The sequence below is a fragment of the Helianthus annuus genome, chromosome 4 (assembly GCF_002127325.2).
Source record: "Helianthus annuus cultivar XRQ/B chromosome 4, HanXRQr2.0-SUNRISE, whole genome shotgun sequence".
Classification (NCBI taxonomy): Eukaryota; Viridiplantae; Streptophyta; class Magnoliopsida; order Asterales; family Asteraceae; genus Helianthus; species Helianthus annuus.
This window is the reverse complement of record NC_035436.2, coordinates 171,511,649-171,583,006: the sequence shown is the minus strand read 5'-3', so window position 1 is coordinate 171,583,006 and position 71,358 is coordinate 171,511,649. Positions and strand designations below refer to the sequence as shown.

At 38.7% G+C, this 71,358-nt stretch overlaps 6 protein-coding genes across 7 annotated transcripts; 1 reads left to right on the top strand and 5 right to left on the bottom strand.

Annotated features, from left to right (window-relative positions):
- Positions 1-21,729: 21,729 nt before the first annotated feature.
- LOC110933360 lies at positions 21,730-22,743 on the bottom strand. The gene has a single exon (XM_022176589.1). The coding sequence runs from the start codon at positions 22,741-22,743 to the stop codon at positions 21,730-21,732; it is 1,014 nt and encodes a 337-aa protein (XP_022032281.1).
- An 871-nt stretch (positions 22,744-23,614) lies between these two features.
- Positions 23,615-30,390, bottom strand: LOC110936374 (long chain acyl-CoA synthetase 1). The gene is made up of 19 exons (XM_022178743.2): positions 30,127-30,390; positions 29,979-30,042; positions 29,801-29,890; positions 28,914-28,970; positions 28,660-28,708; positions 28,500-28,576; positions 28,383-28,422; positions 27,430-27,524; positions 26,983-27,150; positions 26,802-26,912; positions 26,450-26,537; positions 26,302-26,368; positions 26,133-26,208; positions 25,911-26,028; positions 25,541-25,786; positions 25,305-25,444; positions 24,544-24,726; positions 24,345-24,464; positions 23,615-23,942 (listed from the first exon to the last, which is right to left on the bottom strand). The coding sequence occupies exons 1-19, from the start codon at positions 30,267-30,269 to the stop codon at positions 23,895-23,897; spliced, it is 1,980 nt and encodes a 659-aa protein (XP_022034435.1). The 5' UTR covers positions 30,270-30,390; the 3' UTR covers positions 23,615-23,894.
- An 894-nt stretch (positions 30,391-31,284) lies between these two features.
- On the bottom strand, positions 31,285-38,723 carry LOC110936372 (DUF724 domain-containing protein 3). 2 transcript variants are annotated; one of them, XM_022178741.2, is made up of 9 exons: positions 38,128-38,723; positions 35,800-36,216; positions 34,227-35,249; positions 34,017-34,134; positions 33,680-33,909; positions 32,721-32,817; positions 32,332-32,634; positions 32,145-32,237; positions 31,285-32,069 (listed from the first exon to the last, which is right to left on the bottom strand). In XM_022178741.2, the coding sequence occupies exons 1-9, from the start codon at positions 38,596-38,598 to the stop codon at positions 31,438-31,440; spliced, it is 3,384 nt and encodes a 1,127-aa protein (XP_022034433.1). In that variant the 5' UTR covers positions 38,599-38,723; the 3' UTR covers positions 31,285-31,437. The 2 variants fall into 2 exon arrangements, with proteins under 2 accessions (XP_022034433.1, XP_035844504.1); XM_035988611.1 differs by having other exon boundaries at positions 35,800-36,209; positions 38,128-38,701.
- A 3,208-nt stretch (positions 38,724-41,931) lies between these two features.
- LOC110936375 lies at positions 41,932-44,303 on the bottom strand. Its single transcript, XM_022178744.2, has 4 exons — positions 43,892-44,303; positions 43,699-43,817; positions 42,768-42,956; positions 41,932-42,696 (listed from the first exon to the last, which is right to left on the bottom strand). Exons 1-4 carry the CDS (start codon positions 44,147-44,149, stop codon positions 42,537-42,539), a joined length of 726 nt encoding a protein of 241 aa, XP_022034436.1. The 5' UTR covers positions 44,150-44,303; the 3' UTR covers positions 41,932-42,536.
- An 8,142-nt stretch (positions 44,304-52,445) lies between these two features.
- Positions 52,446-55,756, bottom strand: LOC118491139 (shaggy-related protein kinase alpha-like). The gene is made up of 12 exons (XM_035988610.1): positions 55,532-55,756; positions 54,861-55,032; positions 54,679-54,771; positions 54,250-54,582; positions 54,049-54,123; positions 53,758-53,814; positions 53,517-53,657; positions 53,369-53,419; positions 53,168-53,263; positions 53,022-53,105; positions 52,829-52,931; positions 52,446-52,722 (listed from the first exon to the last, which is right to left on the bottom strand). The coding sequence occupies exons 2-12, from the start codon at positions 54,972-54,974 to the stop codon at positions 52,640-52,642; spliced, it is 1,230 nt and encodes a 409-aa protein (XP_035844503.1). The 5' UTR covers positions 54,975-55,032; positions 55,532-55,756; the 3' UTR covers positions 52,446-52,639.
- Positions 55,757-64,449: 8,693 nt separating this feature from the next.
- On the top strand, positions 64,450-65,735 carry LOC118491582. Its single transcript, XM_035989462.1, has 2 exons — positions 64,450-65,660; positions 65,732-65,735. The coding sequence occupies exons 1-2, from the start codon at positions 64,450-64,452 to the stop codon at positions 65,733-65,735; spliced, it is 1,215 nt and encodes a 404-aa protein (XP_035845355.1).
- Positions 65,736-71,358: the final 5,623 nt, after the last annotated feature.

Below are 71,358 nucleotides of genomic sequence, written 5' to 3'. Positions count from 1 at the left end.
ACCTGGGTCAAATTTAGTAGGATCTCCTTCAATGCCCATAGGTATTGGATGGCGGGGATCCAAACTCTTTGACCCCCTCATAAGTTAACTACTATTAATACTATAACCAGGCTATTTAGGACTGTATCCCTGCTGACTCAGACTACTTAGCCGAGGGTAACGTCACCGCCGAAAGCGGGGCCTACCACAATTTGCATTAATAACTTAATTCATTATCTTTCAATAATCCGACCCTTTAGGATTGTATCCTTGCTGACTCAAACTACTGGGTTGAGGGTAACGTCGCCTTCAAAAGAGGGGCCTACTACGATAACTAAGATAATCTCTTAAACAAGTGCAAAAGTGCGAAAATAATCAAAGGTTATACTAATACACGTGTCGGATCCAAGTGATTCATCTTGTCTATCTGTTTTTATTTTATTTTATTTTTCAGCATTTAGTTAGTTTTTATTTTCTTAGTTTAAAAAACATTTTTCTCACTTTTTGATTTGATTAGACGTTGAGGATAAACCGGTATTAAAAGCTCTTGTGTCCTTGGACGACCTCGGTATCTTACCAACACTATACTACGTCCACGATGGGTGCACTTGCCCATATGTGTGTTTAGTGTTAGTGAATATCGTGTTTTATAAATTTAAAACTTGACTAAAAGTGTAAAAAGGGCTTAAATATACATCAAAAATATATTACACTACACACGCATCAAGTTTTTGGCGCCGTTGCCGGGGACACAAGGATTTTAAGAAAGCTTAAAATCGACGGCCTAATCTATTTTTCAAAACCTTTTTAAAACGCGCGCACATTTTTCTGCATTTTAGTTTAGTTTGCATTTAACAGTAGCCTGAACACGGGGCCGTGCTCACTGAACACGCCCCCGTGCTGCATATTTTTAGTTAGATACCCAGATACAGAGTCTGAACACGGGGCCGTGCTCACTGAACACGCCCCCGTGCTCAACGTGACCAGTAACTTTAATTAAAACGCCCAGATACAGACCCTGAACACGGGGCCGTGTTCACCAGACACGGGGCCGTGTCCAGCCTCTGTTTCCGTCTTTATTTTTGTTTTCTGGTCCCGAGACTCAGTTGTGGTCTGTTGAGTGATTCTTATGGATCAATACTCAAGAGGCTACAACTACACCTATGATGAGGATGATTATAGGGGTAATTATTGCACTAATTGTCGTAACACACGCTCGGTTCAATATAATACTTCATATCAACCATCCAATTCATACAACTATTATGAGGAGCCCAGGTACGAGCCGTCAACTTCATACACATCCTATGAAGACCAAAGGTATGAACCTCCTCCCTCATACTCATATTTTGATGAACCAAGGTATGAGCCTTCATACTCATACTTTGAAGAGTCAAGATATGAGCCACCACCTTCATACTCGCATTATGAGGAACAATGGCGTGAACAACCCACCTCATATGAGTACTATGAAGAACAAAGTTTCGACCCTTATCCATCATATACTTACAATGAAGAACAATGGTGTGAACCATCTACTTCATATGAGTACTATGAGGAACCAAGGATCGAACAACCGGATTCAAGCTTTGAGGATCCAAATTCTTTTTTCTCTCACCGAAGTGACCAATAGGATATTAGAACACATTAAAACTATCGAACGTTACATGAAAGAATCTCGCGCAAGGGAAGAGGAATCCCGCGCAAGAGAAGAATTAAATTGTAATAATAACGTAGAGATAGTTGAAAGTGTAAAAATGGAAGAACAAGAAAGTGAAAAACCGACACATGAGTTAAACAACGAAAAAGGTGAGTCCGATAATGTTAAAATTCAAGAAGAGTCTAATTTAGAAGAAATTAATCTCTTGTCACCTTCTTTCGAAAATCATTGTTTAGTAACCCCTCATGCTAAGTTTTTAAAAGAGCTAAACACTAGTGCTAAAATCAAAGAAATGGTAAGTGTTAAGTTAACTAATGATCAAACCTCGCTAATAAAAGAAGATCCTTTTGAAATTAACATCACACCGGTTCCATGTTTCTTTCAAAATTCCTTTATTAGTATTATCACCATTGATAAAGATCTTTGTGTTAACATAATGCCTAACTACATTTTCGAAAAATTAAGTATTAATGATTTTTCTCCACTTCAAATACCCATTTTTCTATCCGATCGGAAAGTAATAAAATCAATCGGTGTAGTTGAGGATTTCTTGGTTCAAACAAATCAAATGGTTATTCCAACCGACTTTGTCATCCTCGATGACGCTCCTATAGTCTTGGGAAAACCTTTTGTAAAAACTCATGAAGCTTTGAAAAACCGGAAGTTTAATAATCTACCTCTTCAATTAGGGGCATTCAAAAGGAGCATAGATCTTGAGCGCTCAATGAAATATCCTTTTGGCAATAATGACCCCCTAATTGAAGATGAGCCTGAACCACCCGATAAGGATGGTCTAGCCAAGGACCCTTATAAACGTGGCGCACCACGGAGGCATTCCGCGGAACTATCCTTAGTTTTAGATTAGTTTAACTTTTATACTTTCTAGTTTAGTTTTAATTTGCAGGAATAAAACACACTCGGGATGGTGAAGGATACTAAGGGAAGCTTGAACCAACACCCCATGCGCAAAAACAGAGCCTCTCGACAATTTTTCTTCATTACTGCAAGTTCAGCACGGGGCCGTGCTCACCCAACACGCCCTTGTGCCCAAAAATCTGCAGAAATGCCCAGTTCAGGTACCTGGACATGGGGCCGTGCTCACTGAACACGCCCCCGTGCCCAGCCTTCTGTTTACTTTTGGTACTGGCAGTCTGGACATGGGGCCGTGTTCAGCCAACACCACCCCGTGTTCAGCTACCCAGTACCATAAAATCTTGTTTTTAACCCACTTTTACACATTTTAATCAACCGAAAAACTTATTTTTGGGACACATTGAGGACAATGTGTAATTTAAGAGTGGGGGGATGCTAAAACCTTGAATTTTGCAAGTCCTAATAACAAGCCTTACACAAAACTCTATTGGAACCGCTAATCACCCCAAATTTTTCAAAAACTTTTCATTTTTTTTACTTGTCTTGGTTTAATTTGGGAATAACAAGTTCTAAAAAGGTTATATTTTTATAAATTTACAACCGATAGCGTCGTGATAAAAAGAACCAAATAAGAAGATTATGAAACGGCATGACAATCTTAGTTAAAATTTGATTATATATACTTGATCACATAAAAACCCATTCCCACAAAAGTGAGTTTTGAGCCTTTATTGAGCATACAAATATACATCTTTAAACTAAATGCTCATTTTTCGTTTCTTGTGTGAATAGCCGCTTGGTTCTTACGACTCTAGAACTTGCCACAACGATACATTCCCGGTCCTTACCAACTTAAACCCGAGTAAGTAAATGATGGAGGCATTAGGACTAACCCCTTTTTATTTCTACACCATTAATTTTCCTTTTTTTTACCACCTACCCAAAAATCCCCCTAGTTAACCCCTTTGAGCCTAAACCTTTTCGTTTCTTTCCCCAAAACAAACACCCTTTACCCACCAAAAACCTTTTTCATTTTAAACCCTTTATTTTAGTAACAAAGCTCGGTTTTCTTGTGACACAAAAAAAAAGAGAAAAAAAGAAAAAAAAAAAAGAGATGAAGTTAGCAATACACAAACAAGCTCATCAAAAGAAACCTTGTTTGAAAAATGCTCCATTAGAATAAAAAGTGAAGAAAAAAAAAAGAAGAAAAAAGAAAAAAAACAAAGTGTTTTACGAAAACCGACGCTTTTTACGCTTTTCGCCCTTTTACTAACCAATAACCTAACCACCCACCTTGTCACACCCCGATTTCCACGTGTCTCACCAGTGGGCCCGGTGGGGGATTACCGTGACGATGTTGGCAACAATATAGTCAAACCACACAATTATATAAATGCACAGCGGAAGCTTAAAGATAAATATATACTTCAACCTCTGGTTGTAATATCAAATGTATTACAGAAGTCGAATATATCCACAGCGGATCAAAATAATAATAAATTATTGTTCATTCAGATACGGCATCGAGTTTGCGAGACTATTCGTGATGCTTAGGAAGCTAATACCAGCCCATTTCGTATAGTACCTGCACTTAATCTTTTTGGGGAAAATACGTCAGTTTACACTGGTAAATACATTCAACTGACACATTTGAAAATGTTTATTAAAATTGATTTGAATGCACAAGGCACAAACTCTTTTATAACTTGGGAAAATTATTAAAATCTTGTGAACATTTTACATGTTCTTTTATGCGTTCAGTAGCCCGGGTCGTGCCGGGTTAAAGATTTATAGACACACCACATTGCGTAAAACCGTAGTATAAAAACCAACGGCTACGTCTTTTAATTTAATGTCGACAATATATACCGGGTGTACGCCTACACCGGGATGTCGAAGGTCGTGGCCATTTCGTAAAATGATGCCAAGGATATCCGGGACAACGGTCATTAAACCCCCCAAAGGCTTTTAAGAAACAAAACTGTTTAAATGAGCCAATCATATTAATTAATTAACCACCTAAGCGATGGAAAAATATAATGCTCAATCAAGCGGTATTAACATACCGTAACCCAAGCCCATATAGGGGAAATAAGTTAAAGTATTTACCTTTGCAAGTATTATTCCTTAGTTCGATTAAATCGCCGATAGTTTTTACTGGGGCTCCTAATCTGGAACGAAGGTTTTAATTAACCTCTTAGAATCCTAACGGGTCCTTATATTAGCCGTAGCCTAGACCGGTTGGTTCCGATATATATAGATATGGTTTAATCGCGCGAAAAGGCGAAAACCGAGAGTGGAGTGTGATTCTGACCCAACAAGTTCAGAGACTTGTTTTATATGGGTTTATGGTTCACACTCTGGATTTTGGGGTTCAAATAATATAATTTGACCCGTATCGGCTAAACTATGAAAACTAGTTTCATAAGCCGAACCGTGCGCGCAATAGGCGAAACGGTTAACCATGAGAGTCTTACGCTTATTTCCTAAGTCAATATGCCTTAAAGTGGTTGTGGTATCAGTAGGATACCTTCCGTGATGCCCGTAACGAGTTTAAGTTAATATTATGCCCCGTAGGGGCTTTTCGGTCATTTTAAAGACTTTTAAAGAGCTTTTCGAGTTCTACAGGAAATCTGAGTTTCCCGAACAGCTTGTAAAGCTTAAAATACTTTATTTATTATTTGGAACCAGTAGCAACTGGAATCGGGTCAAAAGACCTTGTAGAACTCATGTTTTGGCCGAAAAGGGCATATTCGGTATATACCGAACCGTAGCCATAACCGCAGGTTATGAGCGAGGTAAAAATTATTAAAAATCTTTAAAATTCCCAAAATATTATTTTAATACAATGGGTAAAAGTTTTGGTGACGAAATCTTGGTTTAGATAGGTGTTATGCTAATTGCGCTGTTTATTACAAAAGTTTATTTTAATTGCGCTATTTAGCATAACTCTCATACTAGACCTCGGATGGACGTGAAATTTTAAGGACATGCTTATAATTTATTAAGCAAGGTTCTGGTCCGTTCACGTGTCCGAAATACTCGTTTTATTTTCAAAATGGCGTTACGGTCAACTTTTAGGCGATTAACGGAATTGCGCAAAAGACTCGGATGACTCATGAACCGATCACAGAGGTTGATACCATCATGTAACCTGGTCCTAAGAGAGTCCTAAGGTATATCTATACCTCACTAAAACGGGTCAGAACTGAAGTCAAAGCAAAAGTCAAACTTTTGCGACATTCGGCTCCGAACCGGGTCAATATAGCAAATGGTCGATTCAAACGAGCGCAAACAAGTTTATATACTTATTATCATGTTTTATGATTATCAAAACAGGTTCCATAGCATGTACATTACAGATTATGCATAAATCGCTAAAATAGCTTTCTGTTGACTTTTTAAGTGCGCGTTTGACTCGATATTTGACATAGTTAGAGTGGTGATCAGGGGGAACCCTTTTAGGGGTTTATTACCCACATAAATACCAACTCAAAACTACTTTTGATCCGTCATAAGACTGAACCATTTGCAAGTTATTGTAATGACAACCGTTAGTTACGACGGTTGTGTTTATAAGCTATAGCTATGGAAATGCAAGACCATATTGATTGTGAACGACTTACAGAAGTAGTATCTTGCTTAGAGAGCAGAAGGGAATGCTAGAGAGCTCTTAGAATGATCAGATAGATGTGTTTGTGTTGTGGTGAATGTTATGAACCAAATGTGCTTATTTATAGTGTTCACAAGACCTCAAGATCATCACAACTCAGTCTACCGTTGATCATGGATCATGGGCAGGTGTCCCTAAGTGATATGGGTCGAGTAGGGGGCACCCATGCTCCATTAATTGGTTGTTTGGTCGTTCAAAGGCTCCAAAAGGCAAGATGTTACAACTTTCTGCATCTGGGCGTCTAATGCGGCCCGCATGGGAGTTCCATGCGTTTATAATGCGGGTCGCCTGATATTCAAATATCAGACGCGTAAAAGAGGAGGCTCGCGGCCCGCCTCAACTTAACCATAACCATCACGCGGGTCGCGAGAGGCCTGGTTTCCAGAAATTTTAAATCTTTTGAAATGATTACGAAATCCTGGTAATTAATAACGAAATCTTTCGTAATGATTTACCTGACCTTTCGGGTTTGAAGGGGTAACTTTGCGGTTTGGCCCTCGGTTAATTACAACTAAGGACCTCGTGTTATTTACCCGCGTTGTTAAGTCCCCGGTTAGTTTATTAATTATTCAGAAAGACTTTAACTTTCATTATTGACGCTTTTAACCCTTCTTCTACGAATTCGATCGTAACTTTCTCGTTTCATAACGAAACTTCGCGAAATTTATATATTATATTTTTGTGAGTGTATAATACCGTTACAAAGCCTTGGGAACGTCAAAGGGTCACTCAGAGGTATAATTTAAACATGTTGACACGGTTAACCCCTGTAGCTTGTAATCTCTCACTTTCTTTTGCGTTTCGCTTCTGTACGACCTATGATTTATTCGTTTGAAGGTTCAAGCATTATTTAGGGTTACTATACAGTATATTTACCCTTGTTGACATTTATAACCCTCGAATTTATATACTTTCAAGGTTTGTCAAAATTAGTCCTTTATTTAATATCAATGCCACGTGTAAACAAATGACACGTGTTAGCACATTATTGGACACAAAAATTCGAGGTGCTACATCCTCACCCTCTTAAAATAAATCTCGACCCGAGATTTACTCAAATAAGTAGGGATACTTTTCTTTTATTGTGTCTTCGACTTCCCACGTATATTCGGGACCTCTACGAGCATCCCATTTGACTTTTACAATCGGTACGTGCTTTCTTCGAAGCTTCTTCACCTGTCGATCCTCAATCGACAAAGGTTTTTCTATAAATTTTAAGCTCTCATCTATATGCACATCTGTGTGTGGATCACCAATGATTCATCGGCGAAGCACTTTTTGAGATTGCAGATGTGGAACACATTGTGAATTCCATTTAGCTCTTCAGGCAAGTTCAACTTATAGGCGACTGACCCGATACGTTCAATAACCTCAAAAGGTCCTATGTATCTCGGACTCAGTTTGCCCTTCTTGCCGAAACGCATCACCCCCTTCCAGGGTGATACCTTAAGCAACACTTTTTCACCTACTTCGAAGTGAAGATCCTTACGTTTTGGATCAGCGTAGCTTTTCTGCCTATCACGGGCAGCCTTGAGACGTTCCCGGATCTGGACAATCTTGTCCGTTGTCTGGAAAACAATCTCTGGTCCTGATAATTGGACCTCTCCTACTTCCGCCCAACAAACAGGCGATCTACATTTCCTACCGTATCATGCCTCGAAAGGCGCAGCCTTTATGCTGGTGTGGTAGCTATTATTGTAGGAGAATTCGATTAGGGGTAGGTTCTTATCCCAGTTACCACCTAAATCGATCGCACATGCACGAAGCATGTCTTCTAGCGTTTGAATGGTACGCTCACTCTGACCGTCCGTCTGTGGATGGTAAGCCGTACTGAAGTTCAAACGCGTGCCCAAATATTGCTGGAAACTCTTCCAGAAGTGAGACGTGTACCTAGTATCCCTGTCGGAGATAATAGTCACAGGTATGCCGTGTAAAGCTACAATCTTATCAACATAAAGTTGGGCTAACATATCGGAGCTATACGTCTCCTTGATGGGTAGAAAATGAGCTGATTTAGTCAGCCTATCGACTATGACCCATATTGTATCGTTTCCTTTCCTGGTTTTGGGTAACTTGGTTATGAAGTCCATAGTTACGCATTCCCACTTCCACTCGGGAAGTTCAGGCTGTTGTAGCAAGCCAGACGGCTTTTGGTGCTCGGCTTTGACTTGAGCACAAGTTAAGCACTTTGCTACGTGGGCGGCCACAGACTTTTTCAAGCCTATCCACCAATAATTTGCCTTTAAATCTTGATACATCTTGTCAGCACCAGGATGGACCGAATATTTGGAACTATGGGCTTCCTGGAGAATAACATCTCGTAGTCCTCCATAGATCGGAACCCATATACGTCCGTTCAGTCTAAGGATTCCATCCTTGCTAAGAGTCAACTGCTCCTCAGTTACTCCTAACTTTTCATTAGGATAATTAGCTTCCAACACAGCCTCTCGCTGTGCAGCTAAAATCCTTTCAATTAAATTGTTCTTGACCTCAATGCTTTTGGCATTGATTCGAATAGGTTTTACCCTTTCTTTCCTGCTTAAGGCATCAGCAACCACATTCGCTTTGCCGGGATGGTACCTGATCTCGCAATCATAGTCATTCAAGGTTTCCATCCAACGGCGCTGCCTCATGTTCAACTCCTTCTGGTTGAACAGGTGCTGGAGGCTTTTATGATCAGAATAAATCACAAATTTAATACCATAGAGGTAATGCCTCCACAATTTTAGTGCAAATACAACGGCACCCAACTCCAAATCATGGGTGGTGTAATTCTTTTCGTGCACCTTTAATTGCCGTGAAGCGTAGGCAATAACCTTGCCCTTCTGCATAAGCACACACCCCATGCCCGTGTGTGATGCATCGCAGTAAACTACGAATTCATCTGTACCCTCAGGTAAGGTCAACACAGGTGCGTTGCTCAGCTTTTGCTTCAGTATTTCGAAGGACTCTTGCTGCTTTGGGCCCCAAATAAACTTTTCTTTCTTCTTGGTCAGGGAAGTCAAGGGCGCAGCAATCCTTGAAAAATTCTCAATAAACCTCTTGTAGTACCCTGCTAACCCCAGGAAACTACGGATTTCGGTAGGCGTCTTTGGCTCTTGCCAGTTCATGACCGCCTCTACCTTAGCGGGATCCACTTGGATACCACGCTCACTCACAACGTGACCTAAAAACTGAACCTCTCGTAGCCAGAATTCACATTTCGAGAATTTGGCGTAGAGTTTCTCACGCTGTAGTAATTCGAGAATGCAACGGAGGTGCTTCTCGTGGTCAGCTTGGTTCTTGGAATATATAAGGATATCGTCGATGAAGACTATGACAAATTTGTCCAAATACGGCTTGCAGACGCGATTCATGAGATCCATGAACGCAGCCGGTGCATTTGTGAGCCCAAAAGGCATCACTAGGAACTCGTAATGACCATAGCGAGTCCTAAATGCTGTCTTATGTACATCCTCATCTCTGACCCTTAGCTGATGATATCCCGACCTCAAGTCGATCTTCGAGAAATAGCTTGCTCCTTGCAGCTGATCGAATAGATCATCGATCCTCGGCAAAGGATACCTATTCTTTATGGTCACTTTATTTAGCTCTCGATAGTCGATGCACAACCGCATCGATCCGTCCTTCTTCTTTACAAATAGGACTGGTGCTCCCCAGGGAGATGAACTAGGTCTGATAAAACCTTTCGCCAGCAGTTCATCCAACTGGGTTCTCAGTTCTTTCATTTTCGTTGGAGCTAGCCTGTAAGGTGCTCTAGCTATCGGAGCCGCTCCAGGAATGATGTCTATTCTGAACTCCACTTGTCTATCTGGTGGCAAACCAGGTAGTTCTTCAGGAAAAACTTCGGGGTATTCAGAAATGACAGGAAGATCCTCGATCTTCGGCTTAGGTTCTTCTATTATCACCTGAGCCATGTAAATTACACAGCCTCTGTTTAAACACCTTGAAGCTTTGAGCATAGATACGTCCTCGGGTAACCCGTACTGCGTATCTCCTCGAATGGTAAGAGATTCACCACTCGGAGTCTTTAAAACTATATGCCTTTTGCCGCAAATGATTTGGGCCTGATTACGGGATAACCAGTCCATGCCTAGGACTATGTCGAAACCCGCTAGTTTGAAGGGAAGTAGGGATAAAGGAAAAGAATGGTTCCTAATGGATATTTCACATCCCTCTAAGACAGTGGAGACGGTTTCTATCGTGCCGTCTACTAACTCTACTTCGTATTTCGCATCAAGGGTTTTGATAGGCATATTTAGTAGTTGGCAAAATTTCTGGTCTACAAAGGATTTATCAGCGCCAGAATCGAACAGTACTCTTGCAAATATATTATTTACGAGAAAAGTACCTGTAAGCACGTTGTCGTTCTGGACCGCTTCCTTTGCATCCATGCGAAAAACTCTCGCATTTGACTTCTTGGTCTCTTCCGCCTTCTTGGCATACTTAGGGCAGTTACTCTTGATGTGCCCCTTTTCATTACAACCATAGCAGGTTGCATCCTTGATCTTTTTGCACTCCGCAGTCTTATGATCCTTGGACTTGCATAGTCCACAGGAAGGAGTCTTTGATTGCGATTGTGAGTTCGATGCAAATCTACATTTCCCAGAGTGGGGTTTCTTGCAGATTTTGCAGTTGGGCCTTTCGCCAGCTTGCCCATCTTTCTTTGCCTCCGACCCTCTTTTGCCTTCACCGTTTCCACGGTGCTTCTTCCCTGATCTTCGTGAGGTATCATCCTCACGTTTTCTCTTCTCAGCCTCCTTGCTCCTTAGTGTCCTCAGACGGACAGCGTCTAAGGTGAGAGACAAGGAGAGGTCAGTAACTGACCTGAAGGTCGTCGGCCGAGAGGCCTTTACACTCGCCTTTATTGCGGGCTCCAAGCCCCCAATGAAACGGGCAATTCTTCGAGGTTCTGGTGTCACAAGGTATGGGACCAGACGAGACATTGTATTGAAACTCGTCAAATATGCCTGGCAGTCCAGGTTCGTCATCACCAGTGACACAAAGTCAGCCTCGATCTTCTCAACCTCATGCTGAGGGCAGTAGTTTTCCTTAATGAGAGCAATAAATTCCTCCCACGTCATTTTGTATAAAGCAGACTTACCAGATGCCTGCACCAACGCCCTCCACCATGCCAGGGCCTCGCCCTTAAATGACTGGGACACATACTTCACCACATCCCTCTCTGCACACCCGCTGATGTCCACAATAGTGTCCATTTCATCTAGCCAGGTGATACAATCCACCGCACCTTTCTCCCCTGTAAATTCCCGGGGCTTACAAGATACAAAGTATTTGTAGGTGCAACCCTTAGCATTTGATGCATCAGTATATTCTCTATCGCGATGAACGCTGTTCTCAGTGGACGAGTGTTTGTCGTCATCTTTCTTGGGTTGAGAGGGTGGTTTGGAGTGTGTCTTTGGTTTAGAGGGTGGTTTTGACACGGTTCTGCCTTGGGACTCAGTATATTGACGATCAAGAGCTGCCTGAACAGCATTGTCAATCAGAGCCTTCAGCTGTGCGCCTGTCAAATGCACTGGCGTATTGTCGTAGTCATCTTCATTAGTATGGCTATTCTCTCCGTTGGGATCCGCCATTGTAACTTGAATCTGTTACAGAAGATAACAAAATTTTATTCAGGAGATTATTATATGATTGTCTTTTTATGACAATTTGTCAACCATGGTACAGAGACCATATTTGGTTAACTTATTACTTCATTACATATTAGGATTTGAATATATCCTATTTCAGCTATATAAATAGTATTGGCGGTATAAAGCCTAATCATGATGATGTTTTATAATATTAGCCGAGATTTCAGAGAATCAAAGGCATAGAGATTTGAACCGTAGTTCTTTTTATCTCTTTCTGACAGGGAGTCATAGACCACCACTGCATTTTGTCGTTATAAGACAATTATTACGGCCCATAGGCACTACACCTCTAATGGATGTTTTAATATGGTTGGCCCGTAGGCACTACATCTCTAATGGATGTTTTAATATGGTTGGCCCGTAGGCACTACATCTCTAATGGATGTTTTAATATGGTTGGCCCGTAGGCACTACATCTCTAATGGATGTTTTAATATGGTTGGCCCGTAGGCACTACATCTCTAATGGATGTTTTAATAATATTGATCACCTTCATTGGTGATTTAACCCACGATTTGTAAATCATTTAGTTGGGTTTTGAAATCCTTAAAGGATTATCGTATAAGAATGACGTGCGTGATTTTAACGAATCACATCTGCCATGATTGTTAACATGCGTACAGAGGTTAACAGGGAATCAGAATCTTTTCAATTAGGTCGTACCATCTTGACTGGATCTTAAAAGACACCAAGCTAGGTTTCACCTTTTAAGATTCTTTATTTAGGCAGATCAATTAAAAGGATTGGTTTTGATTTATTTCATACATATTAAAACAAAACTCATAACATACATTCCATAATCTTAAATACAATTACATATCGCCCTAAACGGGTCTTTCAAATAGTATATACCTCCATAGAGGTATAAAATAAGTGACAAGTCCACGCAGGGACTAACATAAGATAGGTGTCCATGCAAGGACAAAAATAAGTCCACATAGGGACTGAAATACGATAAATGTCCACGCAGGGACTTATTTCAAAGTAGAAATTACATTAGTACAACTATTAAGGGCTAGTGGTCACGTTTCTTCTTTTTGCCCTTTAATAGGTTCGCTAAGCCCTTGAGAAATCCTCGGTGGCTCTTTTTCTCTTCCTCGAACTCTCTCTCCACACGATCTAGTCGATGGAGTATCTCTTCCTGTTCCGGAGGAGAGAAACGTGGTTGTGGCGCTTGTTGCGGAACTGGGGGTCTGGGAGGTATTGGATACCCATGAGCTGAGTAGTCCGGTGGTCCCATGTTCCCATGAGCTCCGTCGGGGTAGCGCGCATTATATCTAGCCGACACCACATAGGGGTCGCGTTCATAATTGTAGTTGTATTGTGCTTGTGACGGTTCGAACGGGTTGTAAGCCGTTGGACCCGTGTAAGCAGGTATGGGTTGGTCGTACCCAAATGGTGGCGAATTTTGTGCAGCTGGTGCGGAGTTCGCCTCCTGTATAGGACTTGAAGGTCCTTCTTCTTGTAGTGGCGGATAGTGGCTACTACTAGAGTGTCGAGGGGTGCTGAAGTGGATACCCCCTCCTCCTCGTGTGGACATACGAGCATTTGTCCTCCTACGCCTTGGCGGATCAGGCATTACTGGTTGCGCCGGTGGCGGAGGTGGTGGCGTAACTGCCTCAAAGCGTGAATCCTCAGAGGGATCCTGTGGATGTCGCGGTTGTTGTGATGTCTGTTGAGGTGGCGTGTAGTACCACTCATGTCGGTCAAACAACGCTTGGAAGCTGTCTGGCCCCTGATAGGGTGTGCCATGGAAGGATGACCCATCAGAGACTTCTATCGGATGCGTGGGCGTACCACGTGCTGGTTCAGTAGGATCCTCATCTTCCTCCATGAGATCTTCAGAAAAGTGGTCTTGTGGACCAAGCGGAACAAATCCAGAAGGTTCCTGTATCTAGTCAGCCGGATTAAACTGACCTATGAAGTATGGAGTAGGGTCGTCGTAATTTCGGTGCGATACCGAACGTTGTAGAGGTATGAAGGAAGGTTGTGGGTTGTTGGGATCATTCTCTGAGTTTGGCTCAAAGGAGTGCCGGTAGGATGGCGTCGAGCTGTGCGAGGTGGAATGCCTCGCAGGTTCATACAGATCTCTTCGTCGTTGTGGTTCTTCACTCCGTGTCATTGAAGGATGTCTTGTACCTGATGGTCCAGCTTCGTTATCGTGATGTGTCACGACTTCTCCTCTGCCTCTTCTTCCCCTTCCTCTTCCTCGGAATATAACAGGTGGCATTTTCCTGCTTTATAAAACTTTAAATTCCAATAATAAAAGAAAAGACAAAATTGGAATAACAATCCGAATTTGTCCTAAGTTCTTGTCTAGACTCAAGTATGTGCAATTGTGTCATTGAGATTAAACACAATGCCTAATGTGTTTAATTCACTCAATGTTGGCTCTGATACCAACCTGTCACACCCCGATTTCCACGTGTCTCACCAGTGGGCCCGGTGGGGGATTACCGTGACGATGTTGGCAACAATATAGTCAAACCACACAATTATATAAATGCACAGCGGAAGCTTAAAGATAAATATATACTTCAACCTCTGGTTGTAATATCAAATGTATTACAGAAGTCGAATATATCCACAGCGGATCAAAATAATAATAAATTATTGTTCATTCAGATACGGCATCGAGTTTGCGAGACTATTCGTGATGCTTAGGAAGCTAATACCAGCCCATTTCGTATAGTACCTGCACTTAATTTTTTTGGGGAAAATACGTCAGTTTACACTGGTAAATACATTCAACTGACACATTTGAAAATGTTTATTAAAATTGATTTGAATGCACAAGGCACAAACTCTTTTATAACTTGGGAAAATTATTAAAATCTTGTGAACGTTTTACATGTTCTTTTATGCGTTCAGTAGCCCGGGTCGTGCCGGGTTAAAGATTTATAGACACACCACATTGCGTAAAACCGTAGTATAAAAACCAACGGCTACGTCTTTTAATTTAATGTCGACAATATATACCGGGTGTACGCCTACACCGGGATGTCGAAGGTCGTGGCCATTTCGTAAAATGATGCCAAGGATATCCGGGACAACGGTCATTAAACCCCCCAAAGGCTTTTAAGAAACAAAACTGTTTAAATGAGCCAATCATATTAATTAATTAACCACCTAAGCGATGGAAAAATATAATGCTCAATCAAGCGGTATTAACATACCGTAACCCAAGCCCATATAGGGGAAATAAGTTAAAGTATTTACCTTTGCAAGTATTATTCCTTAGTTCAATTAAATCGCCGATAGCTTTTACCGGGGCTCCTAATCTGGAACGAAGGTTTTAATTAACCTCTTAGAATCCTAACGGGTCCTTATATTAGCCGTAGCCTAGACCGGTTGGTTCCGATATATATAGATATGGTTTAATCGCGCGAAAAGGCGAAAACCGAGAGTGGAGTGTGATTCTGACCCAACAAGTTCAGAGACTTGTTTTATATGGGTTTATGGTTCACACTCTGGATTTTGGGGTTCAAATAATATAATTTGACCCGTATCGGCTAAACTATGAAAACTAGTTTCATAAGCCGAACCGTGCGCGCAATAGGCGAAACGGTTAACCATGAGAGTCTTACGCTTATTTCCTAAGTCAATATGCCTTAAAGTGGTTGTGGTATCAGTAGGATACCTTCCGTGATGCCCGTAACGAGTTTAAGTTAATATTATGCCCCGTAGGGGCTTTTCGGTCATTTTAAAGACTTTTAAAGAGCTTTTCGAGTTCTACAGGAAATCTGAGTTTCCCGAACAGCTTGTAAAGCTTAAAATACTTTATTTATTATTTGGAACCAGTAGCAACTGGAATCGGGTCAAAAGACCTTGTAGAACTCATGTTTTGGCCGAAAAGGGCATATTCGGTATATACCGAACCGTAGCCATAACCGCAGGTTATGAGCGAGGTAAAAATTATTAAAAATCTTTAAAATTCCCAAAATATTATTTTAATACAGTGGGTAAAAGTTTTGGTGACGAAATCTTGGTTTAGATAGGTGTTATGCTAATTGCGCCGTTTATTACAAAAGTTTATTTTAATTGCGCTATTTAGCATAACTCTCATTCTAGACCTCGGATGGACGTGAAATTTTAAGGACATGCTTATAATTTATTAAGCAAGGTTCTGGTCCGTTCACGTGTCCGAAATACTCGTTTTATTTTCAAAATGGCGTTACGGTCAACTTTTAGGCGATTAACGGAATTGCGCAAAAGACTCGGATAACTCATGAACCGATCACAGAGGTTGATACCATCATGTAACCTGGTCCTAAGAGAGTCCTAAGGTATATCTATACCTCACTAAAACGGGTCAGAACTGAAGTCAAAGCAAAAGTCAAACTTTTGCGACATTCGGCTCCGAACCGGGTCAATATAGCAAATGGTCGATTCAAACGAGCGCAAACAAGTTTATATACTTATTATCATGTTTTATGATTATCAAAACAGGTTCCATAGCATGTACATTACAGATTATGCATAAATCGCTAAAATAGCTTTCTGTTGACTTTTTAAGTGCGCGTTTGACTCGATATTTGACATAGTTAGAGTGGTGATCATGGGGAACCCTTTTAGGGGTTTATTACCCACATAAATACCAACTCAAAACTACTTTTGATCCGTCATAAGACTGAACCATTTGCAAGTTATTGTAATGACAACCGTTAGTTACGACGGTTGTGTTTATAAGCTATAGCTATGGAAATGCAAGACCATATTGATTGTGAACGACTTACAGAAGTAGTATCTTGCTTAGAGAGCAGAAGGGAATGCTAGAGAGCTCTTAGAATGATCAGATAGATGTGTTTGTGTTGTGGTGAATGTTATGAACCAAATGTGCTTATTTATAGTGTTCACAAGACCTCAAGATCATCACAACTCGATCTACCTTTGATCATGGATCATGGGCAGGTGTCCCTAAGTGATATGGGTCGAGTAGGGGGCACCCATGCTCCATTAATTGGTTGTTTGGTCGTTCAAAGGCTCCAAAAGGCAAGATGTTACAACTTTCTGCATCTGGGCGTCTAATGCGGCCCGCATGGGAGTTCCATGCGTTTATAATGCGGGTCGCCTGATATTCAAATATCAGACGCGTAAAAGAGGAGGCTCGCGGCCCGCCTCAACTTAACCATAACCATCACGCGGGTCGCGAGAGGCCTGGTTTCCAGAAATTTTAAATCTTTTGAAATGATTACGAAATCCTGGTAATTAATAACGAAATCTTTCGTAATGATTTACCTGACCTTTCGGGTTTGAAGGGGTAACTTTGCGGTTTGGCCCTCGGTTAATTACAACTAAGGACCTCGTGTTATTTACCCGCGTTGTTAAGTCCCCGGTTAGTTTATTAATTATTCAGAAAGACTTTAACTTTCATTATTGACGCTTTTAACCCTTCTTCTACGAATTCGATCGTAACTTTCTCGTTTCATAACCAAACTTCGCGAAATTTATATATTATATTTTTGTGAGTGTATAATACCGTTACAAAGCCTTGGGAACGTCAAAGGGTCACTCAGAGGTATAATTTAAACATGTTGACACGGTTAACCCCTGTAGCTTGTAATCTCTCACTTTCTTTTGCGTTTCGCTTCTGTACGACCTATGATTTATTCGTTTGAAGGTTCAAGCATTATTTAGGGTTACTATACAGTATATTTACCCTTGTTGACATTTATAACCCTCGAATTTTTATACTTTCAAGGTTTGTCAAAATTTAGTCCTTTATTTAATATCAATGCCACGTGTAAACAAATGACACGTGTTAGCACATTATTGGACACAAAAATTCGAGGTGTTACACACCTTTAGCCCAAGCCTAACCCTTCACCCAAAAAGTCCTCTTGATATTTACAAAGGTATAAAGTTAAAAAGGAGGAGGATTGATTGCTTGGCAAGCTTATGGTAGGAATAAGTTCCATGCCGCTCTCGAGTGATTCACTAAAAATACACCTTCGGCCGAGTGTTGAGTGATCCCCCGTGAGGTATGTGAACTTGTATATAATTGAAATTTTAAAAAGGCATGTTATGCCCAAATAAGTAATTTCTCTTATGAAACGTTCTAAATAAATCACAACGAATAGGATTGTAAATAGTATAAAAATAAAACCCAATAAAGATCTTGGATTCCCGACACTCAAGACAAGCCCAAAACCTTCTCTTCTACCCATTCCATTTGGGAGTGTAAGCCACATATTAAAGAGTTTTGCTTGAGGACAAGCAAAGATTCAAGTGTGGGGGTATTTGATGTGAGTAAAATGCAACATATAAATTACATTAAATGAGCCATAAAACTAACCCTAGTTAAGTACTAATGTTGGAAAAAGTGTACTTTTGTCTTCCTTTTGTATTTTCAGGGTTAAAAGAGCTTAAATGAACAAAAGAAGCAAAAATGCAGCCAAATCCAACATAAATACAAAGAAAAGGAAGAAACGTGGTATGCCCGACTCCTCGACAGCATCTCCCAAAGCAGAAACAAGAAGAAAGCTGAGCATGGGGCTGTGCCCAGCTGAACACGGGGCTGTGTCCAGCGGACACGGGGCGTGTCCAGCTCAACACGGGGCCGTGCTCAGCGAGCACGGGGCAGTGTCCAGGATGGTCAGCCCTGGCAGAAAAGACAAAGTGATAGAAGCTTCTATTGCCCACCACGGGGCCGTGCCCAGCGGACACGGGGGCGTGGTCAGAGTGCTGCAGGTGCATTTATTGTAATTGCGAATTACAATTAATGAAGAGAGAGAGTGTCAGACGGGCACGGGGTCGTGTCCAGCGGACACGGGGCCGTGCCCAGGCTTCTGTTCAGCCTATAAATAGGAGTACTTGGAGCCATTTCAACTCATCCCTTGGCACACCACCTCTCTCACACTTCATCCCCCACCCACCACCACCATAACACCATCATCCACCACCATCATCCATTGTCCATCGTAGAGTGTGTGAGTCGTCTCGGGATCCAAGATTGATCGTAAGAGTTCTTGACAATCAAGGCCATGTTTGCCTAAGTCTCTTACATCACTTGGTGAAGACAAGTGTTTAGTATAATACTTTTTATTTTCAATCTTTTGCACTTTTTATTTGGTTTTGTATTAATGACTTTAATAACTAGTTGCTTATGTTGAAGGTGATCTTTCCTTATCGTTTGTCCGTGGTGTCTTGGCATTATTTTACTGTCTATATAAAATAAAAGATTTTCACCATTCATATCTCCACGGTCTATATGGAGGTATGTTGGCTACCTGGTCGGGGGTTAAGGGAACGGTTTGGTAAGGGTCTTGCCCTTGTTCAGCGTTTAGAGGTCCTGCTTGGGACCTGGGTCAAATTTAGTAGGATCTCCTTCAATGCCCATAGGTATTGGATGGCGGGGATCCAAACTCTTTGACCCCCTCATAAGTTAACTACTATTAATACTATAACCCGGCTATTTAGGACTGTATCCCTGCTGACTCAGACTACTTAGCCGAGGGTAACGTCACCGCCGAAAGCGGGGCCTACCACAATTTGCATTAATAACTTAATTCATTATCTTTCAATAATCCGACCCTTTAGGATTGTATCTTTGCTGACTCAAACTACTGTGTTGAGGGTAACGTCGCCTTCAAAAGAGGGGCCTACTACAATAACTAAGATAATCTCTTAAACAAGTGCAAAAGTGCGAAAATAATCAAAGGTTATACTAATACACGTGTCGGATCCAAGTGATTCATCTTGTCTATCTGTTTTTATTTTATTTTATTTTTCAGCATTTAGTTAGTTTTTATTTTCTTAGTTTAAAAAACATTTTTCTCACTTTTTGATTTGATTAGACGTTGAGGATAAACCGGTATTAAAAGCTCTTGTGTCCTTGGATGACCTCGGTATCTTACCAACACTATACTACGTCCACGATGGGTGCACTTGCCCATATGTGTGTTTAGTGTTAGTGAATATCGTGTTTTATAAATTTAAAACTTGACTAAAAGTGTAAAAAGGGCTTAAATATACATCAAAAATATATTACACTACACACGCATCAATAGCGTAAGCGTTGAATAGCATGTAAAATAGCGTGTCGGATGAGATATGTGTCGAATGGTGAGTTGATCGGATGATCATCCGGACGGATGGTCATTCGGACGGATGACCATTCGCACGGTTGGTCATTCGATTGGGTGGGTGTGTTAATGGAACTGGAACTTTTGAAGTTTTCGTTGTAGTATAAATCAAGTCATCCGGACGGATGGTCATTCGATCGGATGACTATTCGATTGAAAGTGTGATATTCTTTGAAGTTTTGTCAAATTGTTTAAATGTTGAACTTATAAAGTCAAGTCACCTGGTCGAATAGTCATCCAATCGGATGGTCATCCGATCGGATCATCCGATCGGATGGCTATTCGATCGTTGATCTGATGTTTTGCAAATTTCACAAGTTTTCTAAGTTAAAAGTTGAAGTTTTAACGGAGGCGGCATGACGACGTGTTAAACAACGGGAAACCACTCCAAGTCAAGCTCAGTCGATCGGAAGGGAATCACCCCATTCGATCAGACTTAACTGTTCTCGATGGAGTTTCATGTTCAACCCGTAAGTCGGTCGTCTCTCTGGTGGAAATCCGTTCTCAGACCGGTTCTCCACTAGAGTATGAGTAGAGAGCCTGAACGAGTCTAGATTCCATTAGTTTTTAGTTGAAAAGTGAAGAAAATTGAAGAAAAGTTTGAAAACAGTTGGAAAATGTTGAATCTTGTTGAGATTTGTGTTATATCGTGTAGAAATCCTTTGGATCTGAACAAACTTTGATGAGATGAGGTCACACAACAATTTCCATCGGAAACCGAGATGACGTCACCTTTAAAGAGTCCAAATCCGTTGATTTCATGGTGGAAAAGTAGTGATTTCAGTGGAGAAGATGATGATGATGATATGTGTAATGATGATGGAAGTACAAGATTTAGGAAGAAAACTTACGAAAATAGCCTTGAATCGAGAGAAAAGTGCTTGAAAACGTCTGAGAGCGTGTTGTCGGATAGAGCTGTCACATCAGTGAACAGTTGATGTGACAGGTGAGTATTTATAGGTGAGGGAGAGATAAGGCGGTGGAGTAGTGGGTCGGATGGCCAGTCGATCGGATGGCCATCCGATCGGATGGTCATCCGGTCGGATGTCCATTCGATCGAGTGGTCATTCGATCCGACGGCTTGTGCGAGTTGGTTTTCCGACTTTCTTTCGTGCGTTGAGCATTGCGTTGTGTTTAAGCGAGTTGCGAGTAAGCGTTGTGATAGCATTAAGCAAGTAGTTACACAAATAACATAACACATAAAAAGCATAAAAGTAAATCTGCGTTTCGAGTTTGCGATGAGATTGCGTTGCGATAGAGTTGCGATTGCGACTGCGAATAACATCCCAAAACATATACGAGGCATACACAAGTAAGGCACATAATAACACACACATAGAACAATACCAGTAGCTGTGTTTCGAGTTTGCGATGCGTTGTGACAATGCGATAAAGAGCATTTTAAATGCGTTAACTGTGTTTGAGTAAGCGTTGTGAAACATGATTTAAATTATCGTTAACCAATATATCGATTCTCGAGAGTATAAGGCGATTAAATAAGAAATGAGCAATAATTAAGCAAGAAATGATAGATTTGAATAACAACATGGCTTGACCTTGACTTTGACTTTGACTTTGTCTTGAAAAGTCGGGTTGTTACAGTTTTGATCATACCTTGTTCATCTATGGCGTGTGATGTTGCTCCCGTGTCAATAACTGAATTCTGGTCATAATTGAGCTGCATCGAGGAGAAGGCTGCATTAAGGTCTGACGGACACATAGGATTGTAACCCGTAGGTTGGTTGGAACTGAAGTGGGCTTGCGGTGTGTAAGATGGCGGGCCGTAGGCAGGTGCGGGTGGGTTCAGGGTCGGCGGATGGGCTGTAGTATAGTGGGCCGACTGGTTTTGAGCTGTGGCTTGGGAATGGGGAGTCGTGGGTTGAAAGGTGGGTTGGGTCGAATAGGGCAAGGGGGAGTGTTCCACCAAGCCCGTTGGGGATAGGAGAGGTTGCTTGGGGCCCAAGTTTGTGGTGAAGAGTTGTTGTCGCATCCATAACCGCAGCCGCGGTTACTAGGCCCTCGGCCACATCCTGATCGGTTATAATACGGTTGCTGGGATGGGTGGTTGTTGTAGTTATTGGAACCGGTAGGAGGGTGTGGTTGTTGTTGGTTATGGGAGGTTTGGTTTTGAGAGGTTGCAACATGGACGGACTGTGTGGTCTTTTGGCGGGCTTCTTGTCGAATAACTTCATCCTCCAACATGCTCCTAGCAAGATCCCAATCTGCATTACTGGCGTTAATAAGAGAGGCAGTCGTGTCATATTCTGCAGGCAGCCCCTGAACAAGTTGAAGTACCAGACGTTCTTTAGTAACCGGATGGTCCATGTCCTCGAGCTGGTTCGCGAGATCTGTAAGGCGCTGACAGTAGTCGTACAAAGACGAGCAAGCGGACAAGTTGTAGTTGCAAAACTTGGTTTCAAGCGCCCCGGCCCGAGCTTTCTTGTTGCTCAGGTATATTTTTTCGAGCTTCACCCACGCATGGCGAGTTGTAGGATCGCTTTCAAGAACCCGAGGCAGGAGGTCGTCAGACACAGTGCTGTAAATCCATTGGAGAATAAGAGCATCGAGTTCTTTCCATGATTGGTATTCGGCAGCGGTTTTTGGTGGGGGTTCGGATCCATCGATGTGATCGAAGACCTGATTTGCCACAGCATGGAGCCGGAAAAGTTTAACCCAGGATGTATACATAACCTTAACGCCATTGAGGGTACGTATCTTGGATTGCACGTTTGTTACCGAGTAGGCTGGGTGCAGATTTTTGGTGGGTTTATCGGAATTGGATGACTCGGGTTCATCATTTTTGTTATCGGGATCCATAGGTTAGATGTGCCAGGTAATCGGAAAAAAAGAGATGCTGTTGAAACAGCAAGTTATCGGAAAAAAAAAAAAAAAAAAAAAAAAGAGAGAGGAAGAGGGTATTCAAAACCTAGGGCTCTGATACCATAAAAGTGGTCATGAATTGTATTTACAATAATAAGATTACAAAGGATCCATTTATATATGGATTGAACCCTATCACTAAATATGGAAACAATAATCATAACCTAAATATAATACAATCATGAATATATGAAAACACAATCACATGCATAATTCTCGGCTAATAAGGGAGAGGCGACACATGACCGCTTCAGGATATGGTGGTTATAAGCAATCTGAATATGAATGAATATGAAAATGTTGTTGGGAATCCTTATGGTGGTGGGAATATGCCAATGGATTTAAGGGTACGGTATCCAGATGTTGAGAACCACCCTTCTTCAAGATCACATGACGGTTATGGTGACTTTCAAAGCCAAAGGCATGAAGACTATGGGAAGGCGTATAATAGATATTAAATCATGTGTACCACCACTGGTGAGTTGGCTTAATCTTCAAATCTTATAAGCATATGAGCAAAGTTGCATTGACATGATTCAATCATTGGTCCCATCGCATAGGTAAGTATACCGGTTGTACTGTGGCCTTTTTTGTGGGACAAGGTTCTAAAACTGTGTTCTATTTGTTTGGGATAGATGTTGTAGCAACCTAATATGTATCTAAGATTTGGAATTGTACAAGTCAAGTAGATTTTTTGTTGTTTTTGGTCGTTTTGTGGGTAACCCAAAAGCCGAAATCTGGTTTGTTTATTCAAAAATTGTAGATGTGATGAAGTTTCGAGTGCAATCAAATGGCTCAAACACAATGATTCATTCAAAGACTTGGAACCTAAAACCTTATTTATTCAAAGAAACATCAAACTCAAAACTAACTTTAAACATTCACCCTAAAACCTTATTTATACCGGAACTTAACAACCTTAAAGATAAACATGACTAAACCAAATGAATAAAAGATACGATTATTGATAATAGGCTCGATAATAAAGGAAATAAATATTATTCAAATCTTCATATGATCTTCGGTTATATCACTGCATCAGGATGTTTCTATGTCCTGTATTTCAAGACAACGCTGGAAGTGATAGTTTAAGACTTGTTCCCGCCTAAATTTTTGTATAGAAGCTCGATTTCAACCTGCATAATTAAATCATACAAAGTTCAACCATCCATACCTTTGAGCTAGTAGAGAAAATTGTATACAATAAACTTGTGCATATTGCTTTTGAATGTGACACATAGGATGGTAATCACTTTTTTTTCTCTCTTCCACTGCTCAGTGGTGAAGCTTGAGATTTCTAACAGGGGAGTCAAAAACGTATATACTAAAATACTTCAATAAAAGCAGGGGGGGGTCAAAAACGTATATACCCAAAAATTTCTATACGAAAACTACATACTCTCCACTACTGAGCGAAAAGTTCGGGGGGTCGGCCGCCCCCTCCCGCCCCTACTATCCTACGCCCATGCCACTACTTCTGGTTATTTTCTATGCAATGTGTGTGTATATATATGATATATATTAGTTTTAATTTGTACCTTGTAATAGTTGAGCAATCTATCTCTTTTCTTCTTCATTGTTGGTGTCAAAAAACCCTTTTCCCCTTCAAATGTTTCGGCTTCAAGGATCACACGCTTGATTGTTTCAAAACCTCTCAACTAGTTTCACAACGCAAACAAAACGACATTGTTTATGTAAGTGAATCTATAAAAGAAAAATATAAACAAAAAACCGCACCTTATTTCTTTCTGCAGTAGATTTGAGTTCAGAGAGAATGTAATCCTGTAGTTGACTCAGCTTACAGAGCTCAAACAAGGTTGCCTTATGCCCGTTTTTATGTGCCCATCTTTCTGCATGATCATGGTTCACTACGACCACCGCCACCAATGATGGCTTGAAACTATCCCCATATACCCAAATCTAACCACATAACATATAATCATCACTCACATTTTTTAATATAATCATGTTATCACTCACATTTTTAAATATAATCATGTTATGCTAACAGATCTGACCCGAATCCATTTTGAAGTAACAGACATTTAGTAATTAGTAGTGGGTGTACCTATTGGCACACCAAAAAGGGCTTTTTTGTCCTATATACACACCCTGCAGTGTCGAGCTGTGACCAAAGCACGGCGTTTTGGTCTGGTCAACCAGACAAAAGACTGACGGATGTCTGACGGATCTGTTGACCGGACCAAAACGCCGAGCTTTGGCCGCGTTTTGGTCCTGTCAACCAGACAAAAGACTGACCGGGTGTCTGGTTGACAGGACCAAAACACGGCCAAAGCTCGGCATTTTGGTCCGGTCAAAAGACCCGTCAGACACCATTCAGTCTTTGTCTGGTAGACCGGACCAAAACGCCGCGCTTTAGCTACAGCTCGACACTGCAGGGTGTGCATATAGAACAAAAAAGCCCTTTTTGGGCTGACTATCTACACACCAAGTGTGCAAATAGTCTCCCCCTTAGTAAAAAGGTAAATGATAATTACATCTTCAACAATGGGAGTAATGGCATAAAGTTTTTCCAAATGCTCAAGTGCAACATACTCTCCTTGTGACAATTTTATCAAATGTTTCTTCCTGTCAATAATCTTCAATGCTCCATTTGGTAATATCTCCCCAATGTCACCTTGTTATACATTCATAAACATATTAAAAAAATCAAATTCTCAATACAAACAACAAATAATTGAACCCACTTGATAAAAAAGAAAGAAGCTTTAACCTGTATGAAACCACCCATCTGTCATCACCTCATTGGTCAACTCTGGATTCTTGTAGTATCCTGCAAAAGGAGCTTTCCCCCTAACACATATTTCGCCACGTGGCGGATATGCCAGCGGGTCGTAACCCATGTCCGGAACTTCCTCTAGACGTAGTTCCGTGTATACAAAGGGCGAACCGACGGTCCCAACCATGCACATTTCGTCTGGAAATGCAACCGTTGCTAAACCACAAGTTTCTGTCAACCCTGTAACAATGAAAAGAACGTGTTACGTAGAGTAAGAAAATCATTTGACCCGTTTGTATACGAGACACAACCTAAATCAACACATGCGTATCACGTATAGTTATTAATATCAAGATGCATTTACCATAGCCCTGTAATACAAAAGCACAGGATGTAACCCTTAAGAACTCTTCCACCTCAGGGCTTAATGGAGCTCCACCAGATACTATAAGCCGAATCCGACCGCCCAGTTTGTTCTTAATCTACAAAAAAAAAAAAAAAAACAAAAAAAAAAAAACCCAGAAGTTTCCACTCAGTATATTAAATTTGATGTGTCATTTAAGGAATATAATGTCTAGACAAAAACCTTGCTAAAAGCCAGCATATCTGCAAATGGTGATGCATCTTTCTGCTTATAACCTGCTTTCAACCATCTAAGTTTGCTGCATAAAATACATATTAAAACCGGCATTCAATTCACAAACGAAAAGGAAGAAGAAAGCATGATTAACATGTAAGGGAAGTGATTTAAATACTAGTTGTATAGAATGTCAAATATTTTCCTTCTCCTTGGATTAAGTTCTTCGAGTCCTTTCAACACGCCTGAAAGACCAAAGAATCATCAGGAAGATATTAAAAAAATATCGACGGGTGACCAGCCGACAACAGCTAAGTTCTTGAGACCTTCGTAAATCCGTTCCAAAACGCGAGGTACTCCAGCTAAAAATGTTGGTTTTAGCTCCATCATATCATCTCTTAAAGCATTTATATCCTTCAAAAGGTAACAGCCAGCATATAATTATAATTAAGATTAACGTATCTTAACCGACAGGTCAACGGAAATTATTTTTTTTAATTCTTCACATTTTTAAAATTTTTTTATATTTAAAAAGTTTACTTTTCTTCTTTTGGAATTTCGGCCGATTTGCCGACTAATACTTCCCTCATTGATTTTTTTTTTTTTTTTGTCTCACTTTCCAGTAATGTAATTAAGCTAAAGTTGATTATAGCAAGTAAGAATTGAAGTGAATTTTACCCCGTGGAAGAAGCCAACAGAAGCGCCTTTACGAAAAAAGTATTCTTCAATCATACGATCAAGAATGTGGGCGAGAGGCAGGAAGGATAAATAAACATCATCTTCGGTCATCTATAATCATACATCTCCAAAGTCAACACATGCAAAGTCAAAGAAAAAGTCAAAGAAAAAGATTTAGCACCTTGTCCTCAAATTGCTCCATGAAAAGATCAACCCCATTTATATTTGTTGTAGCATTTTCATGAGTCAAGACAACACCCTTTGGATCTCCATTGGTGCCACTTGTGTACATAATAGTACATATATCTGTTGGTTCAGGTGTCTGCAGCTCTGACGGATGTTTGCTTCCCTGCTCAATATTAATGCGTGTATAACCGTCAATCTTTTAACATAATCATCAAGCCAGACAAAACAGGTCGGTGGTGGGGTAACGGGTCAAAATGGGTTCTGGCTAAAAGAGGTCGGGTCAAAATATACCGTTTTTTAAAATGTTATAAGTTTGGTTTGGTTCTGATCAAAACAGGTTGTTGTAAACAAGATATCAATATGGTTCGGGTCAAAATGGGATTTGATAAGTTTACTCAAATAATATGTACAAACATAATGTTGACGAAGATGAAGGTCAAACCATATCAAGGAAGTCATTCCATGAGAATGTTTTTATCCCAATGGATTCCGCCATTTCTTTTTCGTTATCCTCCATTGATGTGAAACAAACAATCGCTACAACCACAACAAAAACAGATTTGTTAACCTTATTTATATATCTATACAGGGGTCCTGTACATTAATCCAGAAGTGTGAGAAGTGAATTATAACACTATATATAACACTATATAACACCATATAAACACCGTATAACACTATGTAACACCATATAACACTATGTAACACTATATAACAAATATAACACTATATTTTTTTCTGATAGCATGTCTATGATAGATGTATAGTGTTATATTTGTTATATAGTGTTATATAGTGTTACATAGTGTTATATGGTGTCAGAGGCGTCTCTGAGAATTTACGTACCCTGTTCGAGATTGAAAAAATGTGTCATTCTGTTATGTTTTGTTATTATTTAAAAAAGATCAAATGAGTATTGGGCTTAACAAACCTAAATCCAAGTGGGCTAAATTCTAAACCATAAAAAATGATTTGTAAATGGGCCTATATTTAAGGTGGTATGTGTTTACTATTTAAAAAAAGTAACATATACGTATCAGATTTTTTTTAAATCCCATGCCCCTTAAAATCGTGGGCCTTGTGCGAAGGTCCTCCCCGCACACCATCAAAGCCTCCCATGTATGGTGTTATATGGTGTTACATAGTGTTATACGGTGTTTATATGGTGTTATATAGTGTTATATATAGTGTTATAATACACTTCTCACACTTCTGGATTAATGTACAGGATCCCTACCCCAGGGGTACATTAAATGTTAAATATACAAAACCAACTTTTAAGTAGAAAACTGAACAAACATTTGTACTTAGTGCTGATCAAGGTGCATGTGTTTATACGGTTCTCATAATTTTCCACTTAAAATTGGTTATGTGTATAGAGAAAAGATTTCTCACCCTTGAGCCGTTTAGTATGCGTACAATCTGGATCCAGTAGCTGCAAAAACAGCTTAAATATTAATTACTGGTATATAAATTAATGAAAACTTAGTTAATTTAATGCCACTAATTTACCTGTTTAACTTTTTTATCTTGGACAAAAACAATATCAACCTCAGCATGCTCCAAGATAAAATTTACAGCCCCTGCCCCTGTTCAAATCAAGAGAACCAAGATTAATCTAAAGGGTTAGGTACTTATGTCACAAAGAAAAACAAAAAAGAAAGTGATTTACCAAGGGTGTCATATAGGGGTACACAAATGAGGCTCTGGGCATTGCAAGCCTACATCACAAAAATTAAATAGTAAAATAGGTTGAACTCGTCTATACACGTTTTTTTCTAGTGTCAGTACTCAGTACCATGTCGGTCGGTTCATGACCCAACCCGTTTACTCCAAACACTAAGTCGTTAAGCTTCGTGTCAAGTCATGTCGTGTTAACAGCTATATGTATAAACCATAGCGTAATTAATGTAGACGAAAACTTACCTCCATCGCTACAATCCATTGAGGGCAATTTGATCCATAAATTCCGACTTTACATCCCTATCCCATGTTTGTAAAAAATCAATGCATGTACATAAAACATTTACATTGTGGCGTACTTATAAAATAACCTGATACATATATTTATTCTAATGCCAGTATAGAGTAAAGTTCCCGTACAAATAACTTTAACGTACTAAACGTACGAATAGCATGAAAAAGGCAAAAAAAACGCGGTGGCATTTTCGGAATTATTTGCTCGTAGGATAATTATCAAAATTACTCTACAAATGATCCTCTAGAGTAATTTTGATCTTGTAGGGTAATTTTGTAAAATGTTCTTGTAGATTGTAGAGTAATTTTGATCAAAAAAGTATACCTCACCAAACCCCCCCCCCCCCCCCCCCAAAATTACTTACTCTACAGGATCATTTGTAGAGTAATTTTGAATTGTATGTTGTTTGATAAAGTTGCAGAGAAATTTTGTTTCACATGTAGAGTAATTTTGATACATTGTAGAGTAATTTTGATAATTACCCTACAAGATCAAAATCAATCTACATGAACATTTTACAAAATTACTCTACAAAGATCAAAATTACTCTACAGGATCATTTGTAGAGTATTTTTTATAATTACTAATAATTACAAAAATGCCACCGCATTTTTTCAGCAAAACCTTCAGTTCATACGTTTTGTACGTTAAAATTATTTGTATTTGATCTTTTGTCTACCAGTATGATATGGAGTTACTTTGATCTTGCGTGTTATTATGATAAATAACATTTTTGGCATCATAATTTTTACAGTTAATGATGATGTGCACAAGTTGTGACTTTTTTTAGGACAAACCATTTTTTTTTAAAAGGGTCCTTTAAGGGTATACTTACAGGTTGGAAGCCAGAAGCTCTAAAAGCATTTGCAACATGCAAAACTTCCTGATATACACTTTTGTAAGTTTTCCAAACGTACGGCCCCCACTAAAACACAAAAACAACACACACACATTCAACAAAACAAACATCAAACATGGATCATTTCAAACAACATGTAACTGATCAGTACTACCGTTCCGTTTTCGAGCTCACGCCATCCAAGCATCCTGTTGTTAGGATACTTTTCAACAGCACACCTACAAGACATATTATAATAATATTACAGTAACATTTATATTATATATGACTGTTTGTTAAGAATAAAGATGAAGAACAAGAACCTAAAGACATCCCAAGTGGTCTTGAACTGAGAATCAACAGGTGGGAAAGATTGTTCTGCAAGAGGATTTCGGTAAACCGGGCCAACAGACGGGTCACCTTTTCGCCCATCTTCCACCTTCACAGCAAACTGCAGCTTATCCATGTGTATGCCTGATTTCAACTTTATTTACTAAAAGTTGGACACTAATTTTGAGAGCAAGCAGGTGATGAGTTTAATAATTTATATCTTTGAATTGATTTTCATGTATGACAAATTGACAATGCCAATAAATAGGAGCAAGTAGATGATATTTTTTTAAAAAAAAAATCAAGTAGATATTAAATGTGATAATTGAGGAGTAGTTTGAAGTTTTGATGAAGAACCAAGAGTGTCAATAAATTCTTGATGATATTTTTTATTTTTATTTTTTTTGTCATTTAAAGTTTGAATTTAATACAGCCAGTTAAAAGATAGGAAGTAAATGCTATGCATGATGTTTCATCTAATTTCTAATCATATGTACTATGTATTTACTAGTCTTCTTCATTAAAGAGAAATGAAGCCTTTGATTGGCCCATACCCAAACCCAACTGGTCTCCACCGATTAGACAAGAGAATCTTCAATATTATTTTTTTTTTTGCTAACATTTTTTTTACTTTTGGTGGATCAAGTTCTGTTAAAAGGAAAACAATAACTAGGTGTGTAAATGTTTTGGTTTTAATGGTTTTTAAGTTAACTAGAGCAAAACTGTTAGTAATGGTTTTAAATTCCCTAAATCATAATCGGATTGTTGTATATTATTAGTCCATGAACACCTTCATACACTACCAAAAAATTTTACTACTTATATGTATGTGTATTGTGTAAAGGTTCTTGTGAGTTGCGAGAATGATGAGAACATACTTTGAGAAATAAATCTTCAGCACATGTTTTATCAATTCAAAACATTTATTTGTTGAATTGTTATTTGTGTGTAATATATTTTTTTCCCAACCCGATGCCTACCTGACACAACCTATGTAAAACAGCAATGCATAATATATACATCCATATATTTTGGGACAGACCAAAATCCTATCTCTAGTGCATCCCATGCCACATCATCTTTTTCAGCCAAAAGGAACACCAAAACTTGCATAATCAATAAAATTTGGTGCAAAAGAAAAGAGAACATTGTGAAAAAAAAAAACCCATATCAGCTTGAAGTAAACTCTTTCAACAACGAACGCCTGTCGTTTGTAAGCGGTTAGATAAATATATGCATGATTTTACAACTCGCATTCATATGAAAACAACATCACCAACAACAAATCTAACCAGACCCACTAATCATACCACAAAGGGGGCAGCAGCTAACTCATCAAATTCCGCTTCAACTTCCCTTATTTCTTGTTTAATTCCATCGATTACTGTTTCCATCACACGCAACTCCGAAAGTCTTTTTTCCTTCTTCAACATTGCCTGTTTCCTTCTTTCCTCCAATTCCCTCATCTGTCTATTGATTTCTTCCATCTCTTCCTCGATTCTCTTTCCGTCCGTTTTATCTTCCTCCAGTTTCTCAACAAACCCTTTCGACTTTTCTTTCAATCCCTCCTGTTTGTCTTTGATCAAAAGCAATCCGGTCAACCGCTCTCTTAACGCCTTCACATCAAACCCGTTGTTTTCAAGTTCTACAAGCGTTTCCAAACAGTCCCCTATTGCACTTCGTGGATCGTCTAATCTCAGACTGCGAGTCTTGTCAAACATGGTTGAAAATGTAACCATGGTACCAATGGCTAATCCTTCTTGAGCGCCCTCTCTTACACCTTCCAATAGCGGACGAAAATGCGGTTTCTGTGGAAGCATCCGGAAGGCGTCCATTGATTCTAATGTTTTCCAAAGTGTCGTACTTCTGATAAATGGAAAGTTTCCGGAAGTCAACCATCCCTCACTTGCCTTTGACGATTGCTCCACAGTTCCCTCTAGAGATAGATTCGATTGGTGTCGGTTATAAAATAGTCGAGAAAAATAAAAAAAATCGACAAAATGGGATCTACCTGTGACCAGAGAGTCTACACCGACAGAAGCTTCTGTTGTTGAATTCTTCTCCAAGCTCCCGTCTGCTTTTTCCTTAGATGCATCTCGAGAGTCTACACGAAAAACCGTTGAAAACAAATCAACACATAATCATTTATGTAAATTGTAACGATGATACATCAACTTATCAAGAAGTCTTTAGTATACCTTGAGCTGGAGATTTAGCGTTTATACTGATTGTCCGTCGCTTTGCTTGTTTTCTTTTCCTTGCTGGATACCTTTTTGTCTGCGTACCCTCTTGAACATGTAAATCGGTATTATTTTCATTTGGCAGCTTGTCTTTAACCAATGATTCATTCTGTTTTTCTGCAACCGGTTGCTCGTTTACAGGTCCCTGGTTCTCTTCCAGCGATTTGGTTTCTGAACTTGTAGTCAAGTCAACTTCTCTCCTTTGACCATCTTCCACCACAGAAAGTGTCGATGGAACAACATTTCGGATCTCGTGATCAACTGCAATGACTTTTTTAATGTTAAAAACTATGCATCGATAAACTTTCAAGCACGATTGTATGTAACTTAGAAAGTTTAAAGGTTACCTGTGGCAGGAGTCTTGGGGCTTAAGGCTTGTGACTTAAACGGTCTACCCCTTTTCCTTTTGAGTGCAACAGATGCAACATTCCCTTCATTTCCCTCCTATCGTGCACATGAAAAACATTACAACTAGGGGTGAGCAGAAAACCGAGAAAACCAAATCGTAACCAAAATAACCGAAAAAACCGAACCGAAACAAAAACGACGGGTCGGTATTTAGTTTTCTAATAACCGAAAATTTCGGTTCGGCTTCTAGATAACCATTTTCAATAACCGGAAAAACCGAACCGAAACAAAAACGACAGGTCGGTTTTGGATTTCTAATAACCGAAAATTTCGGTTCGGTTTTTAGATGGCCATTTTCAATAACCGAAAAAAAAACCGAACCGAACCGATAAGTTACAATAGCAGGCCAAATCCATATGTTTTTATGTTTAAGTTTAAGTAGTTTTAGTGTTTCACCCATGCTAGTAGAACTTATTAATTTTATTCTTGAATGTTTTGTATTTATAATTAAAACATTAACATGTTTATTTATAACTGAACTGATTTATCTATTGCCTACAAGAAATAACAAAATTAATATAAAAATTAAATGATCTTCAAAGTATTATAAAAGAAAATGTCTTAATAAAAGCTTTGGAGAAACCTAAAATAGATTAGAAGATTAGCCTTATGTGAACATATTATTTAGAAAGGTTAAATATAATAACTTAAATGTAAACATCTAAGAAATATCCTTATATTTTGGAATCTTTCGTAATTTTGTTCCAAAAACGAACCGAACCGTTGCTAAAACTGAAACTGAACGGTTATCAAAAACCGAAAACCGAAAACCGAACATTCGGTTTTACCACAAAACCGAACCGAACCGTGCACATCCCTAATTCCAACCGCTCTATGATTTCTAATACAAGTACTAAAATAATTGTTTTGTTGCTAGCAATTGTAATAATTTTCTCACCTGATCAACCTCTGTTAGTGGTGCCACTGCCAGTGGAACGTCTGGTTGTGTTGTGTCGCTTTTAGCAACATCTTGATTATTTTCATCAGGCAGATTCTGAACCATCTCCTCTTGTGATACCGTCATCTTATTACACTGCAAACCCATGACAACAAAGACAAAATCATCGGTAGCATCTTCCTGTTCCACAGATGCTCGGGTTCTGGGTTTGACCAAGTCAACTTCAGATCCTGAAAAGGAGTTTCACACTTTCACCTTGAGTGCTTATTACATATATGCATATATAAGGGTTTTTTTTAAATAAACATAAAGAAAACTAGGATTCGATTAATCACACCGTCTGTCAAAGTTTGCAAGCTTTTGAGCTCATTAATTAACCTACTCCCCTTTCCCTTCTTTTTCGATGAGCATGTTGTTGGAACTTTTGGTTCAATGCTTTTTCCTCGTTTACTTTGCTGCAATAAGTCAAAAGTCAACTTTCCCTCATGAACAATAAAAGTGAAGGAATAAACAAAACCAATTATTGCCTAATTAATATTCAACTCACCACTTTCTTTCCATGAGAAAGATTCTCCGTTTTACTAAAGGCTTGGTCAGTCATTTCACTCACTTCAGAGTCAACACCCTCGAGTTGACCAACAGATGGGTGTTTCTCTTTTTTACTTGAATCATCATTCATAATTTCATCATTTGGTGACGTCTTATCACTGCTATCAAGATTTTTTTGTCGCTTTCTCGTCAATATCGATGTTGCAACAGGAGACTGTTTACCAATGATAGAAGTTGCCTGCTCAATCGGAATATCTGCCGTGTCACCCTTTTTACTAAAGGCTTTGTCGGTCATACCACTCGCTTCAGAGTCAACGTCCTCGGGTTGACCAACAGATGGGTGTTTCTCTTTTTTACTTGAATCATCATTCACAATTTCATCGTTTGGTGAGGTCTTATCGTTGCTCTCAAGATTCTTTTGCCGTTTACTCTTCGTTATTGGTGTTGCAACAAGAGACCGTTTACCAGTGATTGGGGTTGCCTGCTCAATCTGATTATCTATCAAGGAATGAGCTGTCTTCACAGCCGTGTCACCCTTTTTACCACTCACTTCAGAGTCAACCCCCTCGGGTTGACCAACAGATGAGTGTTTCTCTTTTTTACTTGAATCATCTTCAGTAATTTCATCGTCTGGTGAAGTCTTATCATTGCTATCAAGATGTTTTTGTCTTTTTCTCGTCATTATCGATGTTGCAACAGGAGACTGTTTACCAACGTTAGGTGTTGCCTGCTCAATCTGATCAGCCGTGCCACCCTTTTTACTAAAGCCTTGGTCAGTCATTCCACTTACTTCAGAGTCAACGCCGTCAGATTGACCAACGGATGTGTGCTTCTTTTTTCTAACCGAATCGTCATTCATAGTTTCATCATTTGGTGAGGTCTTATCGTTGCTATCAAGATTTTTTTGGTGTTCACTCTTTGTTACTGACGTTGCTACAGAAGACTGTTTACCAATGATTGGAGCTGCTTGCTCAATTTTATTATCTATCAAGGAATGAGGTGTCCTCACAGCCGCGTCACCCTTCACAGAATTAATATTCAGGTGATTATAAGAAACCAGTGTGCAAAAAAAAAACTAAGACTTGATAGGCCACGAAGCAGATCTAAGTTCAATACTTGATATATATACAATCCTGAAACAAGTACTGTAAAACGACTTACCTTGCTCAAATAATAGTGGATGCTTATCTTTTCAATATACGTGTGCGTGTGTGTGAATGCACTTATCAGAGATAGCAATTCCTGGTATGACCCGAAACATGGCACGAACCCGACATGAAAATTATCGGGTTTTTAGTTGGTCAATATCGTGTTTGGGTTGACATGTGTAACTAGTTTAAGACACTAGTGGTGTTCAGGTTTTAAGTGTGTCTGAGTTAGAGTTAACTTTGATACGAATAAATTAAATATAAGGGTCGTGTTTGGGTTCTATCAAACTGAACCCACCAAACCAACACGATTGCCACCCCTGGGACTACTTATATATTGCATTTAACAGACATTTTCAAGTATATACGAATATCTGAATTTATGGTAGACCATTTAACCAACATATATAATAAATTGAATACCTGAGAAGTGCTGAACCATTTGCCCCCTTTCCATTCCATATGTGGCCTAACTCTCGAGTAAATAAACTCCTGTTCCTTTTTTGTATGTTTAAAGAACACATTATACCTATTATCAGCAAGTGATTTGGTGATTACCCCACACCACCAGCCAAAATCATAATAAGCATCAACCTTTTCCAACAAAACAAAATTCTTATCCCTCAGATGAGGTGGCGAGGGTCGAATATGATGGTAATCCACCGTAACTTTTTGAAGAACTCCCTCATCACCAGCTCCTGGCTGCCGATACTCAACTAGAAAAGTCGAGTTGCCTGAGTTTTTCAGTACCGTTGCAGGAAACCAAACATCACGCAAACTTTCTTTCTCAAAAGACACTTCCACCTTTTTTCCCACAGTGAACATCCATCCTGCTGTTACCTTCCGATAATTTTCCGAGAAAAAAAACCGAAATCAGAAGCATGAATACAGAATTTAGCATCGTCAGATCAACAACAAATAAACCTCTCAAGTTACAAGATTTTTACACCAAGATCAAAATTAAAGCATGTATATAACGTGATAGAAACGTATAAAAATGGATCCTCGGAGATAATAATCTATTTCCACGTAAACAACCATAATACTTAGGTAGTGTTCTTTTCACAAAATGAAATGGATTCTTAATTATACCAACCAAACGCATTACGGATTTCAAAGGAATTCTTTAAAATCCAATTCAAATTCCATTACATTCTACGAAACGAACACTACCTTAGGGTGAAGGGTGATAGGAGTACGACTCTGAATCACCGGTTCAAATCAAACGGTAATATAAAAGATAGTTCTATGGCTCGTTAGGATACAGAATCACCACCAAACAAAACGGTAGGGCTGCGACGTCCAATCGAATATACAGATACACCACTCCGGTTAAGATATCGTTTCTAAGAACAACACTCAACGCACCACGGTTGAGCTAGCATAGACGAATAAATTAACCCACACACATGAGATAATTAACACAAGAAATGTCAACGAATTAAACTTCTCAATGTCTTTTTCACATTCTCCAACAACATATTCTTCTCCTGTTATCAAAATTTAAGGAATTCGAATCTGATAGTTCTACGGCTCGGTAGGAGAATGTAAATATGTTGTCAGCAAATGCAAAGGATTTGGAGGCAAACTGGAGCCTTTGAAGTCTGAGCCATCGCTAAGGAATATGTGAAAAAGACATTGAGAAGTTTAATTCCTTGATTGAGCAATTGAAGGTTCATGAGTGCGTGTTTAACGAATGAATGAGAATTTTCTCGCTTGGTTGGTTTTTCTCAATGGATTTTGAGTTGAATTAATTGCTCCATTGCTAGCACAAATTTGACATATTTGAGAGGTGTTCTTTGAAAGGTAAACTTGAAACGGGTGGTGATTTCTTTATCCTGTATCACGTTTAGATCGCCCTACAGTTTGTGTCGGTGGTGATAGCACCGGCGCCGGTGCTAGACGGCGCCGGTGCTGAACCGCCGAAGTTTTTGGGTATCGGTGCTCCCCATGGTGATGAGCTTGGTCCAATAAAAACCTTTTTTCTGTATCCGAAAAATAGCCGTTGATCTATCTTAATTTACCGTTCCGTTTGAATTCCAAATATCTTAGCCATGTGCCACCTCATTTTTACCAAAAAGTACCCAAATTTGTTGCAAAGATGTTCCGAAACCACCCATAGTACCCGAAATAACTTTTCAACACAAAACAATCATTTGTCGTTGGTAAAAATTCGGATTCTTGAACCTAACTTTGCTACTAGAATTCACCACCCGAAGCATCACCCCCAGTGTACCCTATTTACCCAAACTACCCGAAAGGGTTACCAAATTGTGCCCTCTTCACCCTTACTGTATGGTGAAGAAGACAAGTTAAACAGGTCGTGTTTGGGTTGACCCGAATTTATGTGTGTGAAGATTAGGGTTGAAATCTTTGACACAAATAATAATATAGGTCGGGTTCGAATTCTACATTTCAACCCACCAACCCGCAACCCATCAACCCGACACCAAATAATCCCCAAATTAAATGTCTTTTAGTAAAAACAACAAACCCTAGCACAAAAAGAGAGTAAGTACATAAACACTAATTTATGAGTGTGCATGTCAGGGTTGAAATCTTTGACATGAATGATAATACATGTCGGGTTCGGGTTGCACATTTCAACCCCCGACACAATTAACAATAAATAATTCCCAAAACAGATGTCTATTTGTAAGAACAACAAACCCTAGCACAAATAGAGAGTGCATACACAGTAATTCATAAACTATTACTAAAAAAACAAGTTAAAAAACGTAAAAATGAAACCTGCTTGTGAGGCTGCTGCACCCATTTGCCACCGACCCATTTCTTATGCAGCCGTAACTCAGACCCACGAAACTCAACTTCCCCAGAAGGGTTTTCAAAACCAACAACAAACTTACACGTGTCAACAACCCCGGTAACAACACCGGTCCACCAGCCGTCTCTATAAAAAGCTTCAACGACGTCGTATAACTGGAAATTGGGGGGGTTAGAATCAGGAAGAGGTGAGGGTCTGACGTAAGAAATGTTGGCGTATTCTCTCAAGCGGGTGGAAGAACCGTCGTCTGATAAAAGATTGTGGTATTCGACGTAAACGAGGTTGTTGCGAGTGTGGTGGTTAGGGGCGATGATGGAAGGTGGTGGGTGGATGACGGTGGCGACGTACCAGGCGCCGGTGGAGTCGTCTTGGGTTGAGGAGACTTCAACTTTGGAGCCTTTGGTTAAGAAGGAGAGTGAGGTGGGGTTGTTGTCCATTGGTTGGGGTGGTGATGGTGGTGGTGGTGTAATTTAGGGCTTTGATTTTGATTTTGAATTTGGGTTTGAAAAAACCCTAGTCCGCCATTTGATTTTTCACTTGTTTTGTGGTGTGGCTGGTGTCAAGTATCATGATTTTATAATTAGCAAAATTAATTCCTTTGATGGTGCCCAGAATCTATCTATCATGATACAATGCTATCCTTAAATACATAATTAAAAAGAAAAACTTTATTAATGGTTTTATAATTATGGGAAAAATCAAATAGAAACTTAATTTTGGCTAGGAAAGATAGGAAGCCATAGAATTATGACATGTGGCAACATTTAAAATAAAGAAAAAGGGTATTTTAGTCAATCCAACTCCTTCTTCTTCCTTTTTCAAAACCCAGTAACTTCAAAACCCACCATTTTCAAAACTCACCATCTTCAACCATTTCTTCACTTTCTATCTCAATAATCACTACATTATAGTGCGATTTTCATCACCAATCAATGATTCAAAACTCGATCAACGTGTTCTTCAGCTTTTTTCGAAGAAAACCCAGTTTAATTTCATTCAAAATCTCGTTTTTTCTGGTGATTTTGAAGATAATCACTCGATTTGTTTGATTCAATCGCTGGTAAGTATTTCTATCATTCAAATTTCGTCAATTGATGAAGAAACCGGCTTCGATCCATGTATGAAATTCTTTAATTTCATTTTCACGATCTGGGTTTTTATTTTGTCGTTGCGTTTTACGATTTTGGCGGGGGTCCGGGGGCGGCAGCCCCTGGTAGCGGGGTCCCAGGGGCGGCAGCCCCTGGCGGGGTCCAAGGGGCAGAGCCCCTGGCTGGGGTTGAGCTGCATCAGAAAAATTAATTTTCCAGAAATTGGCTCATTTCGAATACAGTAATTCAGACAGTTCACAGACAATTCACAAACAGTTCACAAACAGTTTTATGTGTCCATTGCGTTTTACAATTCACAAACAGTTCACAAACACTTTTATGTGTCCATAAGTTCACAGACAATTCACAAACAGTTTTAAGTATCTTTAGTCATTGCGTTTTAGGTAAAACACATTTTTGAAGTGTTTTTAGTCATTGCGTTTTAGGTAAAACACATTTTTAGGTGTTTTCAATCCATTGCGTTTTACAGAGAACACTTTCTTTTGTTTTTTTAGGTCATTGCGTTTTAGAAAACAGATATTTTTAAGTGTTTTCTGGCATTGCGTTTTACAAATAAAACATTTCTTTGTGTTTTCTGGTCATTGCGTTTTAGGTAAAACATCTTTTTTTGTGTTTTTTGTGCATTGCGTTTTAGGTAAAACACTTTTTTATGTGTTTTCTGGCCATTGCGTTTTACAAATAAGACATTTCTTTGTGTTTTCTGACCATTGCGTTTTACAAATAAGTCATTTCTTTGTGTTTTTGGTGCATTGCGTTTTAGAAAAATGTCATTTTTTAGGTTTTTTTTTTCATTGCGTTTTACATAACTGGTGGTTTTTCTATTGCGTTTTACGCAACTGGGTTTTAATTTTTTTTTTTAAATATAGCAATAGTATACTCGTTTTAAAGATAAAAAACGCTCGTTTTTTTGGTGCAATTTTTATAAAAAAATAATGTCGTATGAAAGAGTTATTAACGTTTAAAAAATGGGGGGGGGATTGAAGGAGAGAGAAACTATTGGTTTGGATTGACTAGAATGCCCTTGAACAAACTCACGCGCCTCTTTTCTTCTTTTCAATTTCACTGATTTAATCTTAGCCCTTGATTAACTTAATGGATGATCAAGATCACTTCCTAGCCTTCTAGCCAAATAAACTTCCTATTGTATCTCCACCCTTATAATTAATTAAAAACTTATGTACTCTTATAACTTATGAAACTATGTTAGTCATGAAACATGCACTATTTACTTTTGGTTTTCTTAGCAATAAATAAATTATTATATGTATAACATTCACGATAAGAACACATTTTATATGACTGAATTTTAATAACTATTTAACGATGTATTCGGTCAATGATCCACACACCAATTGATTTGGGGGAGGTGATAAGGTTTACCCACTTTAGTGGGGTTTCTGACCCACAATCAACTGGCACGTAGTTGTGCGGTTCGTGGTGTTTCAATGCCTAGCGCCTGACACGGATCGAACGTGACCTGTGTGAGTACTAGTTTGTTCGTCGTACCAGTTGCGACAGCCGTAAAAAAATTATTGATGTATTGGTCTTGTAATTATAGTCCAATGAAATTAAGACACTTTTATATCAGTGTCTAATACATGTTCATGCATAACTAATGTAATTAATATCTAACACAGATAAATAAATTACTATTTGTCATTATAAATTATGACACTTGCATCAAAGGTCATTATTCTAACTTGTCACTATTACCGATGTTGTTTATCTATTCATGTACCACTCTTAGTGTTTTGTACAGTATATTAGGCCATGCAGTGTGGGGGACGGCGACGGGCTGTCGAAGGTCAGCTACTGATGGTTTGAGGTCACCAGAGAAAAAATTATAAGAGCATATGGACCTTACAAGAAAAAGGAAGAGTATCAATAGAGATTTAAGGATCAAGTTAGTGAACTAAACTCAACTATACTTTCAATGGATGAATTGAAGAAAAGAAAGCTCATTTGGTGAGTGTTCTTGTAGCTAGGACTGTGACTGTCTAAATAGCAAGTGGCTCGTAGCTTGCTCGAAAAAATGGGCTTGAAATTAGCTTAGTTTGTAAACGATTACACGATCCAAGTTGAGCAAAGGTTAGCTCATTTGCATCAACCCAACTTTTAATTTATAGCCCAACTCTCCATCATTATTTGGTCCAATTCACATCATGATCTTTTTTTTAAGTCGTAGCACTCTGACCAAGCCAAACCGAGTGTCAACATAGTGAGCCAATTTCTTTTAAAACGAGCCAACCCGAGCCAAGTGAGATTGAGCTCAAGCTCACGTCTTTAGCTTCTTAATTTAAAATTCAAGCCAAGCTCGAACTTGGACTAGCTCTGCTTAACTCAGCTCAATCAACAACCCTACTTTTAGAACCTTCTTCTCAATGGTAGGAACTTCTAAATGATTTTGATTTGAAATTCATAAGTAATTCCTGAAAATTAGAGTTATGTTTGTCATCAGTAATATTGAATAATCATGTATATGATAATTAGAATTTATTACAAACAGTTTATTGTGATTATATAACCTAACTTTGAAATTGGATATATGAGTTTTTGATGGGATTTGAATTTTATGTAAAGTTGTAAAGTGATAAGTGATCAAAATAATACATTAACACTGGGTATATGTCCATAGACACGTTCATATCACTAGACGTTAAATGATTACAATGGTCGCGTTCATTCAACAAAGTCGAATACAACTACAAAAAATAAAAGCCTACACCCGATTATAATCACACTTATTTACCCTTGCATTATCGCTACAAAATTGTAAGATTCAGCGTAAGAAAACACGAGAAATGATCCAAATAGAAAGTTTCAACTGATCAATGTCGTTGGTACGCAACACGCTGAAAACAGGGACGGTGACGTACGTTTACACCTCCTGTTTTTCCAATTCGTTCTTCTATGGTTTTGTTTCCATCTGCTATCCAGCAAACTCATAACTTAAGTTTCATGTCCCACAAGCGTATGGTCTTCAACCGCTGCCTTGTGACATACAAATGTACTCCAAGTAATCCCATTTCATAAAACATTTAGTGCAACATGGTTTTAAACTATGATTTACATTAATGTACATTAGGAAATCTGCATTAATTTTTGTCGTCAAAGTTATTAGTTACCTAATGTCGAATCACAAAAAACACCACACTCAGACAAGAATGTAATCATTTTGTCGATGCAAGAGATGAATCACTTGTCCGAGGCTTCATCTCTCATAAGCTTTGATTGCTCTATATGCTCCCCCATATCTTTCGACGAATTCACCTTTCGGCCATTGCATTGGTTACAACCGTCTTGAGCCACCGTGACAATGCAATCAAGAATGGCGTGTAGGCAAAATAACAAGTGAGCGTCCAAGTCACCAGACCCTGCCCCAGAATCTCAATATTCGCCTGCGGGTAGTACCACAGGTGAAACAATCTGCAAACAAACCACCATTACATGACTGTAAATATACCCATTCTTGCTTCAAGGAATCTAAAGTGGCTTACTTCATTACAGGAATCTCGGCAAGCGGACAGGCAAGACCAACTATGCAAGCCAGCGCGAACCCCAGCCGAGACCGGTCCAGAGCTAACCACATCAACTCAGCACCAGCAAACAGTATGTAGGCTTCCACGTTGTCTTCAACTCCACCTTTGTACAACTCAGCGCTTAAATCCAAGAACACCACCAGCGCTCTGTTACATCATTACATAAACAAACAAACAACTCAACCAATGCATTCAAGATTCGGGCTGCAAATGAATCGATTGTTCAGGGAACAGTCTGTGAATTGTTCGCCGGGAAGTTCGCTTGTGTTCATTCGTTTAATAAATGAACGAACATGAACACAAAATTTTGTTCCTTTCGTTAAATGAACGAACATGAACACATGCCGTGTTAGCTCATTTATGTACCTGAACAGTCGGTAACGTGTATTCGATAGTTCATTAGGGTTTTTAATTTTTTTATATGTTATCCAAATACTTCAAATTCCTCACTAATAAAAATACTTAATAAATACTAGTGTATTGTATATTACATACATATTTTTAACAATCCGGTGGATTTATGTAATGTTTGTGATGAATAATGCCGATTTTATTCAAGATTAAATATACGTTTGTGTTCGTTTATGTTCATGAACGTTTGTTTGTGTCCGTTACCTAAAATTTACGAACAAACACCGACATATTCATTTCCTCAATGAACGAATACAAACATAAAATCTCGTTCAGTAAGTGTTCATGAACGTTTGTTTGTGTTGGTTACCTAAAGTTAACTAACAGATACGAACATAAAATCTCGTTCAGGAAGTGTTCATAAACAGTTCATGAACAAGTTTATTTCCTTAACAACGAACACAACAAGGTGTTGTTTGTGTTTATTCGGTTCGGTTGCAGCCCTAGCCGTATCAAGATTAGATTGATTGATACTCACACAAGTGAAGCGAGAACTTTGGGGAAAGCATCCTCAGGGGGAGTGAGTGAGAATTTTTGATCGAGAAAAAGTTGCAGCAGACCAACAGTGGTGTAGAACAATCCAAGCAATGGAGGAACCTGTTGTTGACATTAATTAATTACTGTAAATAAAACTTGAAGGAGTGAAAGAATAAAGGGGGATAGAGACCGACCCAGATGTTGGTGTGAAGAGGGCCGATATCAATGGATCCGTTTTGATAGACGACAAGATTAACCCTGGAGTGGATGCCGTCGAGAAGTGGGCCCAGAACGAAACCGCAGCCGAAGAGGGCGACAGAAACTGACGGCCATATATTCTTCTGTTTCGTTTGACTACAACTTGGTCTGAAAGCCAACTGTTTCCGGCTATGGCGGCGTACGGGAATCGGAATCGGATGGAATCGGGTAGATGAACCAATACAAAGATTCATTGTCAATTCTGTTTCGAGAGTTTTCTTCAAATTTACCACAACCTTTTCTGGCCATGTAAACAGTGCATGTCCTGACACGTGGACCCACTAGCAGCAGTGATGTATCATGGACCTACTCGTTCACTTGAACCCACAACCTCACAACTTAGGTGCTGCTATGCTTCTACCATTGGGTGCACCACTAAACCGGTTTGAGAACCGAAATCGGACCCAAAACTTGTTTGAAAAGTGTACATAGAAATCGGCTTGGAACCGGTTCAACTCATAGTCACCTAATTCGCGGTTCGCTCCAGTTCGGGTTCGCAATTCTCTAGTTGGGAGGAATTTAGTTCGGAGGGGTAGGTTCATTTCGGTACGTTCCAGTACGGTGTACCATTCCGTCCGGTTCAGTAAACACAAATTAAAACAAAAATTAGTAATTTCTTGTGTCTCGCTTACGTGTGTCTCTTCTTGATGTATTTGTTTTTTTTTGCCAAAAGCCATTTGAATGTGTGAAATTGAGGATGAAGGTATGATAATTGAGGCTGAAATCGTAGATATATTTACATGATTGGCGATTTCTGGAATTTTGGTAATTGGTTAGAAAATATGGTAACGCCGATATGATATCTATGTTTTTCCCGCTCTTTCACAAGCCCGCCAACATACGTATTGGCGCCGTATCCAACCCTAATACGTATTCACCCTTAAAATATGCTACTATTGCAAACGAAATTCAGTGAATTGGCGCAAGAAATTCGCAGAATTGAATGGAATGAAACGCTGAATTCTTGGAGCGAATTCGCGAATTCGAACCATATTATACGAAAACAAATTCCGTATGGTATGAAACGTACCAATACGAAATTCGCCACTTTTCTAGCGAATTTTGTGACTATGGTTCAACTCATAGGTTTCTAACCGGTTTATATTCCTCTTCTTTAAAACCGTTAAACCCAAACCGAGCCGGTTAATAAACCGACAACCCGAACCACTCATGATGAGTGGGTATGAATTAATGGAAATGCTACTATTGACATTTTAAAAGCACCATTACTGCAAGTAACTAGCAATAATTTCTTCCAACCTATAAATTAGCAACATGTTCTTGCTTTATGTTGTTGTAACATGTGTATTGGGGGTTTTTCAAAAAAAAAAAATTGCATTTTGCACTTTTACCCTAAAGGTTTTATCTTTTGCATTTTAACCCTCTTGGCTTTTTTACTTTTAACCCAAAGCTTTCATCTTTTACAATTTAACCCCAACACTTTTTTATTTTCAACTTTGTACCCCCATGCTTTTCATCTTTCGCAAGTTTTTCGTTTTGCTTTTCGTTGTATATTTCGTGAGTTAACACGCTGCAACGTGCATGTGGGGTTCAATGTTTTTTAGTCTGTTTTCTCCCGTTTAAAGGCCAGTCGTAACACGTCTATTTTTCTTTGTATGATAAGTTCGTCGCAACGCGCGGGTCCTAAATCGACTTAGTTATTTTTTCTACATTTTACGTTTTTGTCTAGTTATAATTATAATATATGACATATAAATAAGAATATATATTATATACTATCTTAAAAGACAAAGTCGGTGGGGTTTCTCATCGGCTTTGCCTCCCCCATACTTTCACAATATTGCAATTTTAGCCTCTTGACTTTGGTACCTTCAAAGTTTCATAAAATGACAAATTTAGTCCCTAAACCTTCTACTTTGAATTTCCAAAACCACAACCTCATCTTTCAAACTTTGCCAGCACCAACCCTCTACTTTGGTTTTCCACCATCACCCTCTCAGCTCTTACATAGTTACCCCACCAACCCTCTTCTTTTACATTTCCACCAACACCCCCTCATCTTTTACATATTTCCGCCACCACCCCTATATTTTTACACCTTGTCTTTTTTAGACTTTGCTTTTTTACCCCTTGTACTATTACTCCATTTTTACACCTGCCCAATTTTAAAAAAAATTGCAATTATAACCCCTAGACTACAACTCCTACTTTTGCAAATGCCAATGCATTGTGTTTTACGAAATGTCTTAGACATTGTGTTTTACACTTTGTGTCTACCTTTGTGCTTTACACTTTTTTGTAATTGTCTTTTACACACTGCGTTTTACAAATCGTTTTTTGTCTTACTATATGTTTCCACTCGCCGCACGCTGCCGCAACGCGCGGCGGGCAAAATACTAGTTAATAATAAACAAGCCAGACTCTTGCAAACTAAATCATGACCTAGCTTGAACTCAGCCGAGCTTAAACTTTATTCCAGTGGGCTTAAAATCAAGATGTTTATACACTCATAAAGTTATGGGTTGACCCATGCTTTTTAAACAGATCAGTCAAATATGTTCAATCGTATATGGATTCCACATCCAAGTATCCAACACTTCAAATGTTTACATCCAACCATACACTTCCCAGAAAGGCGTTACCAACAGTCCTGTATGTACATTAGATGAATCATATTTGGCATCATGACCACTTCAAGAACCACCCAAGCCACATAGCATCTTCCCCAAAGAATGCAACCACACACCACTTGGGACCTTTTTGCAAGAAGATGATCACTACTGGTGTCCATTTTTTGCAATATTAACTATTTGTCGCCTTCAACTTTCGAGGTCTTTTATTAGACTGAGCTGGTGAAGATGGAGCTTCTCTTCCGGGTCCCTTTAAACCCAAAGAATATACCATGAAATATAACTAAAAAAATATTTCGGTTTATAAGCAGATTTGAAGGAAACATGATGCATACCTTGCGTTTCTGATCCATCTTCCCAATTCTTTTAGCTGGTGTAGCTGGTGTTGCTGGAAAGTAAATGGAGGTTAGAACAACAAAAAAAAAATAAAATAAAAAATGAAACAACAACTAACTGACAACCAAACTAATTACCTCCAAAGCTTATTTCTGTTTACATTGCATTTCTGTTGCATATGCTCATCCAGCATATGAACACATTATGCTACATTTTGAACCGTTGTAACCATTTGACTATGTGAACCGTCTTACCCCTTTGATTACATGAACTGTCTGTAACCGTTGAACCGTGTGAACCTGTTGTATCCGTTGACATGATTTACATTTTGACAGTAGACATTTGACTATACATAAACATTTCCACAATTGTTAAACATTTCATCTTGATGGTTTGGTTTGAGTAAGTGATTAAGTAACGAGGCGTGTGTAATATGATACAAGCATGGTGGATACGCCGCTGGTACTTCCTATATATAAGTGTTTGTATGGTATTACATATCGTAGCGTTATTTGAATCATTTCAATTTGAGACATATGACATTTTATGCAAATAACACATTTTTCACGAGACATTGTTATACAAACTCATTTTACATGGTTATCCGTTTAACCATACAGTGTTCTCTTATTTATACATATCATCTGATCTTATCGTTGTTCAAATGATTTACAAGACAAAGCAAATTACAAGGTTCATGACTAAACATTTTCCCAAACATAAGTCATGAATTCCGTTTTCACAAAACCAATGTATCTCACAGACATTTTTATGCTGACGCACCTATTTTCACATGTGTTTTCAGGAGATGATGCATAGGACTTATCAGGACATACTTAGGCGGACCCGTGCCTTAGTGACTTAAAACAAGACAAGAACTATTTAATTTATGTTATGTACTCTTTGGTTCTTGTTTAAACAATGTATACATTCGTATTTGATTTATAAAACGAAAGTTCAATTGCCATGGATTTGAAACAATTGATTTTGTTACAACACTCCCCGACGTTTCCGCCACGTTCTGTATGTTCTACGTGGTCGGGGTGTGACAAGTCGAAACCCTTGTCTGTTTCGGCCGGAGGAGCGGTTCCATCAATGTGGGGCAGTACGTCGTATCCCCTGGCATGGAGACGGAACAGTTTCACCCACTCAGAATATGTAACCTTCTCGCCGTCTAGGGTTCGAATTTTGTTTTGGATATTGGTTACGGAATAAACTGGGTGCAGGGATTGGGATTTTGGTTCGGTGGACAAAGAAGACCCATCGGAGCCGTCCGATCCCGTCATGATGTCGCTGAAAAAAATTAAACAGAGGAAGGGGAAGGTTGTGGCGGTGGGTGAGAGCTAGGGTTTGTGACCCAGCTCTGATACCATATACGAATATAGGTATTGATCTGAATGGTTGCCTTTCTCATTCAATGAATCAGAAATATATAATACAAGTTATCCAACTGACTTCCTATCTGTGTGGAATCCAACTGACTTCCTATATGTGTGTATCTAAAAGCTAACAATGCAAACTAAGTATTTACGCATAATATTTAATATACTGCAATGGTATATATATCGAATAAAACCCTCATAAATTAATCAAGCTCGGGCTTGGCTCGACTCATTTGCACCCCTAATCTAGACCTCTAGTGTTATGTTGGGTCTTCATTGTTCTTTTTGTTACTTTTGTATTGTATGTTTTTAACGGCTAAGCTCCTTGCTTTAGCCTTCTAATAAAAAATAGTTGTTAAAAAAATAAATGACAACAATATGTGCCGTAAACATCTAATTTTGATTTTCTGATAATTATACTTTTGTATTTTTTTAACAACCACATTCTATCATATTATATTATATCAATAACATTTGTCATGTTGTATTAACAGTATCAGCGGCAGTCAGTTACATGACAGCTGGCTATTGACCCATTTTTTTTCCATTGTATAACATACTTGGATTATTCTTAGGTTCGAAACATGGCAAGTTTAATTTTTGCTATTCACTTGCTTTTTTTTTGCCATCCACTTGCTTTGTCTTTTATCTGTATATGGCTTTCAAATTGTTTTGCTCCTTCGTCTCAACAAGAATTACATTCATACATTATATAATATAATATAATAATAACAACTATTATATGCACATTAATATCGTTAATATATTTGAGGATCCTGTACATTAATCCAGAAGTGTGAGAAGTGTATTATAACACTATATAACACCATATAAACATCGTATAACAATATGTAACACCATATAACACTATATAACACTATATAACAAATTTAACGATATAGTTTGTCTGATAGCATGTCTATGATAGATGTATAGTGTTATATATTGTTATAGAGTGTTATATAGTATTACATAGTGCTATATGGTGTTACATATTGTTATACGGTGTTTATATGGTGTTAGATAGTGTTATATATAGTGTTATAATACACTTCTCACACTTCTGAATTCATGTACACTATCCCTACCCTACTTATGCATACTATCGTTAGTTAAATTTATATATACACAATATACATATTTTACTTTTAATTTTTTTTATTCGTTCTTAGCGTACACTTTAACGATATAGCTTTTCGTGCTTTCTGTGTACATTGGCGGTTAGTGGGCATCTTCTACGTTTAATTTATTTTCGAAAGCCTCTTCTATGTTTAATTTTTTTTTGGAAAAGACCCTGTCGTAAGGCTTCATTATATAAACGGTATCCCGCTGCTTAGCGTAGGTATAACTACTAGTTAGAAAACAAATAGAACATGACATCCCTAAAATAAAAGAGCAAACCAGACAAATAACACCTTAGTTACATAATTACATCACCCACATTAAACTCATGAGTCATGCCATCTACTCCACTCAATAGATTTAAAATGAGACCTACAAAAGAACCACAAAAAGGCATTTTCCTTAACGTCTTCCACCACCTTCACCACACCAAACTCTCAGTTTAATTTAGGCAAAATAACTGGAGGGAGATCCTATATAATTTTAAAATTTTAGGACGAAAAATCGAAAATTTTACACTTTTAACCGAAACATTGGGGGTTGGGGGGGGGGGGGGGTTGCCCCCCCCGACTCCAATGATTACTCAAGACTTTGGTGATTTACTTTCTTTATAGAAAAGAACAAACAAACAAATACCATAGATAACCTTAGATTTTAAAATACTTGTATAATATTCGAAAATATGAAATCTGTTGTTGTTGCGGTTAAGAAAAAAATCATATATATTTAAAGAGGACAACCAATGAAAAGATTGTGACCTGTAGTCCCAACAAATTATATTAGACATCATTTTATTAATCAAGCCACAAGGTTACTTGGAAGAATGATGATCTATATATATGGTTGTCCAACGCCTTTTGACTGAACCAAAGAGAATTAACTTATTTAAACATATTAGGTGGCCAAATTCATTTGCTCCCACAATATATTTCCCATACTCAATTACCTTTCAACATATATATAAAGCAAAATCCAGCAGTATATATATATCCACTGGTGCCACATTGTATCCCTGTGGTTTCATGGCATCATTGGTGTTGCTATTGACAGCTCTTGTGAACCACCATCATCGTTCCATCCCTCCGGTTGTCGAGGACAACTGCACCAACAACAAATCTGGAAAAACCAAGTTTCCATGCCACCATGTCTATACCGATTATCAACACTCGTTTGGGTGGAAAAATATGGATCATAACTGCATCTGGCCTGCCTAGCAATCAATTCCACAAGTGTGCTACTAGGATATGATAGCTATATATAATAATCCTTGTTGGGCATCATATTGTTTTGTTTATTGAGCATAATAAGCTGACCAACCTCCCAACTTTGAGTTTTTCTCCAAATTTGAAGACTTTTGGTTTTTATTTTCTTGCGTAAGCCGCATGAAATCTGGTTTTTAGCTGTTTAAATCACGAAATATTATTGCATAAATAAACAGGTGTTAATCTTAAATTAATGCACTTTATATCAAATCTTACATATGCACAAGTTGCAGCCTGAAATTCATCTTTTGTAGCAGAAATTAAACTAGCTATTTGCATGCTCATTTTATATATGAAAATGTAGAATTATACCTGCAGTGTGCATGATTGTGCTCCAAAAGAGCTTGCACTACATGCACACAAAGATAATGATCTTGACAAAGTGGATGCTTTTGTGTCCACAATGATGATTCTAAACTTTTCAATATATTCTGGAAGTTATGTTATTGTTGAAACAATATGATTGTACTCATTGTTGAAAAAAGTGGTGGAATATGATTTTTTTTTTCACCATGTGGAAAATGTATTTTTTACTCTTTTTGAACACCAACAATATTATATGTGATTGCCTTTAATATAGTTATTATTCACCGGGTGTTTCATTATGTGAGAGCTTCACAACGAATCAAATTGTGTCCAAAACAGAGTTAAAATGAATGAAATGTTAATACTAGAATTTGTGCGCTTAAAGTTGTGAAAGATGCGGAAATTAGAATGGAAAAAAGTGGAATGGGTGTGTACTTGTCCCAAAAAGAGTTAAAATGAATGAGATGTTATTACTCAAATTTATGTGTAAAAAACCTCCTTAATTATTGTTTTTGAAGGACCAGCACACATGCATGATGTTGGTGATGGACGCAATATGACGCTTTCATGACGTGCTTTCCACTTTGTGAGCCACCTTTATATCTTAGGCAAAAGATCAAATACAAATAATCTTAACATACTAAACATACAAATTGAAGGAAAACCCAAAAAGACAAGGTGACATTTTTGTAATTACCACCAACTATCAAAGTTACAACAAAAAATACCTAAAAAAACACAAATTTTTTTTAACATTTTTTATTAAAAAATCGCTACATTTCGTTAGCAAAAAAAAAAAAAAAAAAAAAAAATTTTTTTTGGCTGCTACTAAAAGTAGCGATTTTTTAATAAAAAATGTTAAAAAAATAAAATAAAATAATTTGTGTGTTTTTTTTTTTTATTTTTTTAGATTTTTTTAGGTTTTTTGGGGGGGTTTAGTTTTTAGCATTTTAGCTTGGGTGGGGGGGGTGGGTTAGGTTTTTTTAGGTTTTTGGGGGGTGGGGGGGGTGGGGGGTTTAGGTTTTTTTTGGGGGTGGGGGGAGTGGTTAGGTTTTTTTAGGTATATTTGTAGAGTAACTTTGATAGTTATCGATAATTACAAAAATGCCACCTTGTCTTTTTGAGTTTTCCTTCAATTTGTATGTTTAGTATGTTAAGATTATTTGTACAAAAACTTTACCCTTATATCTTAAAGGTGCGCTCATTTTGGTTCAGAGGCTTCTATTCACTTCGGTTTAGTTAGCACGGATCATAGACCTTTGAAGTGTGTTTGATTCATAGTGTGAAGGTTGTTACTAATTTTTCAATGGATTACATACACCTTTGTATATTCTCATGGATTTAGATGAAATATATAACATACTTGTAATATAAGAAGATTTTGGTGATTTTAACTCATAAAACTACACAGTATTCACACATTGCATATAAGAATACTCATGATCACTAATTTGTAAAAAAAAAATGCACACAAAGACGCACGCAGAGAAGAGAGCGAGTAACAAGTTGTTACACTGAACGTAATATATGGTTACATTTACGTTTTGCATTTCACAAGGGCGAGCCGCGTATTCATACGGCATAATATTATAAGTTGTTCTGGTTTGTTTTACAAATAACTTCTAGGCGGTAGGCACACAACTACAAGGAACAAATGAACAAACAGAATTCCTTCTTTCTTACTTTTACAAACCAAGGAATGCACAATGCTTTCTTGCATGCTCAGGGACCAACTTTGTAACCATATCCGCAGCCACCCCTTTAAGCTCTATAACAAAAACAAACGCCAAAGTACAGTTTTTTTTTTTCAGTATAAAATTAGAGTGAACCAAACAGAATTCACGCAACCAGTTCGGTTTTCGGTTTTTCATTACCATGAGGCTTGAAATTGAAAAGCGGTGGAAGAACACGCCCGTTTGGCAGCCTGGTAGCAGGATCACGCAACTCATCAAAGAACGGATGAATCATTGCCTCCAACTGTAATTTAAAAAAAAAAAAGAAAAACTTACTATGGAAATGAATTAAAATACAGATTTATAAAATTCCAGTTAATATAAAAATACTCACAGCAGTGCTTCGAAGATTTGGTGAGTATTGCAGAAGTCTTGAAACAAGATCAACGGCTTCTGGAGGCATCCGCTTGTGGAATATCTGAACGTATATTGTGTTAGGGTGTGAATCCTACATGTAATTATGAAAGTTTAACTAACTACCTTATGCCACGGGTGAGCTTTTATCTGGGGAAACTTGTATTCTGTGTAGTTCGGGTTCATGCACTTGATTTCTTCCCTCGTTGGAGTGCCCAAAACCTATAAACAAACAACTAGCCACTATATCAGTACCATTTTACTAAGTTTACGTGACATACTGTTCGATTAATAATTTGAAAAATATATATATAAAATCATAAGTACCTTTATGATCTCTACTAGCTGGTCAACTCCACTCTCACCTGGGAAAAGAGGCTGAAATTACGAGACATTTGTCAGCTCATACAAACATTCTTTGAATATCCCAAAATAAAAAAAAAAAAAAAAATAAAGAAAAACAATTTATGCCTACTTGTCCAAGCAGTAATTCTGCTAAAACACATCCAGCAGACCAAACATCTATTGCTGTGGTGTATTCAGTAGCCCCGAAAATTAGTTCAGGTGCCCGATAGTATCTTGAACAAATGTAAGAAATGTTTGGTTCTCCTTTTACCTATAAAAACGGTAAGAGCATAAAGTAAGACAATGCAACACATTAATATCAACATAAAAACAAAATATTACAAAATAACGATTGATACGAAATTACGAACCAAAACTTTAGCACTTCCAAAATCACATAGCTTGACTTGATGGGTATGTGGGTTTACCTGTTTGAAAGAAATATTTACAGTAAATAATCTTTATTCATCAACACCAAATTGAACGTTAAACAAATAGTACTTTAATTCATCATTGAATCATTCATGTATCTCATGTGTAATGATGGAACATATGCTGATGTGGGTTCACATGCGTCTTGAATTTTACGATTTAATCCAGCTGTTAATCTAGAAACGTATATAGATATATAAAAAACTCCACAAATACGTAGAAACGCCTACCAGTAAATTTTGAGGTTTGATATCCCTGTGGCACACTCCAATACTACCATGAATGTAGGCCAGGGCTCTAAAAATCTGCAGCATAACCCGAATATATTATCCACTTAATTTTCAATTAAGATAAAACATATCAAAGAAACAATCTTTACAAGTTGAGAAAATTTGCAATTAGCGAACTTCAAAATTAAAAGACAAAATTACCTGGTAACTGTATAGTTTCACATAGAGCATGGGCATCCTTTGATTCATCTTGTTATTGTGTCTAATCACGCGATGAACAGTCTCAGGAACATACTCTAAAACAAGGTTAAGATAAAGTTCTTCCTTTTCTGTCGTTGAAAAGAAACAATGTTTCAAGGCAACAACATTTGGGTGATCCAATACGCGCATTGTCTGTAGCTCCCGGTTTTTGTATCTCTTGTCTTGAAGAACCTTTTTAATGGCCACTGCCTCTCCGGTTTCTAAACACTTGGCCTGAAACACTACTCCAAATGATCCATGCCCAACAACACGTTCCGCCATGTAACTAATCGTCTGCACCAAATTAAAAACAACCGAATCATTACAACAGGTGCGTATAATACAGCACTCCAAAAGAAATAATCTGTGTGATCAAAGATTCAAAGTTACCTGTTTTGGCTGACCATTTCTTCCACCGATCGTTGTTACGATTATATGCCCTGTCTCTGCCCCGTTTCCATCAACTATTGCCGGCTCCATTTCCTAATGGTAAGAAATTATTATCTGTGTGTCGGGTAATAATAATCTGATATATATATATACATATATATATATATGATGAGGTAACTAACCCTGTCATCCCTAATTTTCATGTCATTCATCTCATCAGGCAACTTTTCAGCGGCAAGCGCATTTCCGATAGGTTCTCTTACTTCAGATGCAGGTACCACACTTGCAGAAGCCATCCGTGTGGTAATTAAATTTCACCAAATGTTTCTCAAGCTATATATTAAATAAATATATCTGCAGCAAAGACACAGAGGTTAAAAAAACAAACACTTAATGAACTTATAAAATACAAAAACACAAATCTGAAGAAAGTAAAGTATATTCCACATTTGACTATGCACATAAATCTTTCAATTCAAACAAAATTGCCCTAAACATCTCAAAAGGTAATAATAAATATTTAAATATGACACGCATTTATCAATCTGGTAACATACACCAAAAATTACTAAAAGTTAAAAAAATAAAAATAATTAGACTAATAAACTTATACCTAAATTAGTTCAAAGGTCAACATATAACAGATCTAACATAACATATCATCAATAAAACTGAAATTATTAAAATTTCAAACCAGTAGAATCAAAGTCCTGAGGGATCTGGAACAATAAACAGAATAATTAAGCAATTAAACCCTAGGTATGCTAGCAATTGAGATTATAATATCGAAATCCAAAATATGAAGCTTGACAGGAAGAAAGTAAGGTGAAGATTATGAGTGTTAAGAAGTTACCGATGATGATTGATGATCAGTAGCAGGTTTTGTGTGGATGAAGATGAAGATGGATTATTATTATTATTAAGAAAAAATTGAAAAGGTAAACAGGTGTTGGTGGTGTGAATTAGGACTTAATGATAATAATAATAGATGATGATACAGGCCATTGGGAAAGAGATGAGATGAGATGACTCTCTCTCTTCTGTCTTTTTGACCATTCAAACTTTGATTTTATATAAAATAAAGTTTTTATGGAAGTGATGTTATTTAATGGTCAAAAATGATGGTCCACATGCATTCAACCTTTTACCACATCTTAATCACACAATTTAATGTGGATTAAGATGTAAACCCATTATTTTTTTTGAAAAGATGTAAACCCATTATTTATTGTGTTGAATTGAGTTGTTCAAGTGAGACCTCTACATACAAATATAAGGCCACACGGGGTGGTTCACTAGTGATGGGTTCTAGTGATGGGAGCACCCAATCAAATCATGCCATGTCAGCACCCAATATTCTAGTGATAGTGATAGAAATGTAGTGGGGGTGGTATCACTAGTGATGGGGATTCCAATGTACAAGTATTAATGCACAATGTACAAGCCATATCCTATCAAACTCAAAAGTTCAACGCGTGATACACTTGACGCGTTAATAATATAACGCGTTTTCATTTGAGTGGCGGCGGTGTAGCTTTGCAAACAACGCGTGATGGGGTGGCCGAACACGGACCACCCCGGGTCCCCTAATAATTATTATCATAACAATAATATGGGTTTAATAAGGAAGCAAGCCAGCGGTACTTGCAATACGTTTATTCGATAGTTTAAACTTCAAGATACGTTGAATTTGTCATGAACTATTTAAATCAAACATGTGAGATCTTGGGCAAATGATTGTAAGACCATCTATTTTGAGAAAAATGTTGTTATCTCCGCGTTATATAGACATAAGCGACATTTATAAGTTTGTACTCACTTGGCTGAAGAGGCATAGTGATTAAGTGAGTGTGAAGAGGTTTTGTAATTATAACCTAATCATTATTTGATAATTATTTTTTACATGTGATTGTAAAATAACACTAAAGATAATTTCATGTTCCCGTCCGATATACATTCGCATAACTAGTACTACACTCATTTCCGTATAAATTCCCAACCTATATACAGTGGCGGACCCAGGATTTTATTTCAATGGGGTCTATTTTCGGGTCGGTCCTCCTTCAGGTCGAGTTAAAGTGAGGTTTGAACTAGATTTTTAAAAAAAATAAGAAAAATGGGCTTATCAAGGATTGAACCATGACCTCTTGGTGGAAAAGAGGGAGATTTACCACTACATCAGCTTTCTTTTTATTTTTATGGTGTCCACCTAATTGTATTTATGGGGTCCATATACAATTTAATATACCGAATCTACTATTTTTTTTAAAAATATTGGGGTCCGGGGACCCCGGTGGCACCAATGTGGGTCCGCCCCTGCCTATATATGAATGTCCCTAGGGGCGGATCTAGAGTGATAGAAGGGGTAACCTACGTTGCCCCTTGACGTTCCGGTAACGCTCCGACACTAGTGTAAATTTTGAAAAAAATTGACGTTTTTTCGATTTCGTTACCCCTTTTATTGAAACGTTACCCTTATGCGGATTTTCTAGATCCGCCGTTCCTCCACTTTGATACAAGACAATCGGTTGTATAATACTCCCTTAGTGGCTTGGCATGGCCCATTTGTGGCTGAAATTTGTCACAAACTGTGACATCATGGAAAATCAGGTATCCTTCCTGGGACGGTTCTCAGCATGTTAATACTTAGTTGCATTGTTATTTATAAAAATTAAAAATAATTAAATTAGCGTGTGCCGCGGATATTTAGTAGCGTGTTATTATTATTCTCTAATGATATTACTTTATAATAATAGTGCCCGGCCCTTGAACTCAAAACATTATTATACTAACTTATACAAAACTTGACCCCGTAACCCAACCGTTTGCGGCCCAAGCTAAACTGAACCCACCTCACTTCATTGCCCTCCTTCCCCTCTCTACGGCCCAGCATAGCCCAACCCAAACTTCTTAAACTTTTGGCCAAACCCAACTCCCTAAACTAAAGTCGCATATGTGTGTGTGTGCGTACGTGAAAGGTGTGCATGCAACAATCAGTAAACCCTAACTGCCTTCATCCATCTCGCCACTCCATCTTTCTTCTGCTTTTGTGAACGGTTTGCTAGGAGATTTCGTGCTTATGATGGTTATATCGGTTGTGGGATCGGTTGAGTATTAGGGTTTGGGATTATATATATATATAAATATCTTGGTTAAGTCATCAAGGGACAGTTGGTTTTTGACGGTTTGGGTAGTAAATAAATCTGAGGTTGACCATAACCCGTTGTATGCGATGTTTAAATGTCTTTATTCGCTAAACATGTTACAAGAACTAATATAAACTCATTTCATGTCTCTAAGAGTTGAAACAGGAAACTGTCCAACAGTTACAGCCGACTTTTATCGGCTATAACCGCGTCATAACAAAACGAAAACTGGATTTTCTTGAGTCCAAAATGTAGTATTTTGAAATACGCTTCAAATGGCGTTGGAATCACAATTTTTGGACGTCGTTTGATATTTTAAACAAATTAATTATTTCGTTTCAGTGGTCAAAGATGCATTTTCCGCAGATAGTTTAAACTTCAAAATACGTTGAATTTGTCATGAACTATTTAAATCAAACATGTGAGATCTTGGGCAAAATGATTGTAAGCCCGTCTATTTTGAAAAAAAAATCCGTGTTATACAGACATAAGGGACATTTATAAATTTTATACTCACTTGGCTGAAGAGGTGTAGTGGTCAAGTGAGTGTGAAGAGGTTTTGTAATTATGAGTCCTAATCATTATTTGATAATTACTTCTTTACATGTGATTGTAAAATAACACAAAAGATAATTTCACATTCCCGTCCGATTTACATTCGCGTCACTAGTACCACACTCATGTCCGTATACATTCCCAACCTATATACGAATGTCCCTCCACTTTGATACAAGACAATCGGTTGTATGATATTCCCTTGGTGGCTTGGCATGGCCCATTTGTGCCTGAAATTTGTCACAAACTCGGTTCCAAAACATTGCACCATGTTGACTAGTTCCTAAATATTAAAAGGTTAATATAAATAAACACGTGTAAATATTAAAGAGTTAACTTCTGGTTTGCTCCCTGTATTTTAGTTGTTTTAATGGTTTGCCCTAATGGTTTAAAAAGTGTCATTTTCCTCCCTGATCTTTCTAACTTATCACCAATTTGTTCCCCGCTCCTAACTCCATCCAAAATATTTGTTAACTAGAAGGGTATTTTGGTAATTTTACTATAATGCCCTGCTTTTTCATACTTTCCATAATTAGAAACCGTTGCTTGTATTTCTATTTTTGGAAGTCTTGTATTCTTGTATTCGTCGTTTCATTGTAATCGTTGTAAAATCCGAGACTTGGATCATAATGAAATTCGTATTTTCTTTACAATTATGTCATACACACTTCATACATGTTCATACGTTCAAAAATATTAAACATGTGACACTTTATTCACAATTTGTGCAAAATACGTTAAACTTGTAAACATGTGACTTATATGCTCAATTTACTCAAATTCGACACTTAATCTCGATAAACATACTTTCTTATCCTTGTTTATATTTGCTGTTATGAAATAATTACATTACATGCCTTCATATATGATTATTATACTTGAGAGTAGGAGTTGGGGGGAAAGTGTGTTTTTCCTAGAAAGTCTAGGAAGCAATAAGAACGCGACATGTGGCATTGAAAGATTTTATCTAAAAGGGCATTTATGTACTTTCACAATCTAATTTTATTTTAGGAAATTATCTTCAATAACTAACTATCCATAAATTTCGGAATTTATTGTTTTCGATTTCTGATCTCACGTAATATCAATCATTCCTTCGTTTTCTTGCAGGAATCTATCAGCATGTTCTTGGTACTGTGTTTTAACAGTTTGTTCTTGGTGATGTGTTTTAACAGCAAGCAGATTCATATAGCTGTGTTTTATTATTCAGATTCATACAGTTGTGTTTTAACATCAAGCAGATTTATACAGTTGTGTTTTAGCATTCAGATTCATACAGCTGTGTTTTAACAGCAAGCAGATTCATACAGTTGTGTTTTAGCATTCAGATTCAAACAGTTGTGTTTTAACAGCAAGCAGATGCATACAATTGTGTTTTAGCATTCGGATTCATACAGTTGTGTTTTAACAGCAAGCATATTCATACAGTTGTGTTTTAGCATTCAGATTCATACAGGTGTGTTTTAACATTCAGATTCATACAGGTGTGTTTTAACAGCAAGCAGATTCATACAGTTGTGTTTTAGCATTCAGATTCATACAGCTGTGTTTTAACAGCAAGCAGATTCATACAAATGTGTTTTATCATTCAGATTCATACAGCTGTGTTTTAACAGCAATTCAGATTCATACAGCTGTGTTTTAACAGCAAGCAGATTCATACAAATGTGTTTTACATCAGCAGATTTCGCCCCAGCTTTCGATCGGCTTCCGGTAACTGTTCCACTGCTATTTATCCTTTCCAAAGTTTCCTGCTTTTTGAATCTCTTCCCTGCAACCAGCAAAATACCATCAATTACAAACAAGAATCACCCGTAATCGCTTTATAAAACACGCAGTACAATGAAAGCTTGATCTTACGTATATGGAACAAGGAAAATCTCTTATCTTCATCCATGATTTTAGGTATTTTTGGTATGATTTTGGGGGTTTCCGAATTTGGGTTTAGAGAGAGAAAGAGAGAGAGGGAAATTGGCGTGAATTAAGGAAATGTGATATCCCTGGCGGTTATTTTTTATTGGTTTAAAACACATATAAAGACGAAATTGCCCCTACTCATTTAAAACAATCTATTAAATATAGTTAATTATTACAAGATTGCCATTGATTTAATCTCAACCCTTAAACACACCAATCGGATGGACAAGATCGCTTCCTAGACTTTCTAGGAAAAACACACTTTCCGTAGGAACCCTACTCTATACTTGAAACACCCTAGTTATACCTTAAAACATTAACATGTGAAAGTCTAGGGGGCTAATTGTACAAAAATCAAACTTGAACCACAGCCCATGCGGCTCACCGATCGCGACCCGGGCCTTCTCCATGTCTCGCGGCCCGCGAGGCAGTCCATCCGCAGATCAACCCAATTCAGCTCGCAATTGGGCATTGTTTTGTGTTTTTGGTTTGTGTTTTCTTCATTTATTGCTTACCAAACTTCACCCTAACACTTCCTTATAAAAGCCAACTCATTTCCACACTTTATCCACTTTATAAACTCATAAATTCACTCTCAAATCACTCATAAATCAGCTGAAATCAGTAGCAAAAGACAGGAGATAGGCAAATTCGTATCAAGTCACTAAAGCGAGCATAACTTCTTCATTTTTCAACCTTTTTTCATTGATTCTTCTTTCTAATCACTTGGAACAACTCTAGGCATGTTTCCACAGGTTTTCCATGGAAAACCAAGGCCTGGAACATCACCAAAACAGGCTCCAAAGTGAAGTAAACTTTCTGTTTTTATTTAAACACTTTTTAAACTACTTAAACTTGAGGTTTCTCATACACATTCCTATGTCCTTATGCTCATAATCAAGTCTATGGTTAGTTGGTCTTAAAAACAAAGTTGTGACATGTAAAAAGAGATTTAAACCTCATATTCATTCTGTTTTGTTTGGATTTTAACCCACAAGTGATGAACAAGCTTGAAGCTTGAATATTGTGTGATTATAAGGTTAGCTTGGGCTATCCTACTTGAAAATCCACACATCACTTGATGTTTTCTTAGATTAGTTGTAGTCATTTCATTCTTTATTGTATGTTCATGACCCTCCTTGTTGTCTATGACAACATGTATAGTGGTGGACACCAAAGAAGTTCTTAAATGGAAGACTTGTCTTTCCTACCCAATGCATGACTTATGTGAAATACAAAAGAGGTTCCTAAATGGAGGATTTATCCTCCTACCTCATGCTTGACTTATATGACATTATGATATCTATATAACCTATATATTATCCTAGTAACCGAACTTTTGATGATGAACTAGTGGTCATTTGTCAAATGTTAAGTTACATCATCTAAGACTTTAATAACTTGTTATGATTCTAATGGGTATTTTGACCCATGAAAACATTCTAACCCTTTTTGGGTTCATAGTATCAAAACAAGTATTATATGACTAGATGATTATTTTCCTCATATGTCTACTTTCATGTACTTTAAACTTCGAATCTTTAATCTTCCGTTAACTACCCATACTCACACACCTATGTTTCTTCGTGTAGAAGGACACGGTGTTCCACTCTAATCAACCAAACTCTCGCGGATTTTACCAAGTGGAAAGCTTGCAAAACCGTGAGTATACTCGATCCCATTTTTCCTTTTTACACTTTGGGTGCAACATGTATGTTATACAAAGCACAAAACACTTAAACTATTTTAATCTCTATCCATGCTTAACATGAAACTATATGATGCTTGTTAGACTTGTATGCTGTGTAAACTATTTGTGTTGATATATGCTCATTAACTTTGCTAGCATACCTTAACAATTATAGCGCTATAGGATTAATGCACCGCCCATTAGTCTTGGGGTATTGTTAAGTTAAACATGTTAACCTCCCGTTATTCTTTGGGATAGGCAAAATTAGCGCGTTGTATACTTGGGTTTGAACATATAGTACATCGTTTCAGCATATTAGTAACTTGCATATTGGTTATTCATGTTGGATACGAGTTCGTTAGACTTTTTATTCTATATTATGCTATGTATGAAAACTTGTATACTCGCCAACTTTTGTTGATATATTTTAATACATGTTGCAGGTTGATAGACGTGACAATATTATGAGAAGAAACAAGATTTAGGTGGACTTAGAAACACACCTAGATTAACTTGTTATTTTGATGTTATGTTATGAAACAATGGTGTTCTTTATTTGAATTTTTGTATGAAAATTTAGTATTGCAATGAAATTTGAATTTAAATTATATTGTCACATAGTGTTATGATGTTTTGAGAAATTTGTTCGTCTCATCCCGATGTTTCCGCCATCGGTTGGGGTGTGACATTTACAGATAAAGTAAGGACAATTTAGTAATTTAACATGTAAATATACATTATATAAAATAAACCTATAACAAATAGTGTCTCTCTCTCCTCACTTCCCCCCTCTCTCTACATAAGCTTTCTCTCTCATCTCCTTCACTAGTGGTCAACATAACCACCACCACCTTTCTCTCCCATCTCCTTCCGCCATCGGACCCAGCCCCTCCTTTTGGTAAGCACGTTTTTTTCCCAGAATGATCATAGGTCTTATAAGGATGTGGTCTCCCCTTCCTTGGGGAAGGTTGGACCATCTGTTAAGGATAGAAGGTTGGCTGGAGGTAGTAGGGAGAAGGTATTAGAGATCCCGAGTTCGGATAAGGCTTTCGTTTCGCTTCATCGGTCGGCAGTTGTGGGAAGGACGAGGGATTTGGACACTTTGATATACTTCGATCATCTTCTCCATATTGGTAAGGTTGGTTATCTTAACATTCAGTACTTGGGAGGGTTGTCTATCTTGGTGTCATTCCCGAATTCGGATTCCGCCGGTAATTTTCTGAAGAATAAAGATTTGTGGGGTCCTTGGTTTTCTAAGCTAGAGCTTTGGGAAGGGCAGGTCCTTCCTTTTGAACGCATAGCTTGGTTGAAGGTGCAAGGTATTCCGCTTCATCTTCTAGATCCTGATTTGCTGAGGTTGATAGGGAATGAGTTCAGTAAACTTTTGTATGTTCCGGAGGATTTTTCGGAAGATCTTGATCATTCCACGAAGTGTGTAGGGGTGTTGGTCGGTAACGAGGATAGGATTAATGAGTTCATTTGTTTGAAGTGGAGTGATAAACAGTTCAGAATTCGGGTTTTGGAAGAAGAAAGGGAGTGGCTACCGGACAGTTTGGGATCGCCGGAAGTTTCGTCGCCGGCGAGAGGGAACGGTGACTCTGGAAGTTTGAACATTTCGTTGGAAAAAGATTTGCCGCTCAAGGAAGACGAACAGTTTGACGGTCCGAACCCTAAAGGCGATGTTTTTAATTCTGGTGAGAACGCGAGTGAAGGGGGGACCACGCCGGCGGTTACTTCCTCGGGAATTAGAACTGGTGTGGATACTTCCCATGCAAACATTAAATTTTTTGAGGCTATGGATAATGACAAAAATAAGAAAGGTAGCTCTGGTAGGCCTAGAAGATTTAAGAGACGTAAAGGCAAAACCCACCCTAAACAAGTGGGCTCCCCAGGTGACATTAGACCATTAAAAAGGTTGAGGGCCCAAGTGGAGGAAGAGGATATTTGTGACTTAGACGAAATTTTAAATTAAGGTCCCTTTGAGTTTCAAGTTCTCAGGCCGGTTTGTACTGGGTCAGGAGAACAGTTTGCTGAAGAAGGGGAGGTCGGTAGTGGGTCCCAGTCGTTAGATCTGAATTGAAGGGCTTTTGAATGTTCGGGGCAGGCGGTCTCTAAGGCGGTTCAGTCAAATAGCAATCAGGATCGGGACGCTGAGGGGGATTCCGGTTTCAACCTGGTCGATGAAGTGGCGGAAACTATTAAATTGGGAGCTCAGATCGGTGTTGATTTGCAGCACAACGAGGAGTTAGTGGCAGATTCTATCTTGGTTGAAGGTATTAATGGGCTAGTTCCATGAATTTTCTTTCATTAAATGTGAGAGGTTTGGGGGGTGGACATAAAGCTTGTTGGATTAGCAGTTTACGTTCGATTAATATCGTGCATTTTCTGGTTTTACAAGAAACTAAGTTACCCGTTATCGAAGAGGACGTTGTTGCGAGACTTTGTGGTAACAAAAATTTTAAGATGGATTTTATGGGTTCTTCGGGTCAATCTGGAGGTTTAGCGTGTGTTTGGGATCCTTCGATATTTTCGGTTGACGGTGTGGTTAAAAATCATAACTTCTTGGCTGTCAAAGGGTGTCTAAAGGGGTGTGGTTCTCGTTTGAATATTTTCAATGTGTATGCTCCTCAAGGTACTTCAGCTAAGAAGTCCTTGTGGGACCAGTTAGAGGTAGAAGTGGTGGGCTTGGATGGGCTCTTAGTGCTGGTTGGGGACTTTAACGCTGTTAGGTTTCCTAAGGATCGGAAAAATTCGTCTTTTAAGCCTTTGTGTGCTCGTAAGTTCAATTCGTTTATTTTTAATTTGGGGCTTTTGGAGTATAAGATGAGTAATAGACAATTTACGAGGTGGAGTGGTGACAGCAGGAAGATGAGTAAAATTGACAAATTCCTTGTTAGCGCTGATTTTTTCTCCAGATGGCCCGAGGCTTGTCTTAGGGCTTTGTCGAATAAACTATCGGATCATTGCCCTTTGCTTTTGGACACCAAGGATCTTAGTTTCGGCCCTAAACCCTTTTGGGTTTTCAACTCTTGTTTGGGCCGTGACGGTTTCGAGGACGTGGTTGTAGAGGCGGCATCGGCTTTTGTGGGCTCTGGTAATCCGGACGTTGTCTTTAGTAATAAGCTCAGATTTATTAAGAACCGGATCAAGGCTTGGAGAGATAAGATGAGGGTTAAAGAGAACGAAGAGATTGCTTTGGCCAGAGATGAGCTGGAAGATCTTGAGTTGATCATGGAAATTCGGGATTTGTCGGAGGATGAGGAATGGGCTCTGTCTGAAATAAAGAAGGTGATCAATGATTTTGATGAGAATAAAGCCAGGGATACTAAGCAACGCTCTAGGGTCAAGTGGATCAAGGAGGGGGATGAGAACTCCAAATTTTTTCATGCAATGGTAAACAACAGAAAGGCGTCTAATGCTATTCATGGGCTCTCTATTGATGGCTCTTGGTGTGACAATCCCAGTCGGATTAAGAAATTTATTTTTGAGTTCTTTAGGGAAAAATTCAAAGAGAAGGTGGAGCTTAGGCCAAACATTGTTTGTGACAATCTCAAGAAGTTGAAGGATGCGGATGTGGAGGCTCTTACCCAGCGTTTCGGTTCTGAGGAAATCAAGATTGTTGTTTTTGAGTATGGAGATGATCGGTCTCCTGGGCCTGATGGTTTTAATTTCAGGTTTTTCAAGCACTTTTGGAGGTTATTCGAGACAGATTTTTTTAGTATCCCGCATGAGTTTTTTCACTCAGGTAGTATCAGTAGGGGGTGTGCAGCGTCGTTTATTGCGCTAATTCCTAAATCCAAGGACCCGGTGGGTTTGGGTGATTTTCGTCCTATTAGCCTGGTGGGGGCTATTAACAAGGTGATTTCCAAGATTCTGGCTAATAGATTGAAGCAGGTGTTAGATAGTGTGATTTCTGAATCTCAGTCGGCTTTTATGAAGGATAAATTTATTCTTGATGGTCCCCTGGTCTTGAATGAGGTTTGCTCGTGGTTGAAGAAAAGTAACAAGAAAGCTTTTATTTTTAAGATTGAATTCGAAAAGGCCTACGACAACGTTAATTGGAACTTTTTGGTGAATGATGTGCACAAAATGCAACATATAAAGTACATCAATTGTGGCTTAAAACTAACCCTTTTTAGTACTAATGTTGGAAAAAGTGTGCTTTTGTCTTCCTTTTGTATTTTCAGGATTAAATGAGCTCAAAATAACAAAAGAAGCAAAAAGAGAGCAAAATCTAACATAAATACAAGAAAGGGAACAAAAGTGACATGCCCGACCTCCCGACAGCATCTTCCCAAGCAAAACAAAGAAGACAGAAGACTGCCCACCACGGGGCCGTGCCCAGCGGACACGGGGGCGTGGTCAACTTCCTGCAGACGCATTTATTGGAATTGCGAATTGCAATTAATGAAGAGAGAGATTCGGATGGACACGGGGCCGTGCCCAGCGGACACGGGGCCGTGCCCGAGCTTCTGTTCAGCCTATAAATAGGAGTGTTTGGAGCTCTTGCAACTCTTCCCTTGGCACGCCACCTCTCTCACACTTCACCCACCACCCACCACCACCATAACACCATCATCCACCACCATCATCCATTATCCATCATAGAGTGTGTGAGTCGTCTCGGGATCCAAGATTGATCGTAAGAGCTCTTGACAATCAAAGGCCATGTTTGCCTAAGTCTCTTACATCACTTGGTGAAGACAAGTGTTTAGTGTAATACTTTTTATTTTTAATCTTTTGCACTTTTTAATTGGTTTTGTATTAATGACTTTAATTACTAGTTTCTTATGTTGAAGGTGATTCTTCCTTATCGTTTGTCCGTGGTGTCTTGGCATTATTTTACCGTCTATATAAAATAAAAGATTTTCACCATTCATATCTCCACGGTCTATATGGAGGTATGTTGGCTACCTGGTCGGGGGTTAAGGGAATAGTTTGGTAAGAGTCTTGCCATTGTTCAGTGTATAGATCCTGCAAAGGACCTGGGTCAAATTTAGTAGGACCTCCTTCAATACCCAAAAGGTATTGGATGGCGGGGGTCCAAACTCTTTGATCCCCTCATAAGTTAAACTACTATTAAAACTTTAACCCAGCTACTTAGGACCGTATCCCTGCTGACTCAGACTACTTAGCTGAGGGTAACGTCGCCTTCAAAAGAGGGTCTACCACATTATGCATTAATATCACACCCCAACCGATGGCGGAATCATCGGGGCATGGCACTGAGCGAAACAGATTGTCCAGAAGTTTCCATAACAATTATCATCACTATTCAGTTTAAATAACACGTCCCATACCGTGTCCCAAAATAATTCAAACAAATTATTACAGATAACAACCAGTCAAGTATTCTGTTCCGACAACTCAGATTTAAATAAAACAAATAAATATTGTTCAAATGCTCCTAAAGACCCAGCCTGACAAGATCTACAGACAACTATGCTCTAGTTGCTCTTTCCTGACAGACAACTATTTGTTGGGGGCCTCTAGAGCTTTATTCTAGCCTCGCTTTCCTAGCAAGCAAACATCTTAAACACCTGTCACATACGTTAAAATAAAGTCAATACATAGAATGTAAAGGTGAGCATACAAGTTTGATAATAGCATATAGAGTTCGAATAGTTTACGCATAACCAACACGTACACAGAGGAAAACGAAGCATGTTAATTATCGACATGGATCTATCGATACCACTGACTGCGGGTTGACTGTCCGAGACAGTTCGCAATACATGATTACCACCGTAATCCATGCAAGTAATTGTGCTTAACAACCCCTATGTGAACGGGTGCTGAGTCCAAACTATAGTACTACGTCGTTAAGGCAGGTAGACAGCATTCCACGTGCAAACGCAATCAATAAGCATTCATTTAGTCACGTAACACATGCATATTGGTCAGCGTTTAAATAACTTGAGTAGTGTGATCGTTTGTGTTTTGATATAAGTAACGTATGTAACACCCAAAAGTGCTAAAAGCAAAAAGGGATCGAGTATACTCATAGCGATTGGTTGATGGATTGAAGGGAGCGCTTGAGAGTAGGGTTATCCTGAACAGTTCGACAGCATACGGTGAATACACGTAAAATGGAAACAAGTGTAAGTGGGTCGAACAGCCTGGTCGATCGAACAGCAGGTTTGATCGAACGTGTTGTTCATTCGGCTGGAAGGTCCGTTCGGACAGTCTGTTCGATCGGCTGGTAGGCTCGATCGGCTGGACTGTTCGACTGAATTGTTTCTTCCTTTGAGTAGGATGTGTTTGTGTATGATGGTTTGACCTTTTGAAGTTTTCGTTGTAGTATTTGAGAACACTGAAATGTCCTTACCTTTCAGGTCGATCGATCGAACGGCCTGTTCGATCGGCCGGATTAATCGATCGGTTAGGAACCTCAGTAGTAGTCCTCAGCAGGATGTCACTTGATCGAACAGCATGCTCGATCGAACAGCATGCTCGATCGGGTGGCATTCCAATACGTCGAATGAATTGAAAATCGATTAAGGGTTGAAGCGTAGTATCTCATGATCCGACGAGTAATGTTATCAAACAGCTCGTTCGATCGAACATCACCTCGTTCAATACTATACTTCATAAAATTGTCAAAATGTGGGGCCACTTGCTAGCCGATCGGCTGGCCTGGTCGATCGGCTGACATGTCCGATCGGTTGGGCTGTTCGTTCGGACAGCCTAACCGTTCGGTCAGCATCCTGACCTGGTCGGCCTGTTCGTCTAACACTTGGCTGTTTTGGTCATTTGACGTTATTTCGAGGTAGTTTGACGACGAGCTATACCATGGAACTTTCGTTCTTACTTGTTTCCCCTGCTCGGACAGGAATCACCCAAATCCGGCCGGTGAACTGTTCGGAACGGTTAGCTCAACGTTTACCCGAAATCGGTGAACCCCGTTGATAGAATCCGAATCTTGAACCACTCATCCACTAGAATGATTGGTGAGTTGACTCAAGCTCCGTCTTTATCGGTTTGACGGCATTGAGTGTAAAAGAGTTGAAAGAAAGTTGGAAATCCTTCTTTCAATCCTTCACACCATGTAAATGTTCAGATCTTTGATAGATCTTAGCTTGTTTATGTGGAAATCGGTTAGATCCGAGCTATTCATGGTGGATTGAGGCCAAAACATGATGTTCTTGAAGAACACCATGATGACATCATCCTAGAATGCTTAGATCTTGATGATTTCACGGTTAGAAATCAAGATTTGAAAGATAGAAAGGTGTAGGAGCATGTATTGATCAAGAAAGTACAAAATTTAGGATGAAAACTTACCGAAATTGGAAGAAATCTGAGAAAAGGTGAGGAGCACGAGCTGGTCGGTCAGAGAGTTTCCAAAAGTGGAAAGAATGACAATGACAGCCCTATTTATAGGCTTCCCAAAGAGGAAAGGGCTGGCCGATCGGCCAGGCATCCCGATCGGACATCCTGCTCGATCGGACAGTCTGTCCGATCGGCTGGGCTGTTCGGTCGGCTGACAGCCTGATCGTTCAACAGCCTAGTTCGAGTGTTCGGTGCAACGATTTTCGATATTTCGATTTCGATTGAAGACGATACGAGTACGATAGAGTTTCCTATTCAAATTACTTTCAGTCCCAATCACTATATCTAACATACAATCATCTATATTTCACCCTATCCTTACGTTACCATTCGTCATAATTCGATTTCGATTGCATTCGATTTGAGTTTCGAGTTTCGATTCGAATTTCGATTGATCACCACACAAAACATAAAGTAAGCACACACAGGTAACACATAAGGCACACACACACGTATAACAACAACCAAAGTTCGCGTAATTCGAGACTCGAGTTCGATGGTGGTTAGATCGGTTTGATTACTGATTAGTTAACTTTATCGCATTGTTACTTCCTACTATTCACAGTCGTAAATCGGTTCGCGTCGATTAAACATTCGATTACTTCGATTAATTCTGATTAACAACACTTACTCCACATAATACAAATAAAACATAAAATAGACTAATTATAGTCAAAGAAGTCAAAGTTGACTTGGACTTTTACTTTGACTTTGACATTTGAAAATACGGGGTGTTACAGCCTCCCCTTGTTTAGGGAATTTCGTCCCGAAATTAGGCTCGAAGCTGCACAGCACCGTGAATTACCAATTTGACGCTCCAGATTTTCATTCGAACAACTGCGGGTACTTGGCCTTCATGTCGCTTTCGAGTTCCCAAGTGAACTCCGTGCCTCGTTTGCCTTCCCATCGGACTTTCACGATAGGGATGCGCGAGCGCCTGAGTTGCTTGGTTTGGCGATCCATGATTTCGACAGGCTTTTCCACGAAGTGTAGCGTTTCGTTTACCTAAAGATCGTCGAGCGGTACAATCAGATCATGATCAGCTAGACACTTTCGGAGGTTCAACACATGGAAAGTTGGGTGAACGTTACTAAGTTCCTCCGGTAGTTCGAGTCGGTAGGCGACTTTGCCGATCCTTTCCAGAATCTTAAAAGGTCCAACATATCGAGGCGCTAGTTTCCCTTTCTTGCCGAATCTGACCACACCTTTCCAAGGTGACACCTTTAGGAGTACGTAGTCGCCAACGTCAAATTCAAGGGGCTTACTTCTTCTCTAGGCGTAACTTTTCTGTCTATCCCTGGCTTTCGACAAGTTGTCTCGAATCTGGAGGATTTTGTCAGTCGTTTCTTGTAATAACTCAGGACCGGTTAATTGCGAATGACCGATCTCGTGCCATACAATAGGCGAACGACATCTTCTTCCATATAGGGCCTCGAATGGTGCCATTTGTATGCTGGCATGATAACTGTTGTTGTACGAGAATTCGACTAACCGTAGGTATTTGTTCCAACTACCATCGAAGTCTATGACACACGCGCGGAGCATGTCTTCAAGAGTACGAATCGTTCTTTCAGTCTGTCCGTCAGTTTGAGGATGGAATGTAGTACTCAGGTTGAGCGACGTACCAAGGGCCGCTTGAAACGTTTCTCACAATCGCGAAGTAAACCGAGCATCACGGTCTGAAATGATGTCACGAGGCGTACCATGATTACAAATGATCTCGTCGGTGTAGGTTCGGGTTAGTCGTTCTACCTTGTAGTCTTCCCGTATTGATAAAAAGTGGGCTGATTTGGTCAGACGATCAACTATAACCCAAATGCTGTCGTGACCTGATGGCGTGGGCGGAAGTTTGGTTATGAAATCCATAGCTATACTCTCCCACTTCTATATGGGGATTGGAGGTTGTTCGAGTAAGCCAGAAGGTCGCTGATGTTCAGCCTTAACTCTTGCACAAGTCAGGCAACTTCCAACATAGAGGGCGATATCCCGTTTCATACCCGACCAACAGTACTTATAACGAAGGTCCTGGTACATTTTATC

Bases quoted from the DNA above. Each gene is read 5' to 3' on its own strand.
- LOC110933360 (XM_022176589.1), bottom strand. From the start codon at position 22,743: ATGGATCCCGATAACAAAAATGATGAACCCGAGTCATCCAATTCCGAT.
- LOC110936374 (XM_022178743.2), bottom strand. From the start codon at position 30,269: ATGGATAAGCTGCAGTTTGCTGTGAAGGTGGAAGATGGGCGAAAAGGT. The intron at 28,577-28,659 runs GTAAATCACTTT...TGATTTGAACAG, and splicing joins ACCCCTATATGACACCCTTG to GGGCAGGGGCTGTAAATTTT. The intron at 25,787-25,910 runs GTAAATGCATCT...TCATTGTTACAG, and splicing joins TTTTGTATTACAGGGCTATG to GGTTGACAGAAACTTGTGGT.
- LOC110936372 (XM_022178741.2), bottom strand. From the start codon at position 38,598: ATGGACAACAACCCCACCTCACTCTCCTTCTTAACCAAAGGCTCCAAA. The intron at 33,910-34,016 runs GTGTGATTAATC...ACTCCTTTTCAG, and splicing joins CTTGCAAACTTTGACAGACG to GATCTGAAGTTGACTTGGTC. The intron at 32,070-32,144 runs GTAGATCCCATT...ATCTATCTCTAG, and splicing joins TGTAGACTCTCTGGTCACAG to AGGGAACTGTGGAGCAATCG.
- LOC110936375 (XM_022178744.2), bottom strand. From the start codon at position 44,149: ATGAATCTTTGTATTGGTTCATCTACCCGATTCCATCCGATTCCGATT. The intron at 42,957-43,698 runs GTGAGTATCAAT...ATGATGTAACAG, and splicing joins AAAGTTCTCGCTTCACTTGT to AGCGCTGGTGGTGTTCTTGG. The intron at 42,697-42,767 runs GTAAGCCACTTT...GTTTGTTTGCAG, and splicing joins GCCGAGATTCCTGTAATGAA to ATTGTTTCACCTGTGGTACT.
- LOC118491139 (XM_035988610.1), bottom strand. From the start codon at position 54,974: ATGGCTTCTGCAAGTGTGGTACCTGCATCTGAAGTAAGAGAACCTATC. The intron at 53,815-54,048 runs GTAGGCGTTTCT...TCTTTCAAACAG, and splicing joins TCAAACCTCAAAATTTACTG to GTAAACCCACATACCCATCA. The intron at 52,723-52,828 runs GTAATGAAAAAC...TTTTTGTTATAG, and splicing joins TTTCAATTTCAAGCCTCATG to AGCTTAAAGGGGTGGCTGCG.
- LOC118491582 (XM_035989462.1), top strand. From the start codon at position 64,450: ATGGATTTTATGGGTTCTTCGGGTCAATCTGGAGGTTTAGCGTGTGTT.